Source organism: Primulina tabacum, chromosome 17 (assembly GCF_025594145.1).
Source record: "Primulina tabacum isolate GXHZ01 chromosome 17, ASM2559414v2, whole genome shotgun sequence".
Taxonomy (NCBI): domain Eukaryota; kingdom Viridiplantae; phylum Streptophyta; class Magnoliopsida; order Lamiales; family Gesneriaceae; genus Primulina; species Primulina tabacum.
Genome location: NC_134566.1, coordinates 12,060,764 through 12,121,711, shown reverse-complemented (window position 1 = coordinate 12,121,711; position 60,948 = coordinate 12,060,764). Strand labels below are relative to the sequence as shown.

Sequence of the window (60,948 nt, the reverse complement as noted above, 5' to 3'; positions counted from 1 at the left end):
TCCTTACATGTTTTGGGATGTTTCCATCGACTAGGTTGCAGGGTGCGAAAGGGCTAGTGTGGCTGGTCAGGGGCTGGTACAACTGGGTCATTAGGGTCCAGGAGGGTGGCTGATTGTCTGGAAATGGTCTGGTCCAAGGTGGCTCGAGAGTTTTAGGCGCGCGGCTTGGTTGGGAGAAAAATGTTCGAAAATGGCCAGGGAAAGAGATGAGGCTCGAACAGTGGTTCAAGGGGATGGTTCATGACTCACGGGGGAAGTTTAGAGATGAAAAGTGTAATTTAAAATTTGGGAAGAAAATATTAAGTTTGAATTAATTTGGGTTTGGAACGCTTCACGGTTTAGTTATTAAGTCATTAAATCGAAAGGCTCGGGTTTACGTTTAAGAAAAATATTAGAAGTTAAATTTAAGATTATATGATGAATTGGGATAGGCTCGAGCAATTAAAATTAAAAAAAATAAAAATTGGAAAGTAAATTTGAGGTCCAGGGGTAAAACGGTCATTTTGCGTCCCAGGTAGTTCGAAAGGTCTGGCAGTGTATTACACTCTAAATGATATTTTAAAATGTTTATGATGAAAATATGATATTTTTATGATACATGCAAATGTTGTACGATTTTTTCCCGAAAAATGCTATTTTACGATTTTTGAAGGATACGATATTTTATAAATAAAAGTAAAGGAAAAATATTTTAAAGGATGTGAATTGACTGTGACAAAAAAAGATATGATTGGGGATATCGTGAGGGAAAAGGCCTCAAAGGGAAGCCCGACGATCGTATTTCCATATTTGGCCACAGCTCAGTGACAAGAGTTGCTAACGTTCCGCCCCCAGGTATTTGGTATAGCTAGACTAATTAATTGACCATGATGATATCATAGTCACTTTCAAGTATCAAATTTCATCCAAAATGATATACGATGATGAAAGACTTTATGATTTATGATTTATATATGATTACATGTTTTACGTCAGCTTATTTTAAAAGTATTATTTTTAAATGTATGTTCCTGTGTTAGGGGTGGGCGTCGGTTGGTTCGGTCCGGTTTTTCTCTATAACGGTTCGGTTTTTCGGTTTTCGATTTTGAATATCTCTAGTCCAAAACCAAACCATTTTATTATGGTTCGGTTCGGTTTTTTCGTAATACGGTTCGATTTAGACGGTCGGTTACATACGATTAGCTAAAATTTTGTTAAGAAATAAAATTATACGTCACTTTATGCCTCTAAAATCTAAATCATAGTATTTGTCAAACATTTAATTTGTGAGACTTAATCTTTTTTTTTATATATATATATATAATGTGTTGTGTACAAACATGTCATGCGAATATAATAACAATATATATAACTAATTAACTATGTAAACACCGAAATGCATGAATCCAACTGAATATTCAGTAATAGGAAAGATAACAAAGTGTCAACCAGCTCGAATGAAACTCCACGTCTGACAATCCCAAAACATTTCGTATGGCCATCTCCTTCAAAATATTTGAACTTAAAATTCTCAAATTCCAAAATCCTGTTTAGCAAAAAAAAAAAAGACATTAAATTCATTACAATTATAAAGTGATTATGAATCACAATTTTGAAGCAATAACTTAAAGTTGTTGAAATTAATTGCAAAGATCTTTCACAAAGTCATATAAAAAAATATTTTTTTATGGAAAAAACATTAAATTTATTACAACTAGTAACAATAAGTGAAAATGCTTAACTTTAACTTGTTAACTTACAATATTTCATGGAAATATTTGTTTATATATTGGTTATGCAAGAATCTCTCCCAATGCAAGAATCCCTTCCAATATTGATCAAATATAAAAAAAAGTAAGAAAATTATTGCCAACATTAAATAACAAAATAATTTTAAAATAAAACAGAAAAAATACACAAATTTTTTACCAGATTCAATCTCTTCAAGATGATCCAAGTGTTCTTCTACTTTAATGGGAGAAGATTCTTTTCGGAACCAATCTTGAAGGCAAATTAGAGCTTGCACTAATCGAGGTGTTAATGAACTTCTAAATGAATCTAGAACACGTCCCCCGGTGCTAAAAGCACTTTCCGACGCCACAGTCGAAATAGGAATCGCTAATACATCACGAGCCATCTCAGCCAGAGTAGGAAATTTGGAAGAATTAACTTTCCACCAAAGCAAAATATCAAAATGTTCATTTGCACGTCAACATCTTCATCGAGATACCTATCTAACTCAGTCTTAACATCCATATTTCCACTTTCAGCCTTATGTCTCAAGTATTCTTGTTGTATTAATGTTCTTTTATGAATATTTCCTATGTTTATACCCGATGGCTCAACTTTACTAGTGGATGATCCTTGAGACATTTTTGAAGTGACCTTCCTATATCCTTCAAACAAAGAAGTCATATACAACTTTATTTCAACTCTTAATTGCTCCCCTTTATCTTGCCCATACATCTTCATCTTCGAAAGCACAAAAGCCACATAATCAAATTTGAAACGAGGATCAAGCACACATGCAATAAAAATCATCTTATTCATTTTTTCTGGAGCACCCCAATATTTGTCAAATTTAGATTTCATCCTTTTTGCCATCGTATCCAAAACACTGTCATCACTCTCTACCAACAACTTTAAAACGCAAGAAAGCTCGCCAATTTCATGAAAGTGGATATTTGAAGTAACATATGATGAACCTGAAACTCTCAACGTAAGATTATAAAAAGCTTCAAGAAACTTCTCAATTTTTCTCACATTTTCCCAATCACCACTTGTCAATGCACCTACATCCTTTCCATCTTCACAAACATGGGTAAGAAGATGATCCAACAATCCAGGATCATGAATAGCATAACTTACAAAAGCATTTTCAAATTCCAAAGCAACTTTCAACATTAAGTAAGTAGAATTCCACCTAGTAACAACATCCAAACACAAGGACTTCTTACTTGTTATCTTTTCAAGTTCACAACAATCTTTGAATTTTTTAATCCTTGCAGGAGATTCTCTAATATATCTTATAGCTTGTCTAACTCGTCTCACAGAATTTCCAACTTCTTTCAAGCCATCTTGAACAATGAGATTGATTATATGAGCCACACACCTCACATGAAGGTGTTTACCATCCATCAAATTACTTCCCCATTTACTTAATTGGTTTGACATCTCTTTCACTGTAGTATCATTCGAACTAGCATTATCGACTGTGATAGTGAAGACTTTATCCAAACCCCAATCAAGAAAACATTTAGTGATAAAAATTTCGATATTGTAAAGGCCCGTATTTCGTATTCATAATTTTGCGGAATTATTAAAATATTTCTAAATAAATAATTATCTTGTCTTATTTAATTAAAATAAACATGTAAATAATTTTAACTTTAAAATAACAGGGGAAGCAAATATTGTTTTCAACCAACAATTTAAAAATAATCCAATGTAAACATCACTTAAAAATAATCCAACGTATCAATTTAAAAATAATACAACGTATTAAAACTGAGTTTGAATAATAAAAAGTGCATAAATTAAATCATGCGGTCCTCGGGTTTACTACTGCTGTCCCAAGATCGCTCACTGGTCTCCGCCCGCGGTCCCGACCTCGTCAATACCTACAACAATCAAGTCTAGTGAGTCTAAACACTCAACATGTATTTATCGTGAATAACAAGTAAATATAACATAAAATCGCATTCATCATAAAAATAAAGTATCGTAGAGCGTATGGTGAAAATCGTATCATGAATAATTATAACTACGTGCATATCTGAAAATTCATACGTAAAAGCTTTGCTCAATAGAGTTCTGTCATAACATATCATAATTTTCTGGTAGAGATAATGTTTCTAAGCAAGTGGCCCATAACATAGCATAAACGCCTGATCAGACTAAACCACAGTATACTAGGCGGTAGAGATCAATCACAACCCTTGGACTGGATGTTCGTACCCATACATAATCATAACCGGTCGTAAGTCACCGAGCGGAGAGGTCCTCGGTTGTTCCTACCGACTTCCAAACCCATAAGCATAAGGTGGCCACAAGACATATAGCATATATCTAAAAAATAAACATTTTATATTTTTATGCACGTAATATAATTATAACCTTATTTTTACCGGATGAGTTGGATCATTCACAGGCTTGCTGCGACTTACTACTAATATGTGACACATGCAAACTTGACATAATTTTAACAATAGAACCAAAAACGAGACGATTCAGACCAACAATTTGATTTTTAACCATGGCTTCGTACCAACCCGAACCAACATTAAACCGACGTTTAACCATGATTAAAAATACCCCAAACATACTGAAAAATATGCATAATAACTGTAACACACGAAAATAGGTGAAAGGAATCCAAAAACATAAAACGCTCTTTCGAGAGTCATTTTGGCACCTTTCGCCGTAAATTCTCGTACGACCTCTAAACTCGACCAAATCACGAACGGCCAAAAACACGACTTTCCTAACTCATTGGGGTACTGTCCAGTCCAAGGCCATGGGCTAAAAGCCAACCAAGAACTCAAACCACCTCCTGAAACCGAACTCATAGTTGCTGTCACCAACAGAATTTACAGCAGCTGCTATTGCGCGTGTGAGGGGAAAAATTCGAAATTTCATGACCATTGGCTTGAACCACCAACCAGAGACTCTTACCAACATTCTAAGGCATGGCTTGTACCATGGCTAAGGGCTAAAAGCCAACCACAACCCACGCCATTACCTAAGACAACCGAAGGTATAAACCGAGTGCACCAAATCTGTGTAATGAAATGAATTGAGTTGTTTTACTGTCGTGGGTCGTTCCAGTGGCCATTTCATCAACCATGGCTCGATCTAGACATGATGAAGTGTTGTATGAACCATGGCTACAGGCTAGGAGCCAACCATAATCCACACAACATCCAAAAACCGAAAGGGCATATACACAGAATTTGAAGAAACCGAAATGCATTTGTGTTGTTGTTGTGAAATTCTGAAGGATCCGTGTACCAGGCTTGGAAAGGACACCTTGGTCACATCCTAGACATGGTAAGGGAGGGTTCTAACCGTGGCTACAGTCCCTGGGACAACCAAGATTCGAATACTTCCCTTAACCACCCAAGAACCAAAAACGAAGCTCAAATCTGTAGTTTTGAAAATGTTGCTGTCATTCCTTTATTTGTGAGTGTGTGGGTGCAAACCAACGGACCAATAACATCCTAACACATTCTAATTCATGTCTAACAGCAGACTTGGTTTCCTGGAAACGAAACACTCCCGAAACCAACAAGATTACAGCAACCGTGAAGCACAACCCAAATGCCTAGGTGCTGTACAGATTTTTTTTCGAAAGTGTTGCTGTCAAAAATGGTTTTGGCACTTGATTTATGAACATATATTGATTTAAAATAGCTAATATAACTTGATTGTAGAGAAAAGGAATAATATATACATGCCTGGAATTTGTTTTGAAGAAAATAAATCAATACGACGACACGACGCGACGGAACCGAGTTAGATTTCCTTTCTTGTTCTTGTGCTGTTCTTACACGATTAAGCTGCTGTTTCTTTCTGGTGATTTCGAATGTAAGGGTGTAGTTGATGTTAGGGATGGAGGTGTATGATATAGGAGGTGTTAAAGGGGTCTTGAAGTGCATTTAGTTGAGAGTTACAAGTGCAAGAAGTTGAATAGCTTATGAATTGCTTCTCATTCCTATGTTAGTCGATGGTTTTATTCCTATTTTTACTGCATAAGTACGTTGGTTTGCTAGGGTGGTGGCTTGAGTAAGATTAATGTGTATCATAGTATTGAATTCAATAATAACTATTGAATTTAAATGTGAGGAATTGCATTCATTGTGAAGGTCATTGAGGGGACTTGAATGAGGAGTTATCACTCCTACAAAATGACTTGGCCGAAATTATTACTAGCTTTTGAAATGGTATAATATTGTTTAAGGCTTATATTTTAACTTCTTAATGTTTAATACACTCATTATATATTTTAATGTATTACCAAATTAATTTAGTTTAGAATCTTGCTTAGAATTTTTCATGGCATGCTTGACCTCAAATTCAAGTATTTAAATGCTATGTTTAATTTCTTGACTATTTTATACCTAGATTAATTCATCCCCCATTTACATATTTTAAATTAAGCTTTAATTAAATATTGAATCTAAAAGAATTTATATACCAACTTAGCTCTAATTAATTAAATAAATTCTAAAACATTTTATTTCTTTAAATTAAATTATTCCTTGCCTTAAATTAAATTTAGGAATATTTTCTTATTATTAATCTTATCTCAAATCTCCAAACTCCGGTTCGACCTCGCGTATTTATCCTAAAAAGATAAAACGAAACATCTACTTTTAAAATAATTATGACACTTCATATATATGTAAAATATTCATTTTTAATTTAAATAATAGAAATTATGCATGGCTTATACGTAATCTGATTTTCGGGTTCTACAACTCTCCCCCCTAAAAGAAATTTCGTCCCCGTAATTAAAACTTACCGAATAACTCGGGATAACGACTCCTCATCTCCGGCTCAGATTCCCACGTAGCTTACTCCTCTGAATGATTGAGCCATTTGACTTTCACAAGCTTGACTATTTTGTTCCGAAACTTTTTCTCCTGTCTGTCTAAAATTTGCACTGGTCTTTCCTCATAAGACAAATTAGGAGTAACCTGCAACGGTTCAAAGTTCAAGACATGCAATGGATTCGCCATATACTTTCTCAGCATGGAGACGTGAAAGACGTTGTGCACTCCGGCCAGATTCGGCGGAAGAGCAACACGATAAGCTAATGTCCCAACTCTGTCGAGGATCTCAAATGGTCCAATGAATCTCGGACTGAGCTTTCCTTTCTTTCCGAACCTCATGACACCTTTCATCGGTGCAATCTTCACGAAAACATGGTCACCAACAGCAAACTCTAAATCTCTCCTCCTCTGATCCGCATAACTCTTCTGTCTACTCTGAGCAGTCCTCATCCTATCACGAATCTTGACTACTACATCAGCAGCCTGCTGTACAATCTCCGGACCCAACTCTGATCTCTCCCCCACTTCATCCCAATGAATAGGAGATCTACACTTGCGACCGTACAGTGCTTCATATGGAGCCATACCTATAGATGACTGAAAACTGTTGTTATAGGTAAACTTCACTAACGGTAGCTTTGATTCCCAACTCCCGGAGAAATCAAGAACACATGCACGAAGGAGATCCTCCAAAATCTGGATAACTCTCTCGGACTGACCATCTGTCTGTGGGTGAAAAGCTATGCTAAACAACAACTTTGTACCCATAGCTGAATGTAGACTCTTCCAAAATGATGAAGTGAATCTAGGATCTCGGTCAGACACTATAGAAACGGGAATACCATGAAGTCTAACGATCTCCCGGATATATAACTCTGCATACTGGATCATGGAGAAAGTAGTCTTAATAGGCAAGAAATGAGCTGACTTCGTAAGACGATCAACAATCACCCATATCGCATTCGACCCTCTGACTGACTTCGGCAAACCAACAACGAAATCCATGGTGACATTCTCCCACTTCCACTCGGGAATAGGAAGAGGCTTGAGCAACCCTGCTGGTCTCTGATGTTCCGTTTTCACTAGCTGACACGTCAGACACTCGGATACAAAACGTCTGATATCCCTCTTCATTCCTGGCCACCGGTATAATAACTGCAGGTCTTTGTACATCTTCGTACTCCCTGGATGTATAGAGTACGGCAACATATGGGCCTCAGATAAGATATCTGCTCGAATAGAACCGCTGCTAGGAACCCATATTCTGTCTCGATATCTGACAATACCGTCTCTCACTGCGTACAGGATACTGCCCTTGGCTTCATCTCTCTGTCTCCACTTAGCCAACTGCTCGTCTGCTAACTGTCCACTGCGAATACGGTCTAGAAGAGAAGACTGAATCGTCAAAGTAGATAGACGAGGAACTCTACCTCGAGGATATGTCTCTAGATCAAACCTCTGCATCTCAGACTGAAGAGGTCTCGAAACCACCAAATGAGCCATCCCTGCGACTTTCCTGCTCAACGCGTCTGCAACTACATTAGCTTTGCCAGGATGATAGCTAATGTCACAGTCGTAGTCCTTAACTAACTCCAACCAACGCCTCTGCCGCATATTCAACTCTTTCTGTGTAAAGAAGTATTTGAGACTTTTGTGGTCGGTAAAGATCTGACACTTCTCTCCGTACAAATAGTGTCTCCAAATCTTCAATGCAAATACTACAGCTGCCAACTCTAGGTCATGGGTAGGATAATTCTTCTCATGAATCTTCAACTGCCGAGAAGCATATGCTATCACCTTCCCATGCTGCATCAATACCGCGCCTAACCCGAGTTTTGAAGCATCGGTATAAAGAACAAAGTCTCCGGGTCCTGAAGGCATGGCCAATACTAGGGCTGAAATAAGAGCTTGCTTCAATGTGTCGAAGCTCTTCTGACATTCCTCGTTCCAAACATACTTAACATTCTTCTTCGTCAATGATGTGAGTGGAACTGCGATGGAGGAAAATCCCCGAATAAACTTCCGATAGTATCCTGCTAATCTAAGAAAACTACGGATCTCTGATGCATTTTGCGGCACAACCCAATCCCTGACTGCTGCAACTTTCGCCGGGTCTACCTCGATACCACTGCTAGAAATGAAGTGGCCTAAGAATGCCACTTTCTTTAACCAGAACTCGCATTTACTGAACTTCGCGAATAGTTTGTGCTTTTGTAAGGTCTGCAGTAATGTGGTCAGATGTCTGATGTGATCCTCTTGATTCTTTGAGTAGATGAGAATATCATCTATGAATACTATCACGAACTGATCAAGATACGGCTGGAATACACGATTCATGAGATCCATGAAGATTGCTGGCGCATTCGTCAAACCGAACGGCATCACAAGAAACTCGAAGTGGCCATAACGAGTCCTGAAAGCAGTCTTGGGAACGTCGGCATCTTTCACTCTCAGCTGATGATAACCAGAACGCAGATCAATCTTGGAGAATACCGAAGCTCCCTCCAATTGATCAAATAAATCCTCTATCCTCGGGAATGGGTATTTGTTCTTCACTGTAACGTTGTTCAACTCCCGGTAATCAATGTAGAGCCTCATCGATCCATCCTTTTTCTTCACAAACAATACCGGTGCGCCCCATGGCGAAAAGCTCGGGCGAATGAACTCCTTGTCAAGAAGTTCCTGAATCTGTTTCTTGAGTTCTGCCATCTCCGTCGGTGCTAATCTGTACGGCGCCTTTGAGATCGGTGCCGTACCAGGCATAAGATCAATAGAAAATTCCACCTCTCTCACAGGTGGTAATCCAGAGACGTCATCAGGAAAAACGTCTAGAAAATCCCGGACAATTGGAACATCGGATGCTGACTGTTTGGGCGTCTCGGGAACGGATACAAGAGTAGCTAAAAATGCTCGGCACCCTCTACGAATGAGCTTCCTAGCCTGGACACAAGATATCATACGCGGTAAATTAAAATACCTGTCTGGCTCGAATAAGAATTGTTCCATCCCAGGCGGTCGGACGAGAACTGATCTCTGCTGGAAGTCAATCAAAACTCGGTTCCTCAGTATCCAGTCCATCCCTAGAATGATATCAAATTCTGGCATCGCTAGAACGATCAGATCCGCATACACAAGATTACCATGAAGTTCAAGGTCTATATCTCGGATCACATTAGTAGCTGTCATCTCCTCTCCAGAAGGCAATGCTACTGAATATGCTATGTCGAGTCCAATTGATTTGATCTTGAGAGAATTTGCAAAGGTTTCTGAAATGAACGAATGGGTAGCCCCTGAATCTATCAAGGCTTTCGTAGCTGAACCGGCTATAAAGATTCTCCCTGAAAGATTGGGATATTATGCTAAACCCAATAGTTTTACAAGAACTATGCTTATAGACATGCAAAGGTCAAAGTTCTTCTAACCTAAATTCCCGTAAATAACACTGATTAGAGCATGCAATCCTATCATAAATTCTAAGTTCAAAATATTAACCCAAAACATTAAACTTCAAATACAACTTAAGAATTTACGATACCTGTCATGAGCATCGTTTCCGGGTTAGTCTCCGCAGCATGGAGAGCAAAAACTCTGCCTTGGGTGGGCAGATTCTTCTGTGGGCAATTCTTCAATATGTGGTCAGTACTACCACATTTGTAACACTTTCCCGAACCATACATACAAGGCCCAGCGTGACGACGTGAGCACCTGGCACAGACTGGATACTCCACTGTCCTCGGGACGGCTCGTCCCTGCTGTTGCTGCTGCGGCCCTCTGTTCCTGGGTGGACCGTGGAAAGATCTCTTGTTCTGATGCTGTGACTGAGGAGGACGGTGTGGTGCCTGAAATGGTCGTTTTCCAAGGCAATCGCGCTCAATATCATTCTGGTCTTGCTCTGCCGCTAGCGCTCTGGAAACAGCAATATCATAGGTAGTAGGGCCAGCCACCCTAACATCACGGCGTAAGATCGGCCGCAGACCATTCAGAAAATGCCTCAACTCTGCTCCAGCATCGTTAGCAATTAGGGGCACAAAATGACATCCCCTCTCAAACTTACGAATAAACTCCGTAACAGTCAAGTCCCCCTGCCTCAGGGTCATGAACTCCGTAGTCAGCCTCGAACGCACCTCCTCAGTAAAATATTTAGAATAGAATACCTCTGTGAAGCGCGTCCAACTCAAAGTAGTCAAATCTAAAGCCACTGATGCTCCCTCCCACCATAGGCGAGCGTCTCCTCCGAACAGATAGGTCGCACATCGAATCCTATCTCCATCTTCAAGCCCCATAAACTCGAATATAACCTCGAGTGACTTAATCCAGCCCTTGGCAGCCATAGGATCGGACGTCCCTAAGAATTCCTTTGGTCGCATCTTCATAAATACCGCTCATACATAGCCTCCGGTCCCGGCTGTCTGGCTCCCACTTGCATTTTTCCCCGCAAACTGTGCGAAGAACTGAGTCATCCCAGCTAGCATCTGGCATTCATGTCTGGTGGAGGAGGTGGTAGTAGATCTCTCTCCTCGTTCTCCCTTTGCCTCTGATCTTCGCCGTTCTCATGACGGCGCTCATCATCACCTCTCGGACGTCCAACACGGCGTCTAGGAGGCATGCTGTTCCATATTATAACCTATACGTAAACCAACATGCATAATTCCATTATTTTCTTTAAATTTAAGTAAACATTGCATAATCATAATCTTGACATAAAACAGTTCATGCAATCAGGATGTAAAAATATTTCATGCTTTAAAAATAAATGCGTAATCGTAAAACTTACAGACCGAAGACGTGACTTCATGAGTTTCTTGGCGAGCAGTAGTAGTACAACCCTTTACAAGATCATAGGCTCTGATACCAAGTGTAAAGGCCCGTATTTCGTATTCATAATTTTGCGGAATTATTAAAATTTTTCTAAATAAATAATTATCTTGTCTTATTTAATTAAAATAAACATGTAAATAATTTTAACTTTAAAATAACAGCGGAAGCAAATATTGTTTTCAACCAACAATTTAAAAATAATCCAATGTAAACATCACGTAAAAATAATCCAACGTATCAATTTAAAAATAATCCAACGTATTAAAACTGAGTTTGAATAATAAAAAGTGCATAAATTAAATCATGAGGTCCTCGGGTTTACTACTGCTGTCCCAAGATCGCTCACTGGTCTCCGCTCACGGTCCCGACCTCGTCAATACCTACACAATCAAGTCTAGTGAGTCTAAAGACTCAACATGTATATATCGTGAATACAAGTAAATATAACATAAAATCGCATGCATCATAAAAATAAAGTATCGTAGAGCGAATGGTGAAAATCGTATCATGAATAATTATAACTACGTGTATATCTGAAAATTCATACGTAAAAGCTTTGCTCAATAGAGCTCTGTCATAACATATCATAATTTTCTGGTAGAGATAATGTTTCTAAGCAAGTGGCCCATAACATAGCATAAGCGCCTGATCAGACTAAACCACAGTATACTGGGCGGTAGAGATCAATCACAGCCCTTGGACTGGATGTTCGTACCCATACATAATCATAACCGGTCGTAAGTCACCGGGCGGAGAGGTCCTCGGTTGTTCCTACCGAATTCCAAACCCATACGCATAAGGTGGCCACAAGACATATAACATATATCTCAAAAATAAACATTTTATATTTTTATGCACGTAATATAATTATAACCTTATTTTTATCGGATGAGTTGGATCATTCACAGGCTTGCTGCGACTTACTACTAATATGTGACACATGCAATAAATCTTAACTTGACATAATTTTAACAATAGAACCAAAAACGAGACGATTCGAACCAACAACTTGATTTTAACCATGGCTTCGTACCAACCCGAACCAACATTAAACCGACGTTTAACCATGATTAAAATACCCCAACATACTGAAAAATATGCATAATAACTGTAACACACGAAAATAGGTGAAAGGAAATCCAAAAACATAAAACGCTCTTTCGAGAGTCATTTTGGCATCTTTCGCCGTAAATTCTCGTACGACCTCTAAACTAGACCAAATCACGAACGGCCAAAAACAAAACTTTCCTAACTCATTGGGTACTGTCCAGTCCAAGGCCATGGGCTAAAAGCCAAGCCAATGAACTCAAACCACCTCTGAAACCGAACTCATAGTTGCTGTCACCAACAGAATTTACAGCAGCTGCTATTGCGCGTGTGAGGGGAAAAATTCGAAATTTCATGACCATTGGCTTGAACCACCAACCAGAGACTCTTACCAACATTCTAAGGCATGGCTTGGACCATGGCTAAGGGATAAAAGCCAACCACAACCCACGCCATTACCTAAGACAACCGAAGGTATCAACCGAGTGCACCAAATCTGTGCAATGAAATGAATTGAGTTGTTTTACTGTCGTGGGTCGTTCCAGTGGCCATTTCATCAACCATGGCTCGATCTAGACATGATGAAGTGTTTTATGAACCATGGCTACAGGCTAGGAGCCAACCATAATCCACACAACATCCAAAAAACCGAAAGGGCATATACACAGAATTTGAAGAAACCGAAATGCATTTGTGTTGTTGTTGTGAAATTCTGAAGGATCCGTGTACCAGGCTTGGAAAGGACACCTTGGTCACGTCCTAGACATGTTAAGGGAGGGTTCTAACCGTGGCTACAGTCCCTGGGACAACCAAGATTCGAATACTTCCCTTAACCACCCAAGAACCAAAAACGAAGCTCAAATCTGTAGTTTTGAAAATGTTGCTGTCATTCCTTTATTTGTGAGTGTGTGGGTGCAAACCAACGGACCAATAACATCCTAACACATTCTAATTCATGTCTAACAGCAGACTTGGTTGCCTGGAAACGAAACACTCCCGAAACCAACAAGATTACAGCAACCTGTGAAGCACAACCCAAATGCCTAGGTGCTGTACAGATTTTTTTTTTCGAAAGTGTTGCTGTCAAAAATGGTTTTGGCACTTGATTTATGAACATATATTGATTTAAAATAGCTAATATAACTTGATTGTAGAGCAAAAGGAATAATATATACATGCCTGGAATTTGTTTTGAAGAAAATAAATCAATACGACGACACGACGCGACGGAACCGAGTTGGATTTCCTTTCTTGTTCTTGTGCTGTTCTTACACGATTAAGCTGCTGTTTCTTTCTGGTGATTTCGAATGTAAGGGTTGTAGTTGATGTTAGGGATGAGGTGTATGATATAGGAGGTGTTAAAGGGTCTTGAAATGCATTTAGTGGAGAGTTACAAGTGCAAGAAGTTGAATAGCTTATGAATTGCTTCTCATTCCTATGTTAGTCGATGGTTTTATTCCTATTTTTACTGCATAAGTACGTTGGTTTGCTAGGGTGGTGGCTTGAGTAAGATTAATGTGTATCATAGTATTGAATTCAATAATAACTATTGAATTTAAATGTGAGGAATTGCATTCATTGTGAAGGTCATTGAGGGGGACTTGAATGAGGAGTTATCACTCCTACAAAATGACTTGGCCGAAATTATTACTAGCTTTTGAAGTTGTATAATATTGTTTAAGGCTTATATTTTAACTTCTTAATGTTTAATACACTCATTATATATTTTAATGTATTAACAAATTAAATTAGTTTAGAATCTTGCTTAGAATTTTTCATGGCATGCTTGACCTCAAATTCAAATATTTAAAGCTATGTTTAATTTCTTGACTATTTTATACCTAGATTAATTCATCCCCCATTTACATATTTTAAATTAAGCTTTAATTAAATATTGAATCTAAAAGAATTTATTTACCAACTTAGCTCTAATTAATTAAATAAATTCTAAAACATTTTATTTCTTTAAATTAAATTATTCCTTGCCTTAAATTAAATTTAGGAATATTTTCTTAGTATTAATCTTATCTCAATCTCCAAACTCCGGTTCCGACCTCGCGTATTTATCCTAAAAAGAGAAAACGAAACATCTACTTTAAAATATTAAAACACTTCATATATATGTAAATAGTTCATTTTTATTTAAATAATAGAAATTATGCATGGTTTATACGTAATCTGATTTTCGGGTTCTACACTCTTTGGGCAATAGCCTGTTGCCTCGCCTGTCTTTCTCTAGCGATATCTTCTCATCTTGCTCGGCTTGCAAAGCCTTAGCCAAATCTCTTAATGTCACCGCCTTAGACATATTAATGTCCCTCCTGATCTCTGCTCGAAGTCCTCTAATGAAATGAGCACCCTTGTCTTTGTCATTCGAGGCAATATATGGGGCAAACAGACAGCCCTCCTCGAACTTCAAAATATACTCGTCAACATTCATACCTCCCTGACGAAGCTCTAAAAACTCAGTCACCTTCCGAGCTCGAAGTGCATCCGGAAAATACTTGTCATAGAAAAGATCCGTGAAATCTTGCCACTTCAATGCCGGAACATCAACACTTACCTTGGTAGCATTCCACCAAATACGTGCAGCTTTGACTAGCATGAATACTGCACAACCAACTCTGTCCTTGTCTTCATATTTGAGATGATCAAATATCGCCTCAAGTGCTTTAATCCACTCTACAGCCACCAATGGATCAGTGCTTCCTGCAAACTCAGGCGGATCCATCCTCTTAAATGCAGTAAAGATCCCATCAGTCCCAACCGCTTGAACCACTTGGCCTCTACCTTGACCTGAACCTTGCAAACGGAGCAACTGCTGAATCTGTTCACTGTGAACCTTGTCTTGCTCTTTCAGTAATTTGCCGAACTCGTCGACAACTCTCGATGAAGAACTATCCTCACCCTCTGAAGCCTTTCTCTTAGGAGGCATTAACTCCTACAATGTGCTCGCATAATACATATCAACCGATAACAATAAATAGATGTTGAAGAAGACATACCCGGACAGTTGAAAGTAGACGAAGTCATATGCATTGGTCCGAAGAACGTTGCTCTGATACCACTAAATGTAACACCTCTGACCGATTTCATTTGATAACACAGCGGAATTTTTCTAAATTTTATTTGAAGGAAGGAATGATTTAAAATTTTCTTGACATAAACACATTTTCAATATATACAATCAAAAATATATACATGATCAAATAACTGTTGCATCAAAATACAAAATATCATTTTTGATCATGTCCAAAATGCTAACAAAATATCCTTCTTCCTTCCATCTTCTATGCATAAGACCTCGGTTCCAATCAACGTCCTGGCCCGTCACTCTTATCTGCATCATATGAAATAACTGGAATGAGTATAAAACTTAGCAAGTGGAATTCTTACATAACAATGTATACATATCATACTCTGTAAAACATGGCTTTGAAATCATTAAATACCATCTAACTCTTTAAACATGAATAATATAGTAGAACATGAACATAACGATAGTATTTCTCTTTTCTCTGATGGATTGATATTTCAATAGTATCTCTGCTCTGTACCTATATCCCATCGATATAAATAGATTACTCTGTTGGGATATAAGCCTATGGTCGTTGATCAACTAATTGCATGCAATCTCTGACTATCTCTTTATCAATCCAATAAATCAATTTGAACTCTCTCTTTGGCATTAAATCAAACATTTTGAATACTCTTTTCTCTTGCATTCCCTTTTACATAATTGAGACATAAAAATGCCTCTAGTATACAACAAAGTGTATCAATACATAACATGAATCAAATGGAAGGGAATAGCATGTTAAAACCATTTAAATACAATACATATAATTCATGTGAGCACAAGGAATGAATTCCACTTACAACCAATAGAAAGCTTGAATCTAATCTCTTGGTACAAAACATACAACAATAAACCATGTATTGAACCATCAATAACTTAATAATCACAACCCCTTACCATAAAACCCATAAACCAACACAATCAACAAACCCATGATTTCTCCAACACAATAATCCAAGAATAACCAAACCCACAAGCTTACCTTAGCTCCTTGGACCCAAAGAACCTTGTCTCACTTCAAATACCCAACAAGATGCTTGAATCAAAGGCACAAATGGAAGAAATTGAGAACCCTAGCCTCCTTGGAGCTGAAGAATCGAGAAGTGAGGAGAGAAATGAGAGAGAAGTGAACCAACCCTTGTATTATATCACTTAAAATCTCAAAACACGACTTTACTGTACATCGACCGCGGGTGCGCTAGCCTTTGCACCGCGGGAGCGCTACGTGTACTGAACAACATCCGAAAATCCAAAGGAACGACCGCGGGTGCGCTCCTTTTCTACCGCGGGTGCGGTGGCTGCTCTGCCCAAACACCGCGGGTGCACTGCAAAATGGACCGCGGGTGCACTAGACCTTCTGTCCAAACACCGCGGGTGCACTGCAAAATGGACCGCGGGTGCACTCTCCTCTGTAGCCAACAATATACTCTTTGCAACTAAAATCGAATCGCAACGCCGCTTCTCCTCATAAGTTGGCAACAGTCTCAACATGAAAGTTGCAACTCTATATCTTATCTAACCACTACAATTGGCCTCATACCAATTGGCTCAACATACAAATTATCATTAATTAAACCGCAACGATGCTACAAAACAACTACACATCATCTATAACCGACAATACTATGAATCATAAATCCAAATTCTTAACATCTAAACTATACTTAAACTTAACCAAATAGTCCATAAACATAAGAAATCTTAAACCGTACCGTTCACCAAGATTGGATATTACAGTAACTAAATAATTGATTGTGTAATTTTGCTTGATTTCATAATTTAAAAATTTTCAGAGGAATATCGATAATTGGCCGGGAGCCCGGGACAAAGGGCTGGAGACGATTAAGTTGCTAAAGGTTTAAAATCTAAATTATTTTTTTTAGTTAAGAAAATATTTATTTTAAATAATTTAAAAATTATTGCATTTTAAGGTAAATTTTAAATTATTTAGTGGGAGCAATGAATTTTATATAATTTTTAAGGGATTTTTGGAAATATGTATTTTTAAATCTTTTAATTTGATATTATTTTATAAATCTTAATGGCCCTAAATTATTATTTAAAAATCTAGGTTAATTAAGCCCATTAATTAAGTGTTTAGAAATCTTTTTAAATCTTTTTAAAAGAATTCTACACACACATAAACTCTAGACACCCCTCCCCCCCCCCCACCCCCCACACAATTATATGAAATTGAAAGTGAAGGGTAGAACATCGGCCGAACTTGGAGCTCTTGGGGCAAGTGAAGTTTCAAATTTTTTTCCTCCTTCGTTCTTCAATTTCTGATCATTTTTCCTTCCAGTTGCGATCACCTGACTCCCTTGCATCACAAGTAGGTTTTTGGTGGGGTTTCGACGAGAAAAAAGGGTAGAGATCGTCATCCGTTCGTCACCGACGTTCCACTGCTTCGGTATTCATATTTCGAGCGTTTTAAACGTAAATACACGTTTCTAAACTTTCTTTTTGTACCATTCAAATCATAATATGCGTGTTTTATGTTTTAAAGCATGAAAATTATGTTGATCAAATTATTTAACAGTTGGATGAATATTTATCAAAGTTTTGACGTTTTTGCACTCGTTTGAGACGGGTTATGATTTATAAAGGACATGCTGCCATTTGAGGACATTAAAGTATTGTAAAAAGTGTTGTTTAAGGGGTAAACAAAGGCTGGAAAGTAGCAAAGGAAATGTATGATTGAGGCTTGAAAGTTAGGGTTTTCCTTACATGTTTTGGGATGTTTCCATCGACTAGGTTGCAGGGTGCGAAAGGGCTAGTGTGGCTGGTCAGGGGCTGGTACAACTGGGTCATTAGGGTCCAGGAGGGTGGCTGATTGTCTGGAAATGGTCTGGTCCAAGGTGGCTCGAGAGTTTTAGGCGCGCGGCTTGGTTGGGAGAAAAATGTTCGAAAATGGCCAGGGAAAGAGATGAGGCTCGAACAGTGGTTCAAGGGGATGGTTCATGACTCACGGGGGAAGTTTAGAGATGAAAAGTGTAATTTAAAATTTGGGAAGAAAATATTAAGTTTGAATTAATTTGGGTTTGGAACGCTTCACGGTTTAGTTATTAAGTCATTAAATCTAAAGGCTCGGGTTTACGTTTAAGAAAAATATTAGAAGTTAAATTTAAGATTATATGATGAATTGGGATAGGCTCGAGCAATTAAAATTAAAAAAAATAAAAATTGGAAAGTAAATTTGAGGTCCAGGGGTAAAACGGTCATTTTGCGTCCCAGGTAGTTCGAAAGGTCTGGCAGTGTATTACACTCTAAATGATATTTTAAAATGTTTATGATGAAAATATGATATTTTTATGATACATGCAAATGTTGTACGATTTTTTTCCCGAAAAATGCTATTTTACGATTTTTGAAGGATACGATATTTTATAAATAAAAGTAAAGGAAAAATATTTTAAAGGATGTGAATTGACTGTGACAAAAAAAGATATGATTGGGGATATCGTGAGGGAAAAGGCCTCAAAGGGAAGCCCGACGATCGTATTTCCATATTTGGCCACAGCTCAGTGACAAGAGTTGCTAACGTTCCGCCCCCAGGTATTTGGTATAGCTAGACTAATTAATTGACCATGATGATATCATAGTCACTTTCAAGTATCAAATTTCATCCAAAATGATATACGATGATGAAAGGCTTTATGATTTATGATTTATATATGATTACATGTTTTACGTCAGCTTATTTTAAAGTATTATTTTTAAATGTATGTTCCTGTGTTAGGGGTGGGCGTCGGTTGGTTCGGTCCGGTTTTTCTCTATAACGGTTCGGTTTTTCGGTTTTCGGTTTTGAATATCTCTAGTCCAAAACCAAACCATTTTATTATGGTTCGGTTCGGTTTTTTCGTAATACGGTTCGATTTAGACGGTCGGTTACATACGATTAGCTAAAATTTTGTTAAGAAATAAAATTATACGTCACTTTATGCCTCTAAAATCTAAATCATAGTATTTGTCAAACATTTAATTTGTGAGACTTAATCTTTTTTTTTATATATATATATATAATGTGTTGTGTACAAACATGTCATGCGAATATAATAACAATATATATAACTAATTAACTATGTAAACACCGAAATGCATGAATCCAACTGAATATTCAGTAATAGGAAAGATAACAAAGTGTCAACCAGCTCGAATGAAACTCCACGTCTGACAATCCCAAAACATTTCGTATGGCCATCTCCTTCAAAATATTTGAACTTAAAATTCTCAAATTCCAAAATCCTGTTTAGCAAAAAAAAAAAAGACATTAAATTCATTACAATTATAAAGTGATTATGAATCACAATTTTGAAGCAATAACTTAAAGTTGTTGAAATTAATTGCAAAGATCTTTCACAAAGTCATATAAAAAAATATTTTTTTATGGAAAAAACATTAAATTTATTACAACTAGTAACAATAAGTGAAAATGCTTAACTTTAACTTGTTAACTTACAATATTTCATGGAAATATTTGTTTATATATTGGTTATGCAAGAATCTCTCCCAATGCAAGAATCCCTTCCAATATTGATCAAATATAAAAAAAAGTAAGAAAATTATTGCCAACATTAAATAACAAAATAATTTTAAAATAAAACAGAAAAAATACACAAATTTTTTACCAGATTCAATCTCTTCAAGATGATCCAAGTGTTCTTCTACTTTAATGGGAGAAGATTCTTTTCGGAACCAATCTTGAAGGCAAATTAGAGCTTGCACTAATCGAGGTGTTAATGAACTTCTAAATGAATCTAGAACACGTCCCCCGGTGCTAAAAGCACTTTCCGACGCCACAGTCGAAATAGGAATCGCTAATACATCACGAGCCATCTCAGCCAGAGTAGGAAATTTGGAAGAATTAACTTTCCACCAAAGCAAAATATCAAAATGTTCATTTGCACGTCAACATCTTCATCGAGATACCTATCTAACTCAGTCTTAACATCCATATTTCCACTTTCAGCCTTATGTCTCAAGTATTCTTGTTGTATTAATGTTCTTTTATGAATATTTCCTATGTTTATACCCGATGGCTCAACTTTACTAGTGGATGATCCTTGAGACATTTTTGAAGTGACCTTCCTATATCCTTCAAACAAAGAAGTCATATACAACTTTATTTCAACTCTTAATTGCTCCCCTTTATCTTGCCCATACATCTTCATCTTCGAAAGCACAAAAGCCACATAATCAAATTTGAAACGAGGATCAAGCACACATGCAATAAAAATCATCTTATTCATTTTTTCTGGAGCACCCCAATATTTGTCAAATTTAGATTTCATCCTTTTTGCCATCGTATCCAAAACACTGTCATCACTCTCTACCAACAACTTTAAAACGCAAGAAAGCTCGCCAATTTCATGAAAGTGGATATTTGAAGTAACATATGATGAACCTGAAACTCTCAACGTAAGATTATAAAAAGCTTCAAGAAACTTCTCAATTTTTCTCACATTTTCCCAATCACCACTTGTCAATGCACCTACATCCTTTCCATCTTCACAAACATGGGTAAGAAGATGATCCAACAATCCAGGATCATGAATAGCATAACTTACAAAAGCATTTTCAAATTCCAAAGCAACTTTCAACATTAAGTAAGTAGAATTCCACCTAGTAACAACATCCAAACACAAGGACTTCTTACTTGTTATCTTTTCAAGTTCACAACAATCTTTGAATTTTTTAATCCTTGCAGGAGATTCTCTAATATATCTTATAGCTTGTCTAACTCGTCTCACAGAATTTCCAACTTCTTTCAAGCCATCTTGAACAATGAGATTGATTATATGAGCCACACACCTCACATGAAGGTGTTTACCATCCATCAAATTACTTCCCCATTTACTTAATTGGTTTGACATCTCTTTCACTGTAGTATCATTCGAACTAGCATTATCGACTGTGATAGTGAAGACTTTATCCAAACCCCAATCAAGAAAACATTTAGTGATAAAAATTTCGATATTGTAAAGGCCCGTATTTCGTATTCATAATTTTGCGGAATTATTAAAATATTTCTAAATAAATAATTATCTTGTCTTATTTAATTAAAATAAACATGTAAATAATTTTAACTTTAAAATAACAGGGGAAGCAAATATTGTTTTCAACCAACAATTTAAAAATAATCCAATGTAAACATCACTTAAAAATAATCCAACGTATCAATTTAAAAATAATACAACGTATTAAAACTGAGTTTGAATAATAAAAAGTGCATAAATTAAATCATGCGGTCCTCGGGTTTACTACTGCTGTCCCAAGATCGCTCACTGGTCTCCGCCCGCGGTCCCGACCTCGTCAATACCTACAACAATCAAGTCTAGTGAGTCTAAACACTCAACATGTATTTATCGTGAATAACAAGTAAATATAACATAAAATCGCATTCATCATAAAAATAAAGTATCGTAGAGCGTATGGTGAAAATCGTATCATGAATAATTATAACTACGTGCATATCTGAAAATTCATACGTAAAAGCTTTGCTCAATAGAGTTCTGTCATAACATATCATAATTTTCTGGTAGAGATAATGTTTCTAAGCAAGTGGCCCATAACATAGCATAAACGCCTGATCAGACTAAACCACAGTATACTAGGCGGTAGAGATCAATCACAACCCTTGGACTGGATGTTCGTACCCATACATAATCATAACCGGTCGTAAGTCACCGAGCGGAGAGGTCCTCGGTTGTTCCTACCGACTTCCAAACCCATAAGCATAAGGTGGCCACAAGACATATAGCATATATCTAAAAAATAAACATTTTATATTTTTATGCACGTAATATAATTATAACCTTATTTTTACCGGATGAGTTGGATCATTCACAGGCTTGCTGCGACTTACTACTAATATGTGACACATGCAAACTTGACATAATTTTAACAATAGAACCAAAAACGAGACGATTCAGACCAACAATTTGATTTTTAACCATGGCTTCGTACCAACCCGAACCAACATTAAACCGACGTTTAACCATGATTAAAAATACCCCAAACATACTGAAAAATATGCATAATAACTGTAACACACGAAAATAGGTGAAAGGAATCCAAAAACATAAAACGCTCTTTCGAGAGTCATTTTGGCACCTTTCGCCGTAAATTCTCGTACGACCTCTAAACTCGACCAAATCACGAACGGCCAAAAACACGACTTTCCTAACTCATTGGGGTACTGTCCAGTCCAAGGCCATGGGCTAAAAGCCAACCAAGAACTCAAACCACCTCCTGAAACCGAACTCATAGTTGCTGTCACCAACAGAATTTACAGCAGCTGCTATTGCGCGTGTGAGGGGAAAAATTCGAAATTTCATGACCATTGGCTTGAACCACCAACCAGAGACTCTTACCAACATTCTAAGGCATGGCTTGTACCATGGCTAAGGGCTAAAAGCCAACCACAACCCACGCCATTACCTAAGACAACCGAAGGTATAAACCGAGTGCACCAAATCTGTGTAATGAAATGAATTGAGTTGTTTTACTGTCGTGGGTCGTTCCAGTGGCCATTTCATCAACCATGGCTCGATCTAGACATGATGAAGTGTTGTATGAACCATGGCTACAGGCTAGGAGCCAACCATAATCCACACAACATCCAAAAACCGAAAGGGCATATACACAGAATTTGAAGAAACCGAAATGCATTTGTGTTGTTGTTGTGAAATTCTGAAGGATCCGTGTACCAGGCTTGGAAAGGACACCTTGGTCACATCCTAGACATGGTAAGGGAGGGTTCTAACCGTGGCTACAGTCCCTGGGACAACCAAGATTCGAATACTTCCCTTAACCACCCAAGAACCAAAAACGAAGCTCAAATCTGTAGTTTTGAAAATGTTGCTGTCATTCCTTTATTTGTGAGTGTGTGGGTGCAAACCAACGGACCAATAACATCCTAACACATTCTAATTCATGTCTAACAGCAGACTTGGTTTCCTGGAAACGAAACACTCCCGAAACCAACAAGATTACAGCAACCGTGAAGCACAACCCAAATGCCTAGGTGCTGTACAGATTTTTTTTCGAAAGTGTTGCTGTCAAAAATGGTTTTGGCACTTGATTTATGAACATATATTGATTTAAAATAGCTAATATAACTTGATTGTAGAGAAAAGGAATAATATATACATGCCTGGAATTTGTTTTGAAGAAAATAAATCAATACGACGACACGACGCGACGGAACCGAGTTAGATTTCCTTTCTTGTTCTTGTGCTGTTCTTACACGATTAAGCTGCTGTTTCTTTCTGGTGATTTCGAATGTAAGGGTGTAGTTGATGTTAGGGATGGAGGTGTATGATATAGGAGGTGTTAAAGGGGTCTTGAAGTGCATTTAGTTGAGAGTTACAAGTGCAAGAAGTTGAATAGCTTATGAATTGCTTCTCATTCCTATGTTAGTCGATGGTTTTATTCCTATTTTTACTGCATAAGTACGTTGGTTTGCTAGGGTGGTGGCTTGAGTAAGATTAATGTGTATCATAGTATTGAATTCAATAATAACTATTGAATTTAAATGTGAGGAATTGCATTCATTGTGAAGGTCATTGAGGGGACTTGAATGAGGAGTTATCACTCCTACAAAATGACTTGGCCGAAATTATTACTAGCTTTTGAAATGGTATAATATTGTTTAAGGCTTATATTTTAACTTCTTAATGTTTAATACACTCATTATATATTTTAATGTATTACCAAATTAATTTAGTTTAGAATCTTGCTTAGAATTTTTCATGGCATGCTTGACCTCAAATTCAAGTATTTAAATGCTATGTTTAATTTCTTGACTATTTTATACCTAGATTAATTCATCCCCCATTTACATATTTTAAATTAAGCTTTAATTAAATATTGAATCTAAAAGAATTTATATACCAACTTAGCTCTAATTAATTAAATAAATTCTAAAACATTTTATTTCTTTAAATTAAATTATTCCTTGCCTTAAATTAAATTTAGGAATATTTTCTTATTATTAATCTTATCTCAAATCTCCAAACTCCGGTTCGACCTCGCGTATTTATCCTAAAAAGATAAAACGAAACATCTACTTTTAAAATAATTATGACACTTCATATATATGTAAAATATTCATTTTTAATTTAAATAATAGAAATTATGCATGGCTTATACGTAATCTGATTTTCGGGTTCTACAACTCTCCCCCCTAAAAGAAATTTCGTCCCCGTAATTAAAACTTACCGAATAACTCGGGATAACGACTCCTCATCTCCGGCTCAGATTCCCACGTAGCTTACTCCTCTGAATGATTGAGCCATTTGACTTTCACAAGCTTGACTATTTTGTTCCGAAACTTTTTCTCCTGTCTGTCTAAAATTTGCACTGGTCTTTCCTCATAAGACAAATTAGGAGTAACCTGCAACGGTTCAAAGTTCAAGACATGCAATGGATTCGCCATATACTTTCTCAGCATGGAGACGTGAAAGACGTTGTGCACTCCGGCCAGATTCGGCGGAAGAGCAACACGATAAGCTAATGTCCCAACTCTGTCGAGGATCTCAAATGGTCCAATGAATCTCGGACTGAGCTTTCCTTTCTTTCCGAACCTCATGACACCTTTCATCGGTGCAATCTTCACGAAAACATGGTCACCAACAGCAAACTCTAAATCTCTCCTCCTCTGATCCGCATAACTCTTCTGTCTACTCTGAGCAGTCCTCATCCTATCACGAATCTTGACTACTACATCAGCAGCCTGCTGTACAATCTCCGGACCCAACTCTGATCTCTCCCCCACTTCATCCCAATGAATAGGAGATCTACACTTGCGACCGTACAGTGCTTCATATGGAGCCATACCTATAGATGACTGAAAACTGTTGTTATAGGTAAACTTCACTAACGGTAGCTTTGATTCCCAACTCCCGGAGAAATCAAGAACACATGCACGAAGGAGATCCTCCAAAATCTGGATAACTCTCTCGGACTGACCATCTGTCTGTGGGTGAAAAGCTATGCTAAACAACAACTTTGTACCCATAGCTGAATGTAGACTCTTCCAAAATGATGAAGTGAATCTAGGATCTCGGTCAGACACTATAGAAACGGGAATACCATGAAGTCTAACGATCTCCCGGATATATAACTCTGCATACTGGATCATGGAGAAAGTAGTCTTAATAGGCAAGAAATGAGCTGACTTCGTAAGACGATCAACAATCACCCATATCGCATTCGACCCTCTGACTGACTTCGGCAAACCAACAACGAAATCCATGGTGACATTCTCCCACTTCCACTCGGGAATAGGAAGAGGCTTGAGCAACCCTGCTGGTCTCTGATGTTCCGTTTTCACTAGCTGACACGTCAGACACTCGGATACAAAACGTCTGATATCCCTCTTCATTCCTGGCCACCGGTATAATAACTGCAGGTCTTTGTACATCTTCGTACTCCCTGGATGTATAGAGTACGGCAACATATGGGCCTCAGATAAGATATCTGCTCGAATAGAACCGCTGCTAGGAACCCATATTCTAGTCTCGATATCTGACAATACCGTCTCTCACTGCGTACAGGATACTGCCCTTGGCTTCATCTCTCTGTCTCCACTTAGCCAACTGCTCGTCTGCTAACTGTCCACTGCGAATACGGTCTAGAAGAGAAGACTGAATCGTCAAAGTAGATAGACGAGGAACTCTACCTCGAGGATATGTCTCTAGATCAAACCTCTGCATCTCAGACTGAAGAGGTCTCGAAACCACCAAATGAGCCATCCCTGCGACTTTCCTGCTCAACGCGTCTGCAACTACATTAGCTTTGCCAGGATGATAGCTAATGTCACAGTCGTAGTCCTTAACTAACTCCAACCAACGCCTCTGCCGCATATTCAACTCTTTCTGTGTAAAGAAGTATTTGAGACTTTTGTGGTCGGTAAAGATCTGACACTTCTCTCCGTACAAATAGTGTCTCCAAATCTTCAATGCAAATACTACAGCTGCCAACTCTAGGTCATGGGTAGGATAATTCTTCTCATGAATCTTCAACTGCCGAGAAGCATATGCTATCACCTTCCCATGCTGCATCAATACCGCGCCTAACCCGAGTTTTGAAGCATCGGTATAAAGAACAAAGTCTCCGGGTCCTGAAGGCATGGCCAATACTAGGGCTGAAATAAGAGCTTGCTTCAATGTGTCGAAGCTCTTCTGACATTCCTCGTTCCAAACATACTTAACATTCTTCTTCGTCAATGATGTGAGTGGAACTGCGATGGAGGAAAATCCCCGAATAAACTTCCGATAGTATCCTGCTAATCTAAGAAAACTACGGATCTCTGATGCATTTTGCGGCACAACCCAATCCCTGACTGCTGCAACTTTCGCCGGGTCTACCTCGATACCACTGCTAGAAATGAAGTGGCCTAAGAATGCCACTTTCTTTAACCAGAACTCGCATTTACTGAACTTCGCGAATAGTTTGTGCTTTTGTAAGGTCTGCAGTAATGTGGTCAGATGTCTGATGTGATCCTCTTGATTCTTTGAGTAGATGAGAATATCATCTATGAATACTATCACGAACTGATCAAGATACGGCTGGAATACACGATTCATGAGATCCATGAAGATTGCTGGCGCATTCGTCAAACCGAACGGCATCACAAGAAACTCGAAGTGGCCATAACGAGTCCTGAAAGCAGTCTTGGGAACGTCGGCATCTTTCACTCTCAGCTGATGATAACCAGAACGCAGATCAATCTTGGAGAATACCGAAGCTCCCTCCAATTGATCAAATAAATCCTCTATCCTCGGGAATGGGTATTTGTTCTTCACTGTAACGTTGTTCAACTCCCGGTAATCAATGTAGAGCCTCATCGATCCATCCTTTTTCTTCACAAACAATACCGGTGCGCCCCATGGCGAAAAGCTCGGGCGAATGAACTCCTTGTCAAGAAGTTCCTGAATCTGTTTCTTGAGTTCTGCCATCTCCGTCGGTGCTAATCTGTACGGCGCCTTTGAGATCGGTGCCGTACCAGGCATAAGATCAATAGAAAATTCCACCTCTCTCACAGGTGGTAATCCAGAGACGTCATCAGGAAAAACGTCTAGAAAATCCCGGACAATTGGAACATCGGATGCTGACTGTTTGGGCGTCTCGGGAACGGATACAAGAGTAGCTAAAAATGCTCGGCACCCTCTACGAATGAGCTTCCTAGCCTGGACACAAGATATCATACGCGGTAAATTAAAATACCTGTCTGGCTCGAATAAGAATTGTTCCATCCCAGGCGGTCGGACGAGAACTGATCTCTGCTGGAAGTCAATCAAAACTCGGTTCCTCAGTATCCAGTCCATCCCTAGAATGATATCAAATTCTGGCATCGCTAGAACGATCAGATCCGCATACACAAGATTACCATGAAGTTCAAGGTCTATATCTCGGATCACATTAGTAGCTGTCATCTCCTCTCCAGAAGGCAATGCTACTGAATATGCTATGTCGAGTCCAATTGATTTGATCTTGAGAGAATTTGCAAAGGTTTCTGAAATGAACGAATGGGTAGCCCCTGAATCTATCAAGGCTTTCGTAGCTGAACCGGCTATAAAGATTCTCCCTGAAAGATTGGGATATTATGCTAAACCCAATAGTTTTACAAGAACTATGCTTATAGACATGCAAAGGTCAAAGTTCTTCTAACCTAAATTCCCGTAAATAACACTGATTAGAGCATGCAATCCTATCATAAATTCTAAGTTCAAAATATTAACCCAAAACATTAAACTTCAAATACAACTTAAGAATTTACGATACCTGTCATGAGCATCATTTCCGGGTTAGTCTCCGCAGCATGGAGAGCAAAAACTCTGCCTTGGGTGGGCAGATTCTTCTGTGGGCAATTCTTCAATATGTGGTCAGTACTACCACATTTGTAACACTTTCCCGAACCATACATACAAGGCCCAGCGTGACGACGTGAGCACCTGGCACAGACTGGATACTCCACTGTCCTCGGGACGGCTCGTCCCTGCTGTTGCTGCTGCGGCCCTCTGTTCCTGGGTGGACCGTGGAAAGATCTCTTGTTCTGATGCTGTGACTGAGGAGGACGGTGTGGTGCCTGAAATGGTCGTTTTCCAAGGCAATCGCGCTCAATATCATTCTGGTCTTGCTCTGCCGCTAGCGCTCTGGAAACATCAATATCATAGGTAGTAGGGCCAGCCACCCTAACATCACGGCGTAAGATCGGCCGCAGACCATTCAGAAAATGCCTCAACTCTGCTCCAGCATCGTTAGCAATTAGGGGCACAAAATGACATCCCCTCTCAAACTTACGAATAAACTCCGTAACAGTCAAGTCCCCCTGCCTCAGGGTCATGAACTCCGTAGTCAGCCTCGAACGCACCTCCTCAGTAAAATATTTAGAATAGAATACCTCTGTGAAGCGCGTCCAACTCAAAGTAGTCAAATCTAAAGCCACTGATGCTCCCTCCCACCATAGGCGAGCGTCTCCTCCGAACAGATAGGTCGCACATCGAATCCTATCTCCATCTTCAAGCCCCATAAACTCGAATATAACCTCGAGTGACTTAATCCAGCCCTCGGCAGCCATAGGATCGGACGTCCCTAAGAATTCCTTTGGTCGCATCTTCATAAACCGCTCATACATAGCCTCCGGTCCCGGCTGTCTGGCTCCCACTGCATTTTTCCCCGCAAACTGTGCGAAGAACTGAGTCATCCCAGCTAGCATCTGGGCATTCATGTCTGGTGGAGGAGGTGGTAGTAGATCTCTCTCCTCGTTCTCCCTTTGCCTCTGATCTTCGCCGTTCTCATGACGGCGCTCATCATCACCTCTCGGACGTCCAACACGGCGTCTAGGAGGCATGCTGTTCCATAATTATAACCTATACGTAACCAACATGCATAATTCCATTATTTTCTTTAAATTTAAGTAAACATTGCATAATCATAATCTTGACATAAAACAGTTCATGCAATCAGGATGTAAAAATATTTCATGCTTTAAAATAAATGCGTAATCGTAAAACTTACAGACCGAAGACGTGACTTCATGAGTTTCTTGCGAGCAGTAGTAGTACAACCCTTTACAAGATCATAGGCTCTGATACCAAGTGTAAAGGCCCGTATTTCGTATTCATAATTTTGCGGAATTATTAAAATTTTTATAAATAAATAATTATCTTGTCTTATTTAATTAAAATAAACATGTAAATAATTTTAACTTTAAAATAACAGCGGAAGCAAATATTGTTTTCAACCAACAATTTAAAAATAATCCAATGTAAACATCACTTAAAAATAATCCAACGTATCAATTTAAAAATAATCCAACGTATTAAAACTGAGTTTGAATAATAAAAAGTGCATAAATTAAATCATGAGGTCCTCGGGTTTACTACTGCTGTCCCAAGATCGCTCACTGGTCTCCGCTCACGGTCCCGACCTCGTCAATACCTACAACAATCAAGTCTAGTGAGTCTAAAGACTCAACATGTATATATCGTGAATAACAAGTAAATATAACATAAAATCGCATGCATCATAAAAATAAAGTATCGTAGAGCGAATGGTGAAAATCGTATCATGAATAATTATAACTACGTGTATATCTGAAAATTCATACGTAAAAGCTTTGCTCAATAGAGCTCTGTCATAACATATCATAATTTTCTGGTAGAGATAATGTTTCTAAGCAAGTGGCCCATAACATAGCATAAGCGCCTGATCAGACTAAACCACAGTATACTGGGCGGTAGAGATCAATCACAGCCCTTGGACTGGATGTTCGTACCCATACATAATCATAACCGGTCGTAAGTCACCGGGCGGAGAGGTCCTCGGTTGTTCCTACCGAATTCCAAACCCATACGCATAAGGTGGCCACAAGACATATAACATATATCTCAAAAATAAACATTTTATATTTTTATGCACGTAATATAATTATAACCTTATTTTTATCGGATGAGTTGGATCATTCACAGGCTTGCTGCGACTTACTACTAATATGTGACACATGCAATAAATCTTAACTTGACATAATTTTAACAATAGAACAAAAAACGAGACGATTCGAACCAACAACTTGATTTTTAACCATGGCTTCGTACCAACCCGAACCAACATTAAACCGACGTTTAACCATGATTAAAAATACCCCAAATATACTGAAAAATATGCATAATAACTGTAACACACGAAAATAGGTGAAAGGAATCCAAAAACATAAAACGCTCTTTCGAGAGTCATTTTGGCACCTTTCGCCGTAAATTCTCGTACGACCTCTAAACTAGACCAAATCACGAACGGCCAAAAACAAAACTTTCCTAACTCATTGGGGTACTGTCCAGTCCAAGGCCATGGGCTAAAAGCCAGCCAAGAACTCAAACCACCTCCTGAAACCGAACTCATAGTTGCTGTCACCAACAGAATTTACAGCAGCTGCTATTGCGCGTGTGAGGGGAAAAATTCGAAATTTCATGACCATTGGCTTGAACCACCAACCAGAGACTCTTACCAACATTCTAAGGCATGGCTTGGACCATGGCTAAGGGATAAAAGCCAACCACAACCCACGCCATTACCTAAGACAACCGAAGGTATCAACCGAGTGCACCAAATCTGTGCAATGAAATGAATTGAGTTGTTTTACTGTCGTGGGTCGTTCCAGTGGCCATTTCATCAACCATGGCTCGATCTAGACATGATGAAGTGTTTTATGAACCATGGCTACAGGCTAGGAGCCAACCATAATCCACACAACATCCAAAAACCGAAAGGGCATATACACAGAATTTGAAGAAACCGAAATGCATTTGTGTTGTTGTTGTGAAATTCTGAAGGATCCGTGTACCAGGCTTGGAAAGGACACCTTGGTCACGTCCTAGACATGTTAAGGGAGGGTTCTAACCGTGGCTACAGTCCCTGGGACAACCAAGATTCGAATACTTCCCTTAACCACCCAAGAACCAAAAACGAAGCTCAAATCTGTAGTTTTGAAAATGTTGCTGTCATTCCTTTATTTGTGAGTGTGTGGGTGCAAACCAACGGACCAATAACATCCTAACACATTCTAATTCATGTCTAACAGAAGACTTGGTTGCCTGGAAACGAAACACTCCCGAAACCAACAAGATTACAGCAACTGTGAAGCACAACCCAAATGCCTAGGTGCTGTACAGATTTTTTTTCGAAAGTGTTGCTGTCAAAAATGGTTTTGGCACTTGATTTATGAACATATATTGATTTAAAATAGCTAATATAACTTGATTTTAGAGAAAAGGAATAATATATACATGCCTGGAATTTGTTTTGAAGAAAATAAATCAATACGACGACACGACGCGACGGAACCGAGTTGGATTTCCTTTCTTGTTCTTGTGCTGTTCTTACACGATTAAGCTGCTGTTTCTTTCTGGTGATTTCGAATGTAAGGGTGTAGTTGATGTTAGGGATGGAGGTGTATGATATAGGAGGTGTTAAAAGGGTCTTGAAGTTCATTTAGTTGAGAGTTACAAGTGCAAGAAGTTGAATAGCTTATGAATTGCTTCTCATTCCTATGTTAGTCGATGGTTTTATTCCTATTTTTACTGCATAAGTACGTTGGTTTGCTAGGGTGGTGGCTTGAGTAAGATTAATGTGTATCATAGTATTGAATTCAATAATAACTATTGAATTTAAATGTGAGGAATTGCATTCATTGTGAAGGTCATTGAGGGGACTTGAATGAGGAGTTATCACTCCTACAAAATGACTTGGCCGAAATTATTACTAGCTTTTGAAGTTGTATAATATTGTTTAAGGCTTATATTTTAACTTCTTAATGTTTAATACACTCATTATATATTTTAATGTATTACCAAATTAATTTAGTTTAGAATCTTGCTTAGAATTTTTCATGGCATGCTTGACCTCAAATTCAAATATTTAAAAGCTATGTTTAATTTATTGACTATTTTATACCTAGATTAATTCATCCCCCATTTACATATTTTAAATTAAGCTTTAATTAAATATTGAATCTAAAAGAATTTATTTACCAACTTAGCTCTAATTAATTAAATAAATTCTAAAATATTTTATTTCTTTAAATTAAATTATTCCTTGCCTTAAATTAAATTTAGGAATATTTTCTTATTATTAATCTTATCTCAAATCTCCAAACTCCGGTTCGACCTCGCGTATTTATCCTAAAAAGATAAAACGAAACATCTACTTTTAAAATAATTAAAACACTTCATATATATGTAAAACATTCATTTTTAATTTAAATAATAGAAATTATGCATGGCTTATACGTAATCTGATTTTCGGGTTCTACACATATCATCGCCTTTATGGCTAGATATTGGAGAAAAATTTAATATTCTTTTTTGCGAATTCCAGTTTTTGTCAATAAAATGAGCAGTAAGACACATATAATTAATTCTCTGTATTGAAGTCCATGTGTCTGTTGTGAGGCAAACTCTTAAACGTGTCTCCTTGAAAAAAAGCTTAAGATTTTTCTTTTCTTCCAAGAAAAGTTCAAAGCAATCCCTTGTAATAGTCCTATGAGATGGAATTCTAAATGATGGTTGTATCACATTTATAAAGTGTCTAAATCCTTCCATTTCCACAAAACTAAAAGGTAATTCATCGACAACTATCATCTTGGCCAAAGCTTTCCTACAACCTTCTTGATCAAATATCCAAGCATTGATTGTTATATGATCTTTTGAAATGTTTTGAAAGGCTATTTTTGCTTGTTTAGTTTCCACATTACATGGATATTTTTTACACTTTTTCAAATGAGCACCCAAAGATGAAGTGCCATTTAAACTTGAATCGGCGGCATAACTTGAACCACAATAATTACATTTTGCTCTACGTGTCCCATTAGAATCCCCATATTTCTCAAAATGTTCCTAAATAAGAGATCTAGGTCTTACAGATTTTCGCTTTTTCCCAACATCAACCGAATCTGCAGATGACGAATTAGGAGCGTTATCATTTGAACTCTTGCTTTCATCGGTCATACCCTCTTTTCTGCCATCTATAAAAAATGAAACAAATTAATCAATCAAGAAACAATAATGATAAACATTTCATGTGTGCCCTTGCAAAATCAAACCAGAAGTACTCCAAATAAAAAACTTTAATTGCTGAATCTTATCACGAGGTAGATATACAAACATATATGGAAACCATGAACTAATTATAGGAAAAATAAAAAAGAAAAAAAGAGCAATAATGTATCAATATATATGTATATAGAATGGAGAGTAGCCACAAAAGAAGAAACGATTAGCATAACTGCATAAGTAATTGATAGGTATTGGCACCCATTTTCACAACATAGTAACCACAAGACCCATTTTCACAATACTTGATTAGCTCACTGGGCATCCGTGGCTGTGGGTGACTTAATTGAAGCCCTTATAGAAGAGCTTGAACAACATTTGGTCGGTGGGCTTGCTGTTTTTTATGATAATCTTTTGATAATAGAGCTATCATTGCTTCATTGGCTTAGCTAGTGCCACCTGCTCTTCCTTCTGTAAGGTTACCCAAACCATAGGAACCATTATTTCTCAATTATTGATAGGTCTTGGCACCCATTCTCATCCTTAGCGACCAGCGTACGTTAAACATCGCTACTCCCTCAAAATCCTTACAAAATAAAAAATAATAATATGGTAGCGTTGTGTTGTGGTCTGCATACCTGTGGGCTGTGGACTATGGTGAGTGCCGAGTGGTGACTGGTAGTCGTAATCTAGTAGATGGTAGTGGTGAGTGGTGACTGTGGTGAGAAAGAAAAAAAACGTCGACCTGAGAAAGAAAAGAAACGGCAGATTGAAAATTGAGGGTTAAATCCTAATAGGCCCATTATACATAAAAAATCTTATACTTATTCATAAAAGCCCTATATTTAACAATAATATGGCCGGTTCGGTTATTCGGTCTTTTGGGGGAGTAAAACCGAACCGAAAAACCGAATCTCATAACTTTTAAAACCGTAACCGACTGAAAAACCGATAAAACCGAACCATTTAAACCGAATTATTTGTTTCGGTCGGTTTTTTCGGTTTTTCGGGTTTTATGCCCACCCCTACCTGTGTACGTATTATTTGATATTTATGGTTAGAATGTGTTGAGTCATTAGACTCATTAGGTTTGGATGGTCGCAGGTGATGATGATTTTTGAGGGAGACGCTAAAACTTGAGTGGATCTGGTCCGACAGTACACTCCCAAGGGACTTTTATTTTCCTCATTAGATTAAGATTTAAAGTTTTAAAGTAAAGATTTTGAGGATTATTTTATTAAAGATTTTATACTTTATTTTGAAGTTTAGTCGTTGCATTATTTTAAAATGGACATACGATTTTGTGGGTGATGATTTATGGATTTAATGCATTTTAAGATTTTTAAATATTATTTTTATGTTGGATGATTTGAAGTAAGAAGAAAATGTTTCATTTAAGAAAACAAATTTTTTTTAAATATTTATTTAAATTTTAAAGTTAAAAATAAGAGATGTTTCAGTTGATATCAGATCCAAGGATCTTGAAAGGGTTGTGTAACTGCCACTCCGATAAGCTCGAGAAGTCATGCCTCAAGTCTGTGAGGTTTACTGCTTTAAATTTTTTATGCAAAATTTTTTTAAATGCTTTTATGATATGGAAATTTGGAGGTTGGATGTTTTTTTTAATATTAAATGCATGTTGGTTACGTAGTTTGAATGGTGTATACAATTATGCTTCCGAGACGTGAGGAGATTTTTGTTTGCATATCTCGAAATCTGCACTACTTAGGATTAAGTTGACGCGAAGTAAACTTGATGATTTAGGACTGCATGTTTCGATTTTATATTGTGAAGGAAGATTTTCGAACTTGATAGTTATGGGTTGAATTTAAAGTAATGAGGGATTGAATTATAATAATTTAAAATTTTGAGGGACTTAATGGCTAGTTTTTGAAAATATTGGAGGTGATTTTGCTATAATTCGAAAATATAGGGGCTTAGTTGCATGAATCCGAAAACTTTGAGGGTTAAAATGCAAAAAATTGTGGGTTAATTTGAGAATTCGAGAATTTTGATCCTTGATTGCAAAGTTTAGGAAAAATTATGCGGTCATCTTAGCATTAAATTTAAAAGTTAAGGGAGCCGTTTTACGTTATATACGATAGGTTGACAGGCTGTAATGTGATAATTTAGGTTTAGTCGAATAATCTAAGAAATTTGGGATTTACATTGAAATTTTCAGAAAAATAAAGGTTCTAATTAAATGTAGTTGGCAAGTAAATTACTAATTAAGGGTTACATAAGAAATTACGATTGAGGAAGTTAGACAAATATGTAAGTATGGGGATGTCTTTGGAAGAACGAGAAATATAAGTATTAGCGATTTTGATGAGAAAGTAAGATTTGTCAAATTAATAATTTTTGGGGATTATAGTGGATTATACATAATTACAATTGTATTATAGGTGTTATAAGTGTATGTCGTGAAACACCAAGAATATAAATATTAAAAATAGGATTTTAATCAACAATATTTTTATTTTCGATTTTATCGTAAGACACAAATACTTTTTGATTCAACAATTGCTATTGTATCGGAAAGTTTGGGGAGTTTGTACTTAAAATTTCAGAATTATAGTAAGATATTTGAGGGTACAAATGACTGAAGGAGAAAATCAGTAAACAAAATTCGTTTATATTAGGATATTAGGCACAAAACTATTGAAGTAATGTTACGAAGAAATCGAAGAATACAAACTAAGAATATCGGAGTTTGTATAATTTTTGTAAGCTTCAGTTTATAGGATTGGAGAAAAAAATATTATTTGGGGACTATACGAGGTAATTGCAAAATTTGGTGAAGTAAGTTAAAAGAAAGAATTTTATTTTGGGTTGACACTGCGATTGCTATGATTTATAAGGTCTAGAAATCTATATTTTTGAATTTTGACGCTAAACCTTGTAAGAATGAAGACATTTGGGGAATTTTTTAAAGTTATTAAGAAATAACTTATAGGGTCATAAAATATTTATTTTTGGAGGTTATGAAATTTTGAATCCAGGTTTCAATTAGCGATTAAGAATATAGTTGTTGTCAGGAGACATTTATTGCATATGTTGGGATTTTAAGAATGCTAAACACTTAAATTGGATATGTAGGACCTTGAATTATCTTGATTACAATAATTTAAGGAATGACATTTCCAGGTTAAGAAAATTAGTCTAATTTTTGGGATAACAATAGATAACTACCTTACGGAAAATAAGTCACATAACACAGATAGGCATCGAGGAAAGAGTAACATAATAAGTTTTGCATTTACACGATACTAAAAGTAAATTATATTAGAAGGTGGATAAAAGTTTTCTTCCCTAGTATGTTCATATTTTTGTAAGTGTAAGGTCATTTGATAATCTTGAGTTCCGAGGTTACATATTACTGTTTGATTTTATAGCGAGATTTAAAATGAAATTATAACGTGAAATGGTGATTGGATAGATTTGAATCATTTAAGTACTTTTTAAATGCTTGGGATTTAAGAAAAAAATTGATGATAGTGTTAAGGACAAAATGTTTGGCATATACATGAATGAGCTTTTAGTAAGTACCAGTCATTAAGGTGTTTTATAATCATGAATACTATATGATGACTATGGATCAAAACTGGATTTGGTGATACTAATATATTTTGGGGAAATTAAATTATACGATCAGGACGACTTAAGGTAAAGTCAACAAATTAACTACTATTTGAGAATATAAAATAACTTAAATTAGTTTAGGATTTATAATTTATAGATGATGTAGAGTTAGTTAAATATTTGATTTTCTTAAAATAAAAATATTTGTTATAAATGTTTAAAAATTGAAGATGCCATATCAGAGTACGCAGCGAAAGCGTGATAGAATGCAAAATTTAAGACAATCAGATTAAGTATGAAGTGAATGAAGGAGCCTAAGCTTTTCAATAATCAAAACTAGACAGATTTCGAGGATGAAATTTTATTTAAGGGGGAGGATTTGTAACGTCTGAAAATTAGTCCACGTAAACCGCATGTATGAAAATTATTAAATTGTTAAAATATTTTAATTAAATGATTTTAGATGCATGAATGATATATTTGAGTGACTAAATGATTAATTGTGTAATTTTACTTGATTTCATAATTTAAAGATTTTCAGACGAATATGGTGGTTGGCCGGTACGGAGGACTGGAGACGATTAAGGTGTTACAGATTTAAAAGCTAAATTTTTATTTTTAATTAAGAAAATATTTATTTTAAATAACTTAACAATTATTGTATTTTTAAGGTCAAGTTTACATTAATTAGCGAGAGCAATGAATTTTATGTCATTTATAAGGAATTTTCGGAAATATGTATTTTTAAATATTTTAATTTGAGGCCTAATGATTTTATAAATCTTAATGAACCTAAATTATTATTTTAAAAGTTAGGGTTAATTAAGCCTATTAATTAAGTATTTAAGAAACCTTTTTAAATTCTTTTTAAAAGAGTTCTATACACACACACCACTAATTCCTAAACCCTAGACACACACAGAAACACACACAATTTACGTGAAATTGAAAGTGAAGGTAGAACATCGGCAGAAACTTGGAGCTCTTGGGCAAGTGAAGTTTCAAATTTTTTTCTCCTTCGTTTTTCGATTTTCTTCATTGTTCTTCCTTCCAACAACGATCAGCTGATTCTCTTGCATCCCAAAGTAGGTTTTTGGTGGGGTTTCGACGAGAAAAAAGGATAGAAATCGTCCTCCGTTCGTCACCGACGTTCCACCGCTTCGATATTCATCTTTGGAGCATTTTAAACACAAAGGCACGTTTCTAAACTTTTTTTTTGCACCATTAAAATCATAATATGTGTGTTTTATGTTTTAAAGCATGAAAATTATATTGATCAAATTATTTGACAGTGGATGAATATTTTTCAAAGTTTTGACTTTTTTGCGCTCATTTGAGACGTGTTATGACTTATAAAGGACATGCTGCCATAAGGGGACATTAAAGGATTGTAAAAAGGTTTGTTTTAGGGGTAAAAAAAGTCCGAAAAGTAGCAAATGAAGTGTATGGTGGAGGCTTGAAAGTTAGGGTTTTCTTACATATTTTGGGATGTTTCCATAGGCTAGGTTGTAGGGTGCGAAGGGGCTAGTGCGGCTGGTCAGGGGCTGGTCTAGTAGGGTCAGTAGGGTTTAGGAGGTGGCTGGTGGTCTGGTCCACGGTGGCTTGAGATTGTAGGTTCGTGGCTTGGTTTGGGAGAAATAGGTTCGAGAATAGCTAGGGAAAGAAATGAGGCCTAGACCGTGGTTCACGGGAGATGGTTCATGACTCACGGGGGTAGTTTAGGGTTGAAAAGTGTAAGTTTAAATTTGAGAAGAAAATATCAAGTTTTGAATTAATTTGGGTTCAGAATGATTCACGGTTTAGTTATTAAGTCATTAAACCGAAATGCTCGGGTTTACGTTTAAGAAAAATATTAGAAGTCAAATTTAAGATTATATGATGAATTGGAATAGGATCGAGTCAATAAAAGTAAGAAAAAGTAAAAATTAGGAAGTTCGAGGTCCAGGGGTAAAATGATCATTTTATGTCCCGGGTAGTTCTAAAGATCTGACAGTGTCCCGAAGATTCATAATACATTCTAAATAATATTTTAAAATGTTTGTGATAAAAATATGATATTTTTATGATATATGCAAATGTTGTACGATTTTTTTCCCGAAAAATGCTATTTTACGATTTTTGAAGGATACAATATTTTATAAATAAAAGAAAATAAAAAATATTTTGAAGGATATGAATTGACTGTGACAAAAAAAGATATGATGAGGGATATCGTGAGAGAAAAAGCCCTAGAGGAGCCCGTTTACGGGAGAAGGCCACAGAGGGAGCCCGATGATTGTATCCATATTTGGCCACAACCTAGTGACGAAAGTTGCTGACGCCCCACCCCCAGGTACCTGGTATTGCTAGACTGATCGGTCGATCATGATGATATGATATTCACTTTCAAGTATCAAACTTCATCCAAAATGACATACGATGATGAAAAGCTTTATGATTATATATGATTACAAGTTTTACGCCAGCTTATTTTAAATAAAAATATGATTTTTAAATGTATGTGCGTGTAGAACGTATTATTTGATATTCATGGTTAGAACATGACGAATCATTATATTCACTAGGTTTGGACGGTCGGAGGTGAGAATGATTTTGAGGGAGGCGCTGACGCTTGATTGGATCGGGTCTGGCAGTACACTTCCGAGAGACTTTTATTTTCCGCATTAGATTAAAATTTAAAATTTTAAAGTAAAGATTTTGATGATGATTTTATTAAAGATTTTATGTTTTATTTTGATGTTTAGTCGTTGCATTATTTTAAAATGGACGTACGATTTTGTGGGTTTAAATATTAGTTTTATGTTGGATGATTTTGAAGTCAGAAGAAAATGTTTCATTTTAAAAAAAATTCTCTAGTATTATTTAAATTGTTAAAAGTAAGGGATGTTTCGGAACTGACTTTTTTTCTAGGTTGCAAATAAAGCAGCTAAACTCTGGGATTTTCATAAATCAAGCCAGATATACGAAGGAGCTGCTAAAAAGATTTGGAATGGAAACTTGCTCTGCTACAACTACCTCCATGAGGTCATTAGCTAAGTTAGATAAAGACGAAGGGATAATCTCAGTCGAGATAACAATATATCGATGTCTTATAGGTTTTTTGCTATAACTAACTGCAAGTGGACTGGAAATCAGTTTGCGATATGTATTTGTGCTTGTTTCAAATATGATCCTAAGAAAAAAAAACATTACTCAGATGCTAAAAGAATACTCAAAACCTGAAATGAACTAAAAAATGTAGACCCTTGGTATCCCAAAACTCATATTTCAATTTAGTTGGATACTCAGATGCAAATTATGCAAGATGTAATCTTGACATAAAAAGTACGACTGGAACTTGTAAATTTCTCGGAGATCATTTAATTTCACGGTTTACCAAGAAACATACATCTATTGCAACCTCTACTGCTGAAGTTGAATACCCAGCTGCAGGGAGTTGCTGTGCTTATCTATTATGGATTCAACAACAATTATGAATTATGTAGTTGATAAAAAGAGAAAAAAATTATGCGATAATAAAAGTTCAATCGCATAAGCAACATACAACCGATATATTCACAAAACTACTTGCCAAGCCTAAGTTTTGTTACTCTTAAAATATTTTAGGACTTGTTGATTTGTCTCAATGATGTATATGTTTGGAAGAAAACTGATACAGGAAGTCATACTGATAAGACAACAGTAAATCAGACTTGGAGCGTCGCTGATAGTCAACACTTCTATAATAACTAGGGATGTAAATGAACCAAACCGTTTGTGAGCTATTCGAAGCTCGATTCGATAAAAGCTCGTTTGAGCTCGTTTAATGAGGCTCGTTAAGATAAACGAATCAAGTTCAAGCTCTACAATATTCGGCTCGTTAGCTCGTGAACATGTTCGTTAGTAAATTCATAAGTAATATCTTAGATGAAAAATAATAATTTTGATATTTAATTTATTGATTTAACATATTAATTATGAAGTATATAGAAAAATCTATTAAATTTATTTATTATAGTAAATTGACAAATTTTAGTAAGAATAATATATTTTTTTCTAAATGTATAATTTATCTTTTAATGAATATTTAAATGTACAATTCATATTTATTGAGCTCGTTTAGGTTCGATAAAAGCTTGAATAAACTCGTGAGCCATGAATATATTTGTTAAATAAAGCTCGAGCTCTGCTCGATTATAAACAAACCAAGCTCAAACATTCAAGAGTTCGGCTCGGCTGGGTTCGACTCGATTACATCCCTAATCATAACTGATCTTATAGTTTAATATTGGTTTTAATGTCTCATTTATTTCTTTAATTAACCATTTAGGGCAATCAACGTTCAAAATTATTTAAATGCGGTTATTTTTTGAAATCTTTAACGTTTTTATTTAATTCCATAGAATTCTCCGATTGGTTAAATAACGTAGGATTTTTAAATTTTAAAAATCTTTGGCAGATAAATTGTCACGTGTCCTGTTTTATCTACCAACTCCAAGGTTGCACATATGAATATCTGTTGCTCTCTCATTTTCTATTTACCAACTCTCGAACTTTCCAAGTCTTTGCATTCTTTCTCTTGCTTTCTTACATTCAAAAGCTTTTCTAATATTTCTTCAAGAAATTTGCAGAAATGACAAGCCCATCCTTTATCGCTAATGCCTACGCCGTGGATTTTGAATCATTCTTCTCACTCCATGATGCTGCAATCGCCGAAGTGTTCAAGCTCTTCTGTTGAGATAAAGGTCAACTGGTCAACAGTTCTGTTTCAGATTCTAAAAGCTATGATTTCTTCAGACATGGAATCTCGTGGATTTGTTATTCTACGTCCTAAGTCTCCTATTTGAAGATGCTGGTGTTCTTCTAAGTGAATCGATAACTCTGCATGAATTCAAGACACTGAATACACATAACATGATCACATTAAGACCAATGGTACATGCCTTAAACATATCTCCTGCAGCCCTGCTGGAGATTAAGAAAGAAATTGGAGAGGAAATGACAGCTTCTAAGAAGACAAATCGTGATAAAAAAGAGCAGCAAAGTTCCAACATCGAAGGCCTAGAAGAAGTTGGTGCTACAATCGAGTGATATTGAGGCTGTTGACATCATTCCTCCTCAAGTAATCAAGAAGCCAAAGACTTTAACATTTAAGTCAGCCTCGTGTACTTTGGCTCCCAAGATCATTGTAGCAATTCCTTTAACTCAAGTTCCTGGAGCATCAAAGACTGCTGAACCAAAGAAGAAGGTTTCTGAACCAGGGAATAAAGTTGTTCATGTGGTTCCTAAGGCAAAAGCTGTTGCAGTCTTAGTACCACCAAGAGTTATTAGATTACCAGTGCCACCCCCAACTTCTTGACCTTGAGGTATTTTCATCAAGGATTCTATTCAAGATACTAGGTCAGGACTGGATTCAAAGTTTTCAAATAGCTCGCTTCTGGAAAAGGAAAAGAGAAACTGGTGTTATGAGAAGGATGATGAACCACTTTCTGTTGTTCAGACTCAGATTGATTTGTTAATGAACAAAGTTATGGAATATGCTGAAGATCATATTAAGTACTTTGATGAATGGGTCGAGATCAGAATAGTAACCATCTGAAAAGCTCAAGAAAAAGGCTACTCTATCAAGGGGTATTGGGTTATAACAGGATGTTTTGAAGCAGACAAAGACTCAGGTCACGACAAAAGCCTTACAAAGAAGGCACTATTTGATCCAACTTTTGAAGATCCAAAAGTTGAATAATATATGTGCTGAGCAGAGACATAATTATGATAATTAATGCTCAATTTCCTTCGATGATATAATTGTTATAAATCAGTTGTACATAGATTTGTTGACCCCCTTCAAATGAAAGTAAAGGTTTGGGGAGATGAGCATCAGTTTGTCATGCCAAATGAATCTGATGCTGAAAAGAAAAGGCTAATGAAAATACAAGTCAACCAAATTTTGTGAGCCAAGCCGAACCATCTTTGAGCTGTCAGGCCCTACAATTCATCCCGAACCATAACCATATTCTTCAGAACCATCTACCAACCCTTCACCACTTTCTCAGAACCCATTATAGAAGCCCCACTTGAACCGCTTGTTGAAAGTGTTGTAAATGTTCCTTCTATTGAAACAATGTTGGCCCCTCTTCCTCAATGAACTCAAGCAGTTGAATTTTCTCAAGTCAGGGAGATCTCTATTGAAAACGTGGATGAAGTTGTGCAGTATATTGCACAACAACATTTTGAACAAATTTATCAATAAGAGCCTCCTCCTTCTTCAATTGATGAGCCTACTGATATTGCTGAGACTGTGAAAAATGCTGTTGCAATAGAATAACTAGTTTTTCCAGAAGAATTAATGATAACTTCAATCAAAAGAATTTCATTGTTCATGTGAAGGTTTAAAAGATGAGAAATGTTCTAGTAAAAGGATTCCAGTTTATCAAAAGCCCGTCATTAGAACACAATATAAAGCCAAATTGAAGATTACAAGGGAAAAAGGGTGTGAATAGCGGGTGAGTAGATTTTTTGAATAGCATAACCATGAGATGTTTGCACCTGATCAAACTCACTTGCTAAGATCGACACGCAATATATCACATGCAAAAAAGTCTACTCTAGAAGCTATGGTAAATGCTGGAATATCCGTCTCTAATGCTGTTTCTTTTATGGAAAATGAAGCATGTGAGCCACAAAATTTAGGTTTTATTAGAAAGGATGCATATGACCATATGAGTCGGTTGAAAAAACATACCAAAGTTGAGAATGGAGATGCCACTGCACTAATTCAATATTTTATAAATAAGGCTAATAAGGATAATTATTTTTACTGGAATGTTCAATTGGATGATGATGATAGGGTGATGAACTTTTTCTTTAGGGACTATAGATGCGAGGTTGATTATGAATATTTTGGTGATGTCCTGTCGATTGATACAACATATAGAACAAATAAGTATAATTTAATATTATGTGCTCCATTTGTTGGTATAAATCACCATATGCAGAATGTATTGTTTGGCTTGGCCTTTATGTCAGATGAAACTCAAAATTCTTTTGAATGCTTGTTTGCAACATTTCTTGATTCTATGAATGGACGGCAACCACAAACTATCTTTTCAGACCAATGTCAAGCCATGATGAATGCCATAGAAACAATTTTTCCACTTTCACATCATCATTTATGTCAATGGCATATAAATCAAAATGCTCCTTCACATTTTGGGAGTTTAAATGGTGATTCTGCTTTTAAAGGATTGTGGTATAAATGCATGAATCATTGTGATTCTGAAGATGAATTTGAGAGCACATGGAAATATATGATTGAAACATATGATTTGGATGATCATAAATGGTTGAATGATAAGTACAAGCTTAAGAAGAGATGGTCTACTGCTTTTATGAATGGAAGGTTTAGTGCGGGACTTTTGGCTACTTCGAGAAGTGAAGTCACGGATATGGTTTTAAAAAAGGCAGGTAACAAAATGAGTTCTTTGTATGAATTTGTGCTAAATTATGCAAAGATTCAAAATAACTGGCGGGAAAGGGAGAAGACTGAAGATACTCGTTGTCGCCATGGTAATCCTGCACAGATTTTGAAAAACCATCCATTGTTGATTAATGCTTCTAATGTTTATACGATGTATATATATCATCTATTCGAAGTTGAATTGGTTAATTCATTGAATTGAAAATCGGTTGAACCACCATCTTGTTTTGGTAATGATTGGAATTGGATTCAAATCAAAGTAAATCTCATGATGAAAACTCAAGGGTTTGATATGTGGTGTTCAATAAGCAGAGTCATGAAATAAATTGCAGTTGTCATAAGTTTGAGACAATGGGGATTTTGTGTAAGCATGCTTTGATGGTGTTTAATTGTATGGATGTCACTGTTATACCTGAATGTTATATTTTGAAGAGGTGGATGAAGAATGTAAGAAATAGAGTTACATTTGACTTTGATGAAAGTGGAAGGGGTGGTGCTAGTCATGTATCTGAAATGGTGTTTGTCAATGAAATAATGAGATCAACCTATGATCTAACTCAACTGAGCAAATCTCATGAGGAGGCAAGAAAAATCTTATATGGATTGGTTGACACTGCAAAAGATGAAATCTCTAACCTTGTATCAAAGTTAAGTGTAGATGATGAGACACAATGTGATGACATTCGAAGTTATGGAGTTTGCATAGGTAACCCACTTACTGCTAAAGCCAAAGGAGTTACTAATGTTAATATTACACGACAATGGGATACTAAGAGCAAAAAAAGAAAAGGAAAAAGAAAGGAGAAAACAGAAGTTTCAAGTAAGTTTTGGGATAGAAAGAGCAAAAAAAGAAAAGGAAAAAGAAAGGAGAAAACAGAAGTTTCAAGTAAGTTTTCATATTTTCAATTAAGTGAGTAGTTCTATTGAATTAAGTTTTCATATGATCGAGTATATAATTCAATTAATTCAATTGAATTAATTGTTGTAACTTTGCATACTATGTTTGACTTGAATTAATTGTTGTTACTTTGTTTGACTTGCTAGGTGCTAAAGGAGCAAAAAAGAAGGGACAAAGTTCACAAAAAACCACCAACACACGAGAAATGAGCAATGAAATTTCATCACAACAACACTCAAATTTCACAATATCGCAATTTCCTTCCACATTCGGACACACTCAACATTTTATTCAGTCGCCAAATACAATGGTAATTTTTTTTTGAAATAAAAACATGCATTATTGAAAAAAAATATGTTTATATGTTATATTTTTTTTTCTATTTAAGATACAGGAGGGTAATGCAAACATCTATTTAGGTGATCAAATGAATTTATTTCCTTATAAGTTTGGGGGTCCTCATTCATCACAAGTAAGGAATTTTGTCTAAATTTTTTTTAACTTTTTTATAAATTGTTTCTAATTAATGTTTTAATATTGTTCAGGGACGTGGTAATTGAAGGAAGACCCTTTGTGCTTGCACAAAGTTTCAGTAGTGTAATTGCACACCAAGACAATGTTTCTTAGTATTTATGCAGACTTTTGGTGTGTTTTGTATTCTACAAAGTTTGTTTATGCTTGTGATCAAGATTGCTTGTTAGATCATATTTTTTTGATTTTCATTAATGGTACAAGTATTGAAACACCTTTTCATTGTTTTTCCATCTTGGTGGTGTGAAGCTAGATAGATTAAGAGAATATGGTACCAAAAAAAAATGTTTGTAGCCTTCGAAAATGTTAAGCAAGAACGGGACGGTGGCTATGATCTGGGTAAGGCATATTTTGCAACTCCAACGTCAAACTTGAAATTTCTATTTAAATTCAAATCCATGATCAGTTAGAATGCTATAATGCTTTTGAAGTTGTTGATATGTGTCCGTGACTAGCATTGATGCTTGAAAGGTACAAATCCAATTCACAACTCTTCCAACTATTTCCAGCTAATAAAAAAAAGGTTCAAATCCAATTCACAACTCTACAAAAGTTTAGCAATGTATTAAACAAAATGAAAGTTGAGACCTTCATCCGTTGACCCCATCTCCAACTGATTGGACTTTTGATTGGAGCTAAATTTTAGAATCAAACATGTGGTAATTTCATCACATAAATCAATATCAGAGGCAAGAGAACAAACATTTTAGTGAGAAAATAACATCGGGATTTCCCCATACAGTATATAGAAGAAAAACACAACCATCCTAGTAGTTGTAAGGTTAATGTAAATGGGAGAATGTATTGTCAAAAAAATATCTAATCATCACTATTAATTTTCAGAGATTCAATTTGTTTTTTTATCTCCTCCGTCATCTCTACTAAATTTGCAAGTGCAACTTCCAATTTAACTATTTTTTCAGCTTGAGTGACACTTGCCCTTGCATTTGCACTTGCACTAGAAGGTACGTACGACGTTCCTTCAACACTAGGAGTAGAGGAAGAAGCTGCAACTTGATTGTCCATATAAGAACCAAAAGCTTTTAATGCATCATCCCTAGAAGAAAATGACATGTGAGACGCACCGCTGAATTTATTAACTTGTTTTTGTGCCTCTTCCCAAGTCTCATATACACCAGGTTTACGCCCAATGAAAACTACATATGTTTTCCCCTATATCACAAGAAGAAATAAAGAACATTAAAAAGTTTACACTAAATATTTAATATAATTAACAGAAAAAAATTTAAAATAACGAAGGCGCTCACCATAAACTAAAATAATGGTATGCCAAAGGGTTTTTTTTTTACTGCAACAAAAAAATAGAGAGTCACTACATACATATCAGATCTTATATAATGAACATCTTATAAATAAATCTTCAGAATAAGTATTGGGCAGAATGTTGAATCCTTCATTGCATCAAGGACCTGATGGCTGCAGCGGAAAATAATACAGTAGATAAAATTAAAAAGGAAATATGTCAATAATTAAGCAAATAAATGGATTGATAATAACCTGCAAATTGAAACAGTGAGACTTAAGGAAGTGTGAGCAATCAAATTTAAGTAAAACGAGCACCTCCAATCAAGCATCAATTTAAGTAAAACGAGCACCTCCAATCGATACACAAAAATTTTTTTGCAGAAACATGTATATAAGAATACACACATGTTACAATCAAATTATTTTATTGTTTTACAGATATACACTCTCATACCGCACATACACACACACAAAGAGTCTAGACTTGTTACAGATATACACTCTCATACTGCACATACACACACAGATATACACTCTCATACCGCACACACACACACAAAGAGTTTAGACTTGAGAGTTGGTTTCCATATTTTCAGTGAGTTTTTCGGTTCACCTTGTATCTTTAACATACAATTTCGGAGAAATGAAAATTTTCGAGCCATTATCTTCAATTTCACAGAAATAACAAGAAACAAATCCCACATTTCTTGAAACAAACACAAATATCTCCATTATATAAAAACAAATGTACAGTGGCGAGGAAAAGCCTCATCTTGCCTGATTCAATTAGAGGAGCTCGTTTCCGTGCTGTAAAAGAGGAACGGTGGACTCCGAGGTTTTTGAAAGTGGTTTTGAGAGAGAATACGGGGAGAGAGAGGTTTTGAAATTTCTGAAATGAAAAAACCACGGCTGAGGTTGAGAGAATAGCAAATATTTGAAAAACACAACCATGGTTGAGTTTTTTTGTTAAATAATAATAAAAATTAATTGACACGTGGCAAAAAATAATTGGAAAGGGGCAGTGCCCCCTTAGGTGGCATCGAATTAAACCAGAAAGTACCCAACTTACTGTTGTCCTTGATATTTTGAAGTCATGGGAAGCAACAAGTGAGAAAAAGATATTTCGGAGAATTTGCTTAGAAAAGAGAACCTTCCAGGCCTTCTGATTCTAGGAAGCCCTCTGAATCAAGCAAGCCACCATCAGAATCAAGCAAGCCTTCACCTGATTCAAGAAAACATTCAAGATCTCATAGAGAGCATCACAAGAGATAGAGCTTAGTTCAGTTTTGTTGAAAATTTCAGTTTCAGTTTAGCAGGAACGTCGTTGTACTTCTTCTAATTAAATTGCTTTTATATGAACTCAATTTTTCGTATTTATTGAGCATAATTTTTTCATCATAAAAATGAGAGAAATTGTTGGGCCAATTAAGTTTTGGTGATTTAACCAAAAAGTTCTTGAGTTAACATGAACATTTAAAAGAACTAGAAGGACTGAATTCATAAGGAAAAACTAAATATTCACGTGTAAACATTTTCCCAAGCCTGGCTGAACATTAAGGGAACTGAACTCAAGCGTAACTGATTACTTGAACTCAATCGAATATCAAAGGTTACTGGTTCACAAGTCTACTAATTGCTCTATCATGCTGAATCAATTAGGAATTTCGAAGAACATTCTCTGAAGATTTTCCAAAACTTTTGTTTTGAGGATAAGAGCCTAACTGGAAGCATCATAGGAATATCCTCCATGCCATAACATTTTTTTAATTCGTTAAGGCTGCGTTTGATAGGAGGATAAAATAAAGTAATGATTAGTATGTAAATGATAATAAAAATGATTGTGATAGAAATGTAATATATGATGTAAAATAGTATTATGTTTGGTACGATTTTTAATTGTGGGGTAATTTTGAATTTTATGATGAAATGACGAAATTGCCCTTTTCTTTATTTTTTCTTCTTTACTCCGGCGACGGCCTGGCAACGGAGGTGGTCTGACGACCGACGTCAAAGGCGGTGGTCCGACGATCGGCGGCGGCCGGCTTTGGGAAGCATTCCCACGGCGTTAGGCGGCCGGAGGAGGTCGGCGGCGGCCCAGCAATGGAGGTAGTCCGACGGCGGTCGGCGGTGTCCGAAGGCGGTCCGGCGGTGGCTCGACGGCGGTCCCGCGGCAGAGGTGGTCCGGCGTTGGTGAAAGAGAAAGGGAAAAATTGGAAAGAGGGTAGGGATAAGAGGAAGGATAAATAATCCTAGGAGGGAAGAAGTTATTATTTAATCACACCTAATACAACTAATCATTCATAGGAGGAATTGAGTTCGTTAAATAAAAATCGTACCAAACATTAGATAAAGTGTGATAAAATAATATATCCTACTTAATTCGGCAAACCAAACACAGCGTTAAGTGTAAGATTTCATGCGCACTACAAGAGTGAACCTTGTCCAAAAGGACGATGTGGCGCAATTATTATTATATCTGAAAGGGTATTCGATTAAAAAATTCTACTGTTACATCTTTGTCTATAAATAGATCAGTTGCATGGAGTTTCAGACTCTACATTCTTTACACGAGCCTTGTACATCTTGTATATTATGTTTTTAGAGCCTAACTGATTAAGCATATTGTGAAACACATACTTAATGTTTATATCAAATCATTAAGGATCAATTGTGCTAAGTTTATTTTGTTAAAAAATACATATAACTGACAGTAAGAATCTTACTGATCAAATTATTTAGGCCTTGAGTTAGCTAGGAGTTTTTGTGGCCAGATATTAGTCCTGATGAATTAGGTTGTTGCAAAGTATTTGTAATCAACAAAAGTTTTCTAGTGATATCCTTTCGGAAATGAAAGAAAAGATGGCGTAAGAGTTATTCAATCTCTTAGCATCCATAAAAAAATTATGTTGTACATTTTATTTCAGTTTAGCTAGACTAATTGTTTTCGAGCCAAACCGTTTATATTGTTTAAACCAATTCAATGAGTCTATTTTCGCTCAGTTATAGTACCGCTGGTTCATTGAAACACAACTAAAAATAATTAAAATTCAAGTGGTGCAAATCCAACCGAATTATTTAAAGATTTCATTGAGATTATTTATTTACTTCTCTCTAATCAATCTTCCGATCATAACAAACTTAAATCTATTATCGACCATCTAAACTTAGAATAAAAAAAATACTATTATGAAACCAATTATAACATAAATAATTATTTTTTAGCCAATGGGCATGCACAAATGTGGGAATGGACTAAAACACTCTTGAATTAACCTGGGAAATAAATATAAATACTCCTGAATATGATTTTTTATAATGTCCATGTGAGACCATTCCTATTTGAAGGGAAATAATGATTCCGAATTTAATTGATTTAATTCCTAAGATTTAAATGATTTTCCTAATATTAGTTTTTCCTTGTTAATTTGATTTCAGATAATATCTTGTGAGATTTTGCCTTTCTAAGATAATGAGATAATTAAGCATATATATATTAGATATGCTATTTATGATAATGATTTAATTAGATATGATATTAAGAGTTTATTTCTAATTAAACTCTTACTTTCCTTGTGCAATAGGTTTTCTTGAAGAGAAAAAGTCTACACCTATAAATAAGAGATCAAGGACATTGGTAAAAGGCTTCTTCCCTCACAAACATACATATACGCACTTGTGCACGTCGTGAATATAAGAGAAATAAGTCATCAAGGATCGTGCTATTTTGAAGAGTGGTGATCGCGTGTTGCCTTGAATGTTGGGGACATCTGCAGACAATATCCGTAACGAAGTTGGCTGAAGAGCATTTTCGTGGCTCCTCTTTTGGCATCACGTTTTTTGCTTTCTTAGTTGATGTTTTATTATTGTCGGTTGTTTTAGAAAGCTTTTATTTTCTCAACGTGTTGAGGAAATTGATTTAGTCATAATCACTAGTGATAGATTTTTGTAAAGAGTTTGGTTTTCTAGTGATTAATTTTTGCCATAAGGCACCGCACAAATATTTATACTTGTACAAATTAAATTTGTCCATCTATTTATTTAAAGTGAATTTGTGTTACAAAATATAATATTCTGCTGCATGTTGTCTTAAATGTTGTAACACTTGACACAACACTTAAATCTGATAAAATACAAATTTACAATTTTACACTACGGTTGATATACTTAACCACATCTGTCGAATACTATTTCTTACACTATTGAAGTTCTGAAGTTCAACAGATGCAAAACCATTATCTTTTTTCTTGATACATATCTTCGGACATGGATCAAAGAAATATATAAACCATTGATTTAAATTTAATGGATTAATATTCATTTTCTTGATTTATATTTCGTACAAAAAATTTAGGAAAATAACTTTTGTTAGGATCGAAAATGATTTTAAAAAAGAGTGAATAAACTCCTTAAAATAAGCAAATAGATTTTGCAAACTTAAGCTATGTAAGCATCTCATGTGAATTTTCCGATCAAATTAAGTATGTAAAGAAACTAATAGATAAGTGCGAAAACAACTCTATGTATAAAGTGAAAAAGATACGCAAATATGATCACACCAAGTAAATAAATGATTAAAAGTAAAAATAAACGAAAGTTTGTTTATGGATGTTCGCAGACAAATTTTCTACGTCTTTTTTTCTTCTGTTTCCATAGGGATTCCACAAAAAGATTTGACCATTACAATTTTTTTGTACAAATCCACTTCTGCTTAGTTCACCAACCATATTGAGCTGAAAGTCCCGACAATATTCAAACAACTCAATCTATTCATAAACATTTTTCAGGTAGTTATGATAATTATCACAGTAAACTATAGCTCGTGTAAGTAAATGATAAGTGAGAAAAAAAGGAGCACTTAATGATCCTTAAAACAATCTGATACAATTTTTTAGCTTTTGTAAATCATCTTGAAATAAGTTTTTAAGAGACGCTGATATAGATTCAGAAGTGCTGGATAGCGTGCAAAATTCAGAGATGCAAAAAATTCTTGTGAAAATTTCTAATGGATTCCCTTATATAGATAATGGTCACAACATCAATAAATATGAATGGTACTCATAAATGTACCGGATGCCCAACAATATTTCAGAGAGTGCCACATGTCTTTGTTATCTTTCCAAGTATAGTACTTGACAATTAAATTCTTTTGGACACTAGCTCGATGAAACAAAAAAAATATTTTATTCCGTTAATACGGAGAGAGAATGTATGTCCTTGTTGATCAAATAAAAAAAACTCAAAATATAATTGAATGTTTCACTCAGAGAATGTCTTTAGATAAGCTGATGGTAAGCACAAAATAATTTGGCTCAGTTCAGATCATTACCATTATTTTTGTAAGCTTATCAGATAAGTTCTTGATAGGGATCATCATATCATTTTAATACTTATGATCATATAAGTTCTTTGAGAGATATGCGTTTATTAGTTCTATTAAGCCAGATCAGTTCAATTCAGTTCATAATCACAAAAAGTTAACTTCAAATCTTATCTTAACAATTTATCACTTTTTGGTCATGTCAAAACCGAGCAGAAATGCAGGTATTAAAAAGAAACCAAACTTTCATATATGAACTAAAATGTATTAGGAGTTAATAAAAAACAGTTCATAAACAAAAGGTTCATAAATCAATTAAATTCTATCTTCTGAATAGTTCATGCAAAGAATGGCTTGTTCTAATCCACTGCTTGAATTACCATGACCACTGCCCGAACTGCCATGACCACCACTACCAGGTGTTTTCTTGTGCTAACAAGAGGAAGGCATAGCAGATGACTTGTCTTTATCTTCGATTTTTCTGGATCCTTGGGTTTTTTCCTCTTTTTGGCATCACTTTTTCAAGGCTGAAGAAAATTGACCACTTGTACTTAGTTGGATGCCAAAAACTTCAATTTGCATAGACAAGGCAGCTCGGGCGTGGTAAATTCGGAGTGTAATATCAGCAACATAAAGAATTTGAGTTATCTTAATACATTCCACTTGTCCAAAATGGTCATTGAAAACTCTGAGTACTTCACCGATTTCAGAATTGATTTTGGTATTGAACAACCTAAGATCCAAATTTGAAGCCATCTGATCTGCTCGAAGACTGGAGATCACTTTCTATAAATGGAACAGAGATTGATGCAGTATTTTCATATTATATTTGTTTGGATAGTCAAAAGAGGTATCACCATGTGCAGGGTCTTGCATGAACAAAGGAGAATGAACTTGAGAAGCATGTGGTAGTTCGATTTCCAGTATATTCTGTTATGAACTTGCATGGGTATTAGTCTACTCTCATGAGGTGTATTCGTTGCAGAGATTTGCTGATTTTTTTAAATAACAGACTTTTGTGGAGTTGATAGATTTCGACTTAATATTGAAGAATCTCACAGATTTTTAAAGATTTTAACAGAATATTGTAGATTTATTTTGCATGACTTTTATTGACATTTGTATATTTTTTCATAGAACCTGTGGATTTTGTAATTTATTATTATGATTTTTTTTAAATTTATTTGAACTAACAATTGAACTTGAATAACTTTTTATTTATTTCAAATATTTCTCTCTCTCAATATAATAATTTTTTACATATTGATTTTACAAAAGACAATAAATAACTCAGTACTAAATTTATTGCAATTAAACTTCAATTATTCAATTCAACATGTTTATTTAAATAATTAATATTTTTTAAAAATACATAACAATAATTTTCAATATTAGTAAATAATCAAACCTAAAATAAGTTCATTCATTTTAAATAAATATTCGTATAAAAATATATCAATTTTGTTTTTGACAATATGTCAAACCAAAAAAAAAAACAACAAGACAATTATTTGTACCTGAAAATAAATAATAAGTATGTTAAAATATTTGTAATTAGGGTAACTTTATAAAATTTAAATATATTTAATTTATTATAGTTATTCTTATATATGTGTGTTGATAAAATTCTAAAATTATGTATCAATCACACACACACACACATATATATATATCATTCAAGTTAATGAAAAATATCATGAATAATTAACTATCAAATGTTATAAAATAATTAATAAAAAATTTAATTTTATTTATTAAAAATAAATATTATTTTCAATTTATATCAATAAAATAGTATATTATTTTCAATTTATAGATCAATAAAATATTATAATTTTTTTATTATGCAGTGTAATAATTTTTTAATAAATATAATTTAAAATTTTATGAGTTTTCGTAACTGAAACTCCAAAAATAAAATGAACGATATTAATAATTTTGATTTTTAACTATTGTTAGCAATAAAAAAATATGTTTTTAAAAAGTACAAATAAAGGAAAAATAAATGGATGAGAAAATAATGAAAATTTTAATATTTTGTTGGGGATCGAGGAAGAGTTTAGAGGGGGAGGGGCTGAATGAACTCTTCTCCAATTTCTTCTTTTCTTTCTTGGATAAAGAAGGTGCTAAAATCCTGTTAGGGATAGTAGCTTATCTTGTCGTGAATACTTTCAACAGATTACAATATTAAGTGCGGAAACAATCTGATGGAGTGAATGAAAATAGTAATATCAGTAGACAGCAGTTGTTTATGGAAGTTCGAAAATAAAGTATTTTACGTCTCCCCTTCTTCTGTTTTCAGAAGGTATCACTAAAAGACTTTGGATTTTACAGTACAACTCTTGTACACACCCACTTCAGCAGGACTTACCCTTTGCCTACTGAAACTCTTAGTTACTCAACACAGTGAAAATACGATACAACAAAGTTCTGAAAAGACTCTTTTCAGATTAAAAACTCTTCTTGATAAAATATGAGTGTAGTGAATAATTGTGAAGAGTGTAAGAAACAGTAGCACAAAATGATCTCAATAAACCAGATATCTGCTATGAAGCGTGTGCTACTTTTCTTTATGTTGAACTTGAAGATATCAAGGATTCGTGGTTTTCTCGGTTTGTGAAATACAGATTGATTTTGAGAGATGTTTCGCACTGTCTTCTATATGGGTTTTTTCCATATATATAGGTGACTGAGTTCAACTTTTTTAATCAGAAACTGTCTTCTGACTTCTGATAGAGTCAGCTTTATTACCGAAATAGGTTCCTGCAGAAAAGCTATAAAACAATCAGTCCTGTTTTATACTAAAATCGGCAAAGTGAATTAAATGACTTCGTACAGTGATTAATGCTGCAATTAATACTTGTACTAGAAAAAAGGTAACGGCCAACATGGTCCTAATGCATCCTATTACGTGTCTAGGAGTCGCCTTGGGAGCCTGGAGTCGAACCAATCACCTGAAACTCACAAACCAAGAAAAACGTGAAGCTTGCCAAGGAATATCAAAAATTCTGCATGTGTTGTTTCAAAATGTCTTGACATGTATCTCGGTTTTTGCTTGAATAAACATGATCATGTACTGAAAAATAAATGATAATATGACTTGATTGAGGTTTAGAAAGAATCTAGACATGCCTGGTTTCGTTTCGAAAGAAAACGAACGAAACGACGACGACGCAGCACGGAGGAGATGGAGCGCTTCTCTTGTTCTTTCTAGTTCTCAATTTTTTCTCCCTTTCTCCCTAGCTATTATTCACGTTTTTCTACTGAAAAGGGGTCTGATTTCGGTGGGGAGGGAGTGTGATGGAGTGGTTATGAGGGGTGAGGAGGATGGTGCAAGATATAAGGATCATATCAAGACCAAGTCTTCATGCATTTGAATTTTGAATTTTGAATTGCTATCAAATGATCTCTTGGGTGATTCTAGAGTATAGTGGCCGATTTTATCATGCCAAACAAGGGTTAGGATAGTGGTCTAGTATTAATTAATTAAGGTGAAAAAATAGCTAAAAGAATTAGCATGCTAATCAACCAAGAATGGGTCAAAGGTGAGTTGGCAAGTCCTAGTTTGTTCTTCTAGGGGTGTGGCCGAAAATGCATGATAAATGGTAGGGGGAAATTGATTATCTAGTAATTTAATAACCCTTAAAAGCCTTACTAATCATTTAATTAATTTAGTGAGCTAACCCCTTAATTAAATAACTTAAATGAGTTCATTTCTTAATCACCTCAAATAATTAAATTAAATCCTCAAACCTCCCTTTTTAACTTAAATGAACTTAGTTGCTAGCTAAATTAACTTCTGGAAATATTTCTCGAATCTTAAATTCTATCTCAAAACTCCAACTCCGGTCCGGCCTCACTGAAATAACTGAAATGCTAAAAATCAAACTACTGAACTGAAATAATAAATAATTAACTTCAAACAAATGCATTTAAAATAATTATGCAATGAAGTCAATTAAATTTAAAAATATAGAATTATGCATGGCTTACACGTCTACTGATTTACGGGTTCTACAATCCTCCCCCCCTTAAAAGAAATTTTGTCCTCGAAATTAGAACTTACCGAATAACTCGGGGTATCGATCTCTCATCTCTGGCTCAGACTCCCACGTAGCTTCCTCCTCTGAATGGTTGAGCCATTTGACTTTGACTCGCTTAACAAGCTTGTTCCGAAGCTTCTTCTCCTGCCTGTCTAGGATCTGCACGGGTCTCTCATCATAAGATAAGTTCGGTGTAAGCTGCAACGGCTCGAAATTCAGCACATGCGAAGGATTTGCCATATACTTTCTCAGCATGGAGACGTGAAAGACATTGTGTACTCCGGCCAGATTCGGCGGAAGAGCCACACGATAAGCAAGCGTCCCAACTCTGTCAAGAATCTCAAACGGTCCAATGAATCTCGGATTGAGCTTCCCTTTCTTCCCAAATCTCATGACACCCTTCATAGGTGCCACTCTCACGAAGACATGATCGCCCACTGCAAACTCTAACTCTCTCCTCCGCTGATCGGCATAACTCTTCTGTCGGCTCTGAGCAGTCCTCATCCTATCACGGATCTTGGCTACTACCTCTACTGCCTGCTGGACAATCTCTGGACCCAACTCTGCTCTCTCTCCTACTTCATCCCAACGAACAGGAGATCTGCACTTGCGGCCATACAGTGCTTCATACGGAGCCATACCAATAGAAGACTGGAAGCTGTTGTTGTAGGTGAACTCAACCAGTGGCAAGTTCGACTCCCAACTCCTTGAGAAATCGATGACGCAAGCGCGAAGAAGATCCTCCAAAATCTGAATAACTCGCTCCGACTGTCCATCTGTATGCGGATGGAAAGCTGTGCTAAACAGCAACTTCGTACCCAAAGTCGAATGCAAGCTCTTCCAAAATGAGGAAGTGAATCTGGGATCTCTGTCGGATACGATCGAAACCGGAATACCATGGAGTCGGACTATCTCCCGGTTATACAACTCTGCATACTGAACCATGGTGAAAGTCGTCTTAATAGGCAAGAAGTGCGCTGATTTGGTAAGACGATCTACAATCACCCAAATAGCATTCGATCCCCTGGCTGACTTCGGCAATCCGGTCACAAAATCCATGGTAACATTCTCCCACTTCCACTCGGGAATAGGGAGAGGCTTGAGCAAACCTGCTGGTCTCTGATGCTCGGCCTTCACTAACTGGCAGATCAGACACTCGGACACAAAACGTCTGATGTCCTTCTTCATCCCTGGCCACCAATACAATAGCTGCAGATCTTTGTACATCTTCGTACTCCCAGGGTGAATGGAGTACGGGGACGTATGGGCCTCTGATAAGATGTCTGCTCGGATAGAATCACTGCTAGGAACCCATATCCTATCTCGGTATCTCAAAATACCGTCGCTGACTGTATACAAGACACTGCCCTTGGCTTCATCTCTCTTCTTCCACTGTGCTAACTGCTCATCTGCTGCCTGACCACTGCGAATACGGTCAATAAGAGAGGAGTGGATAGTCAAGGTAGATAAACGAGGAACTCTACCTCGAGGATAAGTCTCGAGATCGAACTTCTGCATCTCAATCTGAAGAGGTTTCTGCATCGTCAAGTGAGCCATCACTGCGACTTTTCTGCTCAAAGCATCCGCGACTACATTAGCTTTGCCCGGGTGGTAGCTAATGTCACAATCGTAGTCTTTCACAAGCTCCAACCAACGCCTCTGACGCATGTTCAGCTCCTTCTGCGTAAAGAAATACTTGAGGCTCTTGTGGTCGGTAAAGATCTGGCACTTCTCTCCATACAGATAGTGCCTCCAAATCTTCAAGGCAAAAACTACGGCCGCTAACTCCAGATCATGGGTAGGGTAATTCTTCTCGTGGATTTTCAGCTGTCGAGAAGCATACGCTATCACTCTCCCACGCTGCATCAAAACTGCACCTAAACCAAGCTTCGAAGCATCGGTATAAAGGACAAACTCACCAGATCCTGACAGTACAACCAAAACGGGTGCTGAGATAAGAGCTTGCTTCAAAGTATCGAAGCTCTTCTGACACTCCTCGCTCCAAACAAATTTCACATTTTTCTTTGTCAGTGCTGTGAGTGGAACGGCAATGGATGAGAATCCCTGAATGAACTTCCTGTAATATCCTTCTAGCCCAAGAAAACTGCGGATCTCTGATGCATTCTGAGGCACAACCCAATCTCTGACTGCTGCAACTTTCGCCGGGTCTACCTCAATGCCACTGCTAGAAACAATGTGGCCCAAGAACGCCACCTTTTCTAACCAGAATTCGCACTTACTGAACTTTGCGAATAGTTTGTGCTTCTGCAATGTCTGCAACACTGTGGTCAGATGTCTGCTGTGCTCCTCCCGACTCTTGGAGTAGACGAGAATGTCATCTATGAACACTATCACAAACTGGTCGAGGTACGGCTGAAATACGCGATTCATTAGATCCATGAAGATCGTTGGCGCATTCGTCAGACCGAACGGCATCACAAGGAACTCGTAGTGACCATAACGAGTCCTGAAAGCTGTCTTCGAAACATCAGCATCTCTCACCCTCAACTGGTGATAACCGGAACGCAGATCTATCTTGGAGAAAATCGAAGCTCCCTGCAACTGGTCAAACAGATCCTCAATCCTCGGCAGTGGGTATTTATTCTTCACTGTAACCCTGTTCAACTTCCGGTAGTCAATGCAAAGCCTCATCGTGCCATCCTTCTTTTTCACAAATAAGACTGGCGCGCCCCATGGTGAAAAGCTCCGGCGAATGAACTCCTTGTCGAGAAGTTCCTGAATCTGCTTCTTAAGCTCTGCCATCTCTGTCGGTGCTAGTCGGTACGGCGCTTTGGATATCGGAGCCGTACCTGGCATAAGCTCGATGGAAAACTCCACCTCTCTCTCGGGTGGCATACCAGAGACGTCTTCGGGAAAAACGTCTAAGAAATCTCTGACAATCGGAACATCTGAGGCTGACTGGCTGGGTTCCTCGGGGACAGATAAAAAGGTCGCTAGAAATGCCCGACACCCTCTATGCATGAGCTTCCTAGCCTGAACATAAGGAATAATGCGCGGTAAAGGAAAGTACCTGTCCGGCTCAAATAAGAACTGCTCCATTCCAAGCGGTCGGACAAGGACAGATCTCCGCTGGAAGTCTATCAACACTTTGTTCTTCAATAGCCAGTCCATCCCTAGGATGATGTCAAATTCTGGCATCGGTAGCACGATCAGATCCGCATAAACAAGATTACCGTGCATCTCAAGGTCTATATCTCGAATAACATTGGTAGCTGCCATCTCCTCGCCTGACGGCAACACTACTGAAAAGGCTGTATCTAGCCCAATGGTCTGGATCTTGAGAAAGTTTGCAAAGACCTCCGAAATAAACGAGTGAGTGGCCCCTGAATCTATCAAGGCCTTGGTAGCGGAACCAGATGTAAAAATTCTCCCTGAAAGAGCGGAGCTCTAAGTTGAATCCAGTAGTTACAAGAACTAAACTTATAGACATGCAAAGGTCAAGGTTCTTCTAGCTTAATTTCCCCGAAATAAATCTGAGTAGAGCATGCAATCCTATAACAGTTCTAAGTTCAAAAATCTAAATCCCGATTCCCAAAATGCTGAAATTCGAATAATAACTTAAAGTTTAAAGGTACCTGTCAACAACATAGTCTCCGGGTTGGTTTCCGCGGCATGGAGAGCAAAAACTCTGCCTTGGGTAGGCAGATTCCTCTGAGGGCACTGCAGCAACATGTGGTCTGGACTGGCACACTTAAAACACTTTCCTGAGCCAGCCATACATGCTCCAGGATGGCGACGTGAGCACCTGGGACAGACTGGGTGCTCCTGAGTCCTCGGGGCTGGGCGTCCCCGCTGCTGCTGCTGCTGCTGCTGCTGGCCTCGGTTCCTGGGCGGTCCATGAAAAGGCCTCTTATTCTGCTGCTGATGCTGATGAGGAGGAGGGCGGTGCGGTGCCTGGACTGGGCGCTTGCCCTGGCGATCCCTCTCGATATCCCGCAGTTCCTGCTCTGCGGCTAAGGCCTTGGAGACGGCAATCTCATAAGTAGCAGGGTCAGATACCCTAACATCCCGGCGCAAGATCGGCCGTAAACCCACCAGGAAGTGTATCAGCTTGGCTCTGGCATCATTCGCGATCAGGGGCACAAAGTGACAGCCCCTCTCGAACTTACGGATAAACTCCGTAACCGTCATATCCCCCTGTCTCAGACTCATGAACTCGGTGGTCAGCCTGGTGCGAACCTCCTCAGAAAAATACTTGGAGTAGAAAACTTCCGTAAAGCGGGTCCATGAAAGTGTAGCCAAATTCAAGGCTACCGAAGCTCCTTCCCACCATAAGCGGGCGTCTCCAGTGAACAGGTAGGTGG

The 60,948-nt window shown here is 36.7% G+C and overlaps 4 protein-coding genes across 8 annotated transcripts; 2 read left to right on the top strand and 2 right to left on the bottom strand.

The window, feature by feature from the left end:
• Window positions 1-1,397: 1,397 nt before the first annotated feature.
• LOC142530490 (zinc finger BED domain-containing protein RICESLEEPER 2-like) lies at window positions 1,398-3,153 on the bottom strand. Its single transcript, XM_075636322.1, has 3 exons — window positions 2,313-3,153; window positions 1,909-2,148; window positions 1,398-1,525 (listed from the first exon to the last, which is right to left on the bottom strand). The coding sequence occupies exons 1-3, from the start codon at window positions 3,151-3,153 to the stop codon at window positions 1,398-1,400; spliced, it is 1,209 nt and encodes a 402-aa protein (XP_075492437.1).
• A 16,441-nt stretch (window positions 3,154-19,594) lies between these two features.
• LOC142530489 (zinc finger BED domain-containing protein RICESLEEPER 2-like) lies at window positions 19,595-21,350 on the bottom strand. Its single transcript, XM_075636321.1, has 3 exons — window positions 20,510-21,350; window positions 20,106-20,345; window positions 19,595-19,722 (listed from the first exon to the last, which is right to left on the bottom strand). The coding sequence occupies exons 1-3, from the start codon at window positions 21,348-21,350 to the stop codon at window positions 19,595-19,597; spliced, it is 1,209 nt and encodes a 402-aa protein (XP_075492436.1).
• A 22,355-nt stretch (window positions 21,351-43,705) lies between these two features.
• LOC142530488 (protein FAR1-RELATED SEQUENCE 5-like) lies at window positions 43,706-44,770 on the top strand. Its single transcript, XM_075636320.1, has one exon. It carries the CDS (start codon window positions 43,706-43,708, stop codon window positions 44,768-44,770), a length of 1,065 nt encoding a protein of 354 aa, XP_075492435.1.
• On the top strand, window positions 44,545-46,063 carry LOC142531682 (uncharacterized). Of its 5 annotated transcripts, none has more exons than XM_075637907.1 (4): window positions 44,545-45,388; window positions 45,613-45,776; window positions 45,861-45,938; window positions 46,012-46,063. In XM_075637907.1, exons 1-4 carry the CDS (start codon window positions 44,920-44,922, stop codon window positions 46,024-46,026), a joined length of 726 nt encoding a protein of 241 aa, XP_075494022.1. In that variant the 5' UTR covers window positions 44,545-44,919; the 3' UTR covers window positions 46,027-46,063. The 5 variants fall into 5 exon arrangements, 4 of the variants coding, with proteins under 4 accessions (XP_075494022.1, XP_075494020.1, XP_075494021.1 ...); XM_075637905.1 differs by having other exon boundaries at window positions 45,855-45,938; XR_012816356.1 differs by having other exon boundaries at window positions 45,378-45,454; window positions 45,855-45,938.
• The last annotated feature ends 14,885 nt before the right edge of the window (window positions 46,064-60,948 follow it).

Coding starts and splice junctions, on each gene's coding strand:
- LOC142530490 (XM_075636322.1), bottom strand. CDS start 3,153: ATGTCAAACCAATTAAGTAAATGGGGAAGTAATTTGATGGATGGTAAA. Junction 2,149..2,312: donor TAGTAAAGTTGAGCCATCGG/GTATAAACATAG, acceptor TTTGGTGGAAAG/TTAATTCTTCCAAATTTCCT. Junction 1,526..1,908: donor TCTTGAAGAGATTGAATCTG/GTAAAAAATTTG, acceptor TTTGCTAAACAG/GATTTTGGAATTTGAGAATT.
- LOC142530489 (XM_075636321.1), bottom strand. CDS start 21,350: ATGTCAAACCAATTAAGTAAATGGGGAAGTAATTTGATGGATGGTAAA. Junction 20,346..20,509: donor TAGTAAAGTTGAGCCATCGG/GTATAAACATAG, acceptor TTTGGTGGAAAG/TTAATTCTTCCAAATTTCCT. Junction 19,723..20,105: donor TCTTGAAGAGATTGAATCTG/GTAAAAAATTTG, acceptor TTTGCTAAACAG/GATTTTGGAATTTGAGAATT.
- LOC142530488 (XM_075636320.1), top strand. CDS start 43,706: ATGGTAAATGCTGGAATATCCGTCTCTAATGCTGTTTCTTTTATGGAA.
- LOC142531682 (XM_075637904.1), top strand. CDS start 44,920: ATGGGGATTTTGTGTAAGCATGCTTTGATGGTGTTTAATTGTATGGAT. Junction 45,389..45,612: donor GGAGAAAACAGAAGTTTCAA/GTAAGTTTTGGG, acceptor TTGACTTGCTAG/GTGCTAAAGGAGCAAAAAAG. Junction 45,777..45,854: donor TTCAGTCGCCAAATACAATG/GTAATTTTTTTT, acceptor TTTCTATTTAAG/ATACAGGAGGGTAATGCAAA.